Source organism: Microcebus murinus, chromosome 1 (assembly GCF_040939455.1).
Source record: "Microcebus murinus isolate Inina chromosome 1, M.murinus_Inina_mat1.0, whole genome shotgun sequence".
In the NCBI taxonomy this organism is placed as follows: domain Eukaryota; kingdom Metazoa; phylum Chordata; class Mammalia; order Primates; family Cheirogaleidae; genus Microcebus; species Microcebus murinus.
Genome location: NC_134104.1, coordinates 111,469,972 through 111,534,835, shown reverse-complemented (window position 1 = coordinate 111,534,835; position 64,864 = coordinate 111,469,972). Strand labels below are relative to the sequence as shown.

The window sequence follows — 64,864 nt, the reverse complement described above, 5'->3', positions numbered from 1 at the left end:
ATTGGATAGCTACATACAGAAGACTGAAACAGGATCTGCACCTCTCACCACTCACAAAAATTCACAATGTATAACATAAAATTATAAGAATTCTAGAAGAAAACATTGGAAAAACTCATATAGACATTGGCCTAGGCAAAGAATTTATGAAGTAAACCCCAAAGACAAACACAGCAACAACAAAAATTAACAATTGGAACTTGATTAAATTAAAAGGCTCCTGTACAGCCAAGGAAACAATTGATAGAGCGAACAGACGATCTACAGAATGGGAGAAAATGTTTTCATGCTATATATCTGATAAAAGGTTGACAACCAGAATTTTTAAAGAACTCAAACAAATAAGCAAGAAAAAAATTAAAGAACCCCATAAAAAGACATGAACAGAAGCTTTTCAAAAGAAGATAGATATTTAGCCAGGCATGGTGGTGCATGCCTGTAGTCCCAACTACCCAGGAGGCTGAGGCAGGAGGATCTCTTAAGCCCAGGAGTTTGAGGTTGCTGTGATCTAGGCTGACACCACAGCACTCTAGCCTAGGCAAGAGAGTGAGACTCTGTCTCAAAAAAAAAAAAAAGATAAAGAAGATTGACTGATGGCCAATAAACATATGAAAAAAAAATGCTCATAATCTCTAATCATCAGGGAAATGCAAATCAAAACTACAAAGAGATATCATCTAACTTCAATGAGAATGGCTTTTATCAAAAAGTCCCAAAACAACAAATGTTGGCATGGATGTATAGAGAAGGGAACACTTATACACTGCTAGTAGGACTGCAAACTAGTCCAACCTCTATGAAAATAGTATGGAGATACCTCAAGGAACTAAAAGTAGACCTACCATTTGGTCCAGCAATCCCACTACTGGGTATTTACCCAAAGGAAAAAGTCATTTTATCAAAAAGACACGTGCACTCAAATGTTTATTGCAGCACAATTCACAATCGCAAAGACGTGGAAACAACCCAAGTGCCCATCAATACATGAGTGGATTAATAAAATGTGGAATATGTATACTATGGAGGACTGCTCAGCCATAAAAAAAGGTAAACTAGAAATGTTTGTAACAATCTGAATGAAACTAGAGACCATTCTTCTAAGTGAAGTATTGCAAGAATGGAAAAACAAATGACACATGTATTCTCTATTAAATATCTCATGTTTTAAAAAGAGAGAGAGAAAAAGAAACTGGGCATGAGTAATTCAGTTCCTTCTTTTTGTGTCTCTCTGGGGAAGCAGTTTGTCTGCAGGGGGCATATATTCCTAGCTCCCCCATGGGGCAAGTTTTATAGTGGCAAACCTCCACCCGTGACCCCTTTGTTTTTTAACCTCTGCCTGAGACAGGGAAGGTAACTCTAACTCTACGTTATTCTGTAAACCTATTACTGTCAGAGAATATAGACAGCCTTATAAGAATGAAGATGATTTTTGTTTTCTTCCTGTGTCTATCTCTTAATGGAATTGATTATCAAAGTAATCTCTCAAAACACAAGCTATAAACATAGTCTCCTTTTGAAAGTTATAGAATTATCGGTGAATAAAACGGCAAAATCTCTCCCTGATTTGCATGCCCTGGCAGATCCTGTGACCATGTCTCAAACAAATAGCATGAACATTTCATAAGCAGAAACACATAACACATTTTAGGGAGCTAAATAGACCCTGAGAATGGCCAAGAATAATCTTCATAACTGTCATCTGAATTGCCAGACCTATAAATAAAATATTCTCACATTCCCAGCCATGTTGTCTATTCCATGTCATCTGTCAGGTCAACAGGAAGGCTAGGTTACATCTGGGCAAAGTTGTGTTTGTTGTTAATTAGCCATATTTCCCTTCCCCTGTTCAGGTTATGGCTCGATGCTGTCCGTGCTCATCTAACAAATTGAACTAACAATTACGTTTGTTCAAAGCAGGAAAATCTATCAGTTAACAGCTTGTCACAGAAAAAAAATCTACATATTTTAATAAAATATACATATTTTAATACAGAAATTGAATTCAGTTGTGAGCGGGGACTGCAGAAGGTGCAGTTGTATCAATGTATGAATGGTTGCATATGAACGGAGATTACCTATGACATAAATGTTTTAAATGTTTTTGTTGTTACTGTTTTATAACATAATTTAGTTTCTTCTTTATATTTGAAAGACTTCTGTGAAATTAAACTGGTTTATTGAGTTAAAATCTAGGAGTATGTGCTTAAAAATGATTTTGAACATTAGAATAATTTGAAACTGGGTTTTATTTTTATTGCCTAAAATATCAATGTTATAAAAAATATTTCATTCAATTTTTAAATCTCTGCTGAATTTTTGGTGTGATGGCAAGGAAACTCAAATAAAAGCAGAGATCTGTACTTTTAGTTCTGAGTATATTACTAATTAATTACCAGTGAGTATTTGGACAAATGATCTGGGCTTCTTCCAGTTTCTACACTTTTATATTAGACTGTAGAGCAAATAATCCTTGATGCTCCCTTCCAATTTCAAAATCTATGGATTATATTCATTAAAATGAATAGATTAGTACTGATAAATTCTTAGAGGAAAAACACTGAGCAGCCTTAAATAGAGAAATCCTTGAGCTGATGCTGCCCCCTGTTGTAGATTGTTTTATTCAGTTTTCTGATGTGGTTCTGGGTGCAGAGGGCAGCAAAACTAGACAAATATTTTGTCACTCTAAATACTCTAATTGCTTCTCCTAATGGTACCCTCAATTTGCCTATTTCTGCAAAATCAAGAGTTTTAAAAATGATCTAATTTCTAACTGTGTTTACTTTTACATGTTGTAATGATAAAAACTCAAATTATGTTTAATGACTGTTAACTAGGACAATTTGAGCAAACATGTTTTTAAAATGGTTTATGAAAATGATCTTACAATTTTTCTAAACAAATATGCCCAAGACTGGATTGCAGTAAAGCTAGTGCCATTTCAAATGCATGTCTTTTACCTAAAAACAGAAATATTAAACATATTTTAAGAGAATTTAGAAACACAATAATGTGATGATAGAAAGGTAATATATGTCATCTCAAATAGAAAATAAAGATTTAGCTGTAAATTAGCTGAATTAGATTTAGCTGTAAATTAAATTATCTAATGAATAGTAACACTTTGTGAGTTCCAAAATATTTATATTAAAGCATTTTCTCCTGAAAATTTCATTCTAAAGACTGTGTTCAGTTTTTAGAAACAGGTCCCTCCCATTGCTGGCAATGTTGCACCTAGATAATCTTAAAACCTTCCTGCTAAAGGACACCTGGAGTCTAGCTGCAGTAAAACCAAAAGCTATTTGAATATAAAATGTAACTTCTACGAGAGTAATAGATTTTTAAAATTTTTATTTCAGCATATTATGTAGGTACAAATGTTTAGGTTACATATATTGCTTTTGCCCCACCCAAGTCAGAGCTTCAAGCGTGTCCATCCCCCAGAAGGTGTGCGCCGCACTCTTTAGGTGTGTATTTACTCATCCCCTCCTCCTCTCTTTCACCTGCCCTACACCCGATGAATGTTACTACTATGTGCACATACATGTTCATTAGTTAATACCAATTTGATGATGAGTACATGTAGTGCTTGTTTATCCATTCTTGTCATATTTCACTTAGTAGAATGGGCTCCAGCTCTATCCAGGATAATGCAAGAAGTACTAGATCACCATTGTTTTGGTGGCTGAGTAGAACTCCATGGTATACATATACCACATTTTATTAATCCACTCATGTATTGATGAGCATTTGGGTTGTTTCCACATCTTTGCAATTGTGAATTGTGCTGCTATAAATATTTGAGTGCAGATGTCTTTTTTATAGAATGTCTTTTTTTCCTTTGGATAGATGGTCAGTAAGGGGATTGCTGGATCAAATGGTAGTTCTACTTGTAGCTCTTTGAGTATCTCCATATTACTTTCCACAGAGGTTGTACTAGTATCTGAGTGTCCCTATCTCTCTGCATTGATGCCAACATTTATTGTTTTGGGACTTTTTGATAAAAGCCATTCTCGAGGGAGTTAAGTGATATCTCATTATAGTTTTGATTTGTATTCACTGATGATTAGAGATGTTGAGCATTTTTTCATATGTTTCTTGGCCATTACTCTGCCTTCTTTTGAAAAGTTTCTCTTCATGTCCTTTGCCCTCTTTTTAATGGGGTTTGATTTTTCCTTGCTGATTTTCCTGAGTTCTATATAGATTCTAGTTATCCACCCTTTATCAGATGTGTAGCGTGCGAATATTGTCTCCCATTCTGAAGGTTGTCTGCTCTTGTGATAGTTTCCTTGACTACACAGAAGCTTTAAAATTAAATCAAATCTTGAACGTTCAGGAAAAAAAAGAAAACTGAAAACTAGCCAGATGCCCCAATAGGGGCAAGATACTGTACCCTGGAATCTCTCTGGTTATTGTATACTTGAACTAAATTTAACATCTAGTTGGTTGGAAAACTCGGTGAGTGAATCCGAGAACCTGCTTTAGTGTATAATTTCTGGAAATATGGTTACTTAGAAAAATTGTTTTAAAATGCATCCTTCACTGAGAGTTACAAATCCTAGCAGCTTTCCTCTATGATATACAGACACTAAAATTATACTTGAAATTTAAATCCATCTTTTAAAAGTGGATTAGAAATAAGCATTTATAAATAACTTGGTTATATAAGAAAACTAATTACTACTAAGCAACATGACTGCAATGACTTTAATAGTATTAAATTTATATAAGAAAGCAAGGGCCCTGTAAAACCTAATAATTAATAAAAAAATTACTTTAAAATTCCTTTGGGAAAAAAGTATTCAAAGACTCAATTATAAGTCAAAAATTAAACAGTACTTTACTATTAACCATGTCATATTTATTTAAAAGCCACAAGCAATATAAGAAAGCATGAAAACACAAAATTCAGAGAATAACACGTGTTTGTTTTTTTCATCAATTTTGCACAATAAAATGCCACTAAGAAATAGAGAAATTATAATGTAAATTGTATTATTAAAATATGGCACATGATATTATTTTTTTAAGAAAGAGAAATTGTAACTGTAGGAGACAGGAGACACATTAATACCACAAAACTTTAAACAGAATTTTTAAATGTCACATGCTGACATTTTATGCTGAATATATACATGCGTATATTGACCATTATGCATCAAATCTTGGAATATAGAGATTTAGGCAAGTAAAAATAAAAAGTTTATATAGATAAACTTTCTGAATACTGTCTGTCTGTTTTTTCTATATTAAATATCACATATCATTATAGGAAATGCATATGTCTATTAAAGATTGCAATTGCATTTTCAAATGTAAGGCAATTAATATTTTAGAAAGCAGCTTTTACACTTTTTTGATAAAAGCTAGTAGCAGCATATAAAAATGAACATTACAAGAAACTGAGTAAAACAACTTTACCATGAAAAAATGAGTATAATTTAAAATTGGAGCACCTTCATTTCATTTTAAAAAGAACTGTGGACTAAAGCTCTTAGAATAACCCTACCTAAGAACACTGAGTCTTTCTTTATGTAATAAAGAGCAGATGAAGAATACATCCCATTCTACATACGAGGTGTTGTTTCTTAATAAACCTGATCAATTTTACACAATGAAATGCCACTAGGAAATATAGAAATAATAATGCAAATTGTATTATAAAAATATGGTACAGGTATTATTTTTTAAAGAAAGAGAATTTTTAAGTGTAAGAAACATCTTACACACACACAGGAAAAATAAAGTTATGAAAAAAGATCTATTTTAAACATTAGCTATCAGTAGCCAAACAACTGAATTTGATATTAGTTCATGGACACAGTCCGTGTCCAGGTAGGAAGCTAAGGTGAATAAAGGCAAGTTAATCACAGTGTATTCACTTGTACACTATGCTTTTAATTAATTAGTACAAACAAGTACAATGATACTTCATTCTTGGTCTTATATAATGTTTACTGATAAGCTTTGGATCTCAGAGAAGTATCATATTTGCTGTGTTTTGTTACTTTGTATAAATACACATTTATTTATCATGTAGATAAAAAGCAGCAAAGCAGTATTAATCACATCAGAATTTGTGGCTTTTGCTTTTATAAACTGCTACACAAAATGTCACATTTCAAAATTTAAAAACATAACTCCAATTCTTGTCATTAGAACAGTACGGTGACTACCAGAGATCTTCTTGAAAGAAAAAAACAATTATGTCTTCTTTATCATACAAAATGAGACACACATGTACAATATACAATCTAAGAGATTCAGTCATACATATTTTATATATAAGGCATCCGTGACCAAGGGAGGTTATGTGTTAAATGTATAAATGTATTAAATGTAAGCTTCTTATAAAGACACTAATATCTCTAATCTGCTCAGAGATCTTCATTGGCTGTGGCTCTGGTCAGCTCCTTTCCTGATAGTCTGATCCTGCCTTCATGTATAGGCAGCTCCTGACTGTGCATGCCAGTAAATTAGGGAACAGGCATGGGAAATATAAACCTTAAGATTAAAACAAATACATGTCTTATTTTGTAATAAAATCAAATTTCCCAGTGAACCTTTTATAAATTTTGTAGAGTAAGGTTTTGATACATGTGCACAAGTAAACTTTCCTTATACAATGAAACATATTTCTGTCTGCTTTCCTTTTTGTTTTTAAAGATGAAGAGTATCATTCTTTTCACATGGAATCAAGTTTGTCTTCAGTAAAAGGACATGATGGAGAGGTGAGATAGGAGAGGATTAAAGATAGACGACATGTTATTTTATCCCAACAAAGATGGCTCTAAAGAGCCCACTATCTTACTACCTATTAATGTGAGAGCTTAGGGATTCATTTTCCCATATTTCATGTTTACAGTGTTTTAAGTGTTTATATTATTTTAAGTAGGAGTCATAGGCTTTTAGGATGAACTGCTAGTCTACCAAGTGAACAAAAACACATGTTTAGATTGTATTCTTTCTTGGATTCAAACTCTTAGCCTACCTGTCAAAGTTAATACTCAATAACAAAAATCTGCAAAGCAGAAATACACTTGCAAATAATTGAGGATTGACTGTAAATCTATACTAACTTTCTAATTATTATTTATTAACCATCATTGACTATTTGCTGCCTCCCACTCTGGTGATGAAGGCTGTGGTGGAGATCTTTCATTATTTGCATCATCCTTCTCTGGTTGTTGTGGAGATCTTTCAAAATACATGAAGTCCTGAAATTGGAAAAAGAATGTTATCTATCTCTCTATCTACATAAATTGGGTGCAATCCATACAATAATATCCTTTATAATGTATGAGGGGGACCTCACAATCCAGTTAAAAACAATGATATCTAATGGATCTTTTTGAAGATAATTTAATGTGAAGAGCAGCAATTACAAACTTGAAACCGTTGGCTATTTTCAGTACCAATTAACTACATTTCATCATTAACAGGAGGAAAAACTTGACAATCTAAGGATGGTACAACACCAAGGTATACAATGAGAGAAAGGCAGTAAGAAAGATGGAAAAGGATATCGGGTTTAGAGTTATGTCATTAGGAAATCACAGGACAGGCATTTTTAAGCAATGAGAATGAGAGATGCAGTGACAGCAATTACACCCATTGGATGCCTATTATCTTCTAAGCACTCTCCTGGCCATTATAGTCATATTATAATCAATATTCATAACCCTGAAAAATATATTTTCATCTTCATTTTACAGATGAGGAAACTGAGGCTTACAAGTGTTAAACATTTTGCAAAACATGTAACTAGTAAGTAGCACAGACAGAAGTTGACCTAGTTTCAAAGATTATTCCCTTTCTACTGTACTTTCTACTGTACTTACTGCTTCTCATCAGAAAGAATAACTCCCTTAGGATAACTAAAAAAATAAAAAAGACTTACAATGAGGAAGCAAGCTCCAAAAATCATGGCTTTCATCTTCACATCCAGATCCAATGGGAAGTGAATGTCAAAGTGGTCAGCATCTTCCATTGCTGATATCAAACCATTCCACTTCCTAATAATACTGCCGATGTTGGATACATCATCGAGGGATTTGACCTAGAATGACAATAATGTGACTTTATGTGATGGAAAGGTATTAGAGTACATGTTTTAGTCTTCTACTTAGAAGCAGTCGACACTGAGACAGTAGGAAAAGAATATGGTAATTATTTTTTCAATGAGAAAATAATATAGTAATTATTGAGAAAATTATAGGCAAGAAGGGTTAAGTTCCTCTGCAACTGGGAAATATCTTATGATTCTCAGGCTATTGCTCTTTCTTCATCTTCGAATGAGTAATAAGGGGACTTTATCAGAGGAGGTATGGTTTGAATTGATTACTACATTCTTCTCCATATAGCAAAGGTAGGAATTAGGGATTGGGTGGGGTTTACTTTCAATCTAGCGAAACCTATGAGTAATGCAGGGAGGTATGGAACAGTGCACTTCACATCACTCAACATCTAGTGGGCCAAATCTACCCTGTCTCCTTAACATACCAAAGGGCATCATTTTCTGTAATAAAAGGGGGACCCTGACACTTGCTACAGGGAAAACATTCAAATAACTTTTACCTGTGGTCACTTGACAATGGAAATGATCACACACAGTTTACCCTGGCAATTTGGCTTATTTATATTGGTCTTTGAATAAATAGTTGATGATTAATGACATAGTGATATAAAATAAGAACTAAGAAAAGTTTATTGGGTATCATAGGAAACATTCAAATAAGCAATTTTAGTAGATGATGACTCTTACTGAAATTGCAAGGCATTCAGAAAGTACTGTTTAAGAAGCCCAGGAACTACTTCTAGGCATTTCCTTTGTCAGATTCACAGGATGATAAGCAATCACTTTGTAGCCACTGAGATAAAGGCAAAACAAAAGGATTTTTCTCTTTCTTGAGAAAATGTTACAATATAACCTATTATAAGTTACCCATGTTATCAGTGTTATCCTATTTCTTGAGGATGCTAATAGATTTCTATCAGACACATACACAATTTACATAACTTTAGGAGTGCTCTATATGTTCTGTGTTATGTTAGGCACTTGTATTACACAGAACCTATATTCCCATCCTAGAAATCTCTGGAAAAAAACTGTTAGTTAAATAAAGCCAAGAATTTAATAACTCAATTAAGTCAGACTATTTACTCTCAGACAGTTTAATGTTTTAAATGGCTTCTTTTTATTTTTATCAAGCACTCAAAAAATAAGGAATTCACATTTTGGAAAACATTAAGCAATCCACAAACAATAATTATAAAATCTTTTGATGACACTGGTTAAGTAATTCTTTGCTCAGCCTTATTCATTTACATGAAAAAATGTCTAAGACCATATTGTTCCAAGGTCTGTTAGTATGTGGAAGAAAAAAATAACAGAAACATTGTTTTTACATATGTTCACCTCAAAAACAGAATCTGAACCACATCCATAGGTTGAGCATGGCCCACGCACTCTCAACACACTTTCTTTCTTCTCATTTTGGATGCTGTAAACTGCCCTGCACAAATTCCAGTGTTCCGCAACAAAGCCAAGGGTGACACCAGGAGGACACTGCACCTCCAGCTGCAAGTAAGTAGTGACAGAAGTTAGGATGCTACATGCACATGTATACACACACATGCAGATACACCATGTAGCTGTGTTTGTATCAAGGACTAAGGAAAATATTGCTAAGAGAGAACATCTTTCATTTTACCCAAACCATTCGTCTTAGGACTATATTTCAGTGAGCAGTCTCAAGGTATAAGGTCATATTTCTTTTAAGATAAAGGGCAGGCTAAATTACAGCTGGTTATAAAATAGCCAGTTGTCCAAGCTCAGTGTCCCTAGGTGCACATTATATTTTTTAGTAAAATCCCAAAATGAAGCTTCTATTGACTATTTCTCTGGAGTCACATGTACTTTCCTAGGAATTTCGGGAAAGGATTACATAGGACATGGGGCAGGACTACACAGCTTCATGAACTGTCAACTCAATATGTTATTGCTCATGTATATAAATTCCCACCTATATACAAACATAAGATTTGATATCTTCCTAGAACTGATAGCTCATATAATTTTAAACCTCAGAGATAAAAATCAAAATTGTATAGAAATAAATTACTTAAAAAAATTCATACCATGATATGTTTACTCTTCACACATAAAAAGGGATAAACTACTGATATATCTGGAACAACTTGTATGAATCTCAAGGTAATTAAACAGGGTGAAAAAACCTAATCCTGAAAAGTTACATATATGATTCTGTTTATATAACATTCTTGAAATGACAAAATTATAGAGATGGAGAACAGACTAGCGATTGCCAGGGGTTCGAGGAGGGGGATAAGTGGGTGTGGTATTAAAAGGGAATGATGATGGAACTGTTTGGTATTTGTATTATGGTGGTAGATATAGGGATCTGTACAGCTGGTAAAACTGCATAAACTAAATGTACATACACACACAAGTAAAACTGAAGAAGTTAAAAACAACCTACATAAAGTTATGGGACAAAAGTTTCATAAATTGGGCTAAGTTTGCAATATTGATCTTTTTTACTCTATCCTGGCTTCCTATAATCTCACAAGGCTATATTTATAGGCTTTGATTAAAAATCCCAATCACAAATATGAAGAAAAATGCCTATGATATCCAAAAGGATTAAGGCTAAGAGGTGGAGATTGACTTCAAATATGAGGCTATTATTACAAAAGCAATAATGACAAAACAGTAACATATCTGAAAACAATAGATACTCAAATATTTATTGAGTACTATACTATTTGCCAGGCACTGTGCTATGGAATTGACTTCATCCTTGAAACGATCATCCTGTCAGATAGGTACTAACAATCTCTCTATTTTACAGGTAAATAAATTAAGGCACAGAGAGGATTGTAAATAAATTGATATTTAGTAAACACTGTTGTTTAACATAATGTAGCATTCAAATATCCCAGTAATCCTATAAGATATCATTGTGCCCAATTTATGAATAAGAACAGTAAGGCTCAAAAAGGTTAAATGTATTGTCCAAATTTAGTAGGTGGCATATCTAGAATTCAAACTCTGGTTGACCTCTCTCTAAAGCTCTTACTCGAGAGGGGAGGGGGGCATGGGCAATATAAGTAACCTTAACACTTGTACCCCCATAATACGCTAAAATAAAAAAATAAATAAAACTGCTTTTCTTTTCCTGTAGGAAACAACTTTCCTAGAACTGCACAGATAATAAAACAGTAACCAAACTGTAACTCAGCACATCTGCAGTCTAGTTCCAGCACTGTCCTCTGCCAAGTGTGACACCCTCTCAGGCACTTAATCTTTTTGAGCCACTCTTTCTTTATCTGTAGAAAGATGTGGGTTGGAATGGGTAACGTTAAGGTATCTAAAGTCCCTTCCAAATCTAAACGTATATGTTTATGTTTAGCATTTTCTGATATTATATGCAGATATATTTAGATAATTGTATATGACTACCATCCAACTCATAAATTTCGAATTCAGTAGACAAAACTGATAAAAGAGAGATCATTGCCTAAACAAGCCTATTTCAGGCTTGACCCACCACCCAGCGTGTGAAGAATATGAACTCACAAGAAAAGCCCTCTGTGATTTTCCTTAGGTGAGACAATTTGGCTCCCTCCCTCCCCACTAACTTCTTCCATTCTGACTGGCAAGGCCAGGGAAAAATCCCTCCTGTGTAGTTTTGAAAGGAGCACATGTGCTGTGAAGAGTTGGATCAGAAACAAACAATGATTAAACTTCCATTCTCTGACCTCTTGCCTGGCCCAGTGGCAACAGAAGCAACAGCAGGTGCATCTGAAAGGTCTCTGCATTGTCATGATTTCTCGGCCCATACAGTCAGTGACACGGAGGACAAAGGGCCTTAGTGTCCGATAAGAATTCCTGGTAAAGTCATCTGTGTCTTCGGTTACGATGTAAACCATTTGGTCTGAGTTGTTTTTAATGTCATATCTATTATTAGTTTCAAAATTTGTTATCACTATAAAATAAAATAAGAATGTCGTCTGAACTTAGAACCAATTAAAATGGCCCTCAAGAAGTCCTTGTTTAGTATTTCTTAGGGGTTTAAAGCAAAATAACTTTTAAAATTTTCAAGGGAAATATATACAATTGATTAGAACATCCAAAAATCCATGTGCTTTATAAGTATTTAAATAATTTGGGAAATGCAAAACATTTCTTTTATTAAGAAGTTCATTGTAAATTCATTTTTAAAACTTTTCCACACAAAAGCAAAGATTTAAACAATATAATTGGAGTATCTGAATTTAGAAAACTTCAATTATAAAATCATTTAAATGAAATTACACATTGGACCTTTAATTAATCTGCTCACGAAATATGCTGAGATGATGAGGATCATTACTATTTGCAAATAAAAAAACAAACTAAGAAAAGTCAAAGGCCTTACTGTTGTGGCCAAATGAACATGTACAGCTAGTACAGTAAGGGTCAATAATCTTGAAAGGCTGAACTGAGAACAGGCATGATTTTTGACCGTGATATTTTCTTCTTACTTCCAAAGCAAGGGCACTGAACTAGAATTCAGCAGATTTAGATTCTATATCCAGCTCTGGCACTGATGACTTGAATGTGGTTTAACTTCTATTTCCAGCTCTAGCACTGATTAGCTGACAGTGGTGCTCCTAGGTAACTAATTTAGTACCTTAGCTCATTCTTTTACTCATATATGAAAGATGGATAAAGAGCAGAAATAATGGGTAAAGGATGGGGGTTTACCAAATTAAATGAATGCCCTTTTCAAGTCCAAGAGCTTTTGATTACATGATTTATAGATAAATAAAATTATACATAATAATTTGCTTCATTATTTTCTTGAAGACAAAACTTATGGGCCATAGTTGTTTTTTTTTCCTCTTTGAACCACTGGAAATGATCAATATAAAGAAAGAAGTAGATATTAGATAATGCAAATTTCTACCTGTTTAAAATACTGTTGAACATTATACGTACTTTCTATTGGCTCAAAATGCTGAAGAACATGTATGTTGTCCAACTGTTGGGATAGAACAAAGTAATTAGAAGAGAGAAATAACAGAAGTAAAACAAACTAGCATTAGAAAAGAAGCTGATGAGATAGATACCAAACGTATCAATTGATATCAAAATATCTTTATGAAGGTGAATAGAGTCAAAAAAGTTTATCAAGGAAAGTTAGCTTATCTGCATCTGATCATATGGGTATTAGTAGAGCTGCCCCATAAGGAAAACACTTTCCTCCAGTTCCACTTTAACAGTTGTCCAATATATCAGAGAAACATCTACTTGCTATAGTAATAGCATCTAGAAGAAGCTATGCTTACGTAGATTGTTCCTAAATCAGTCCCTACTCACCCATTTCTCTGACATACTATCCTTAGATTGGAAGTGCTTAGGAAGCTCAGAACAATTTAATGTGGGTCAACTGAAGAGAAGGAAATTCTCTCCATGACTTAGGGAGAACAAAGAGGCCAGGGTGAATATCACATGTACTGTCCAATTTTATATTATTTCAGAAGTACCTCTGGAGGAGGTTAACACACCGACTGTGCTATTAATACCAGGGTCTTCCCCAAGTGCACACTTTAATAAGGGGAGGGTCCATGAGGGCAAGAGTATGTGAATAGAATTAAGGGAAGGAAGAGGAGACATTACTTAGGTAGTAACACATAAAAAGAGAGGTTGGCAATACCATTAGAGAAACTTCTATCTTTACTTAGGAATGACTCTAAAGATGGACAGTTTGATGAGCCCATCGTCTATTATATGTGAGAACATGCTGGCAGAAGTGAAAAAGCCTCTTTGAAGACACACTGATATTATTCATATAATTTTAGATTATTAATATTTAGGCCATTAGACCTTCCTAATCCCTGGGCCCAGAATAATGCCTGAAATGCCATATTTCACCAAATATTGGTTGAATATATCAATTAATAAAAATATATGAATGTGGTGATAAATAAAATTAAAAAAAACTAAACATAAATGTTTTGTGGTATGATTAATAACTGGAGGGGACAGAAAGGACATAATCATGCTTAATTAAAAACCTTTTCCTATATGGAACATGATTGGGTAAGGGTGTTGAAACATGTCTTATAAAATATCAAACATTGCTCCTAAAATGGTTTATAGTCCTTTTTAATAGTCTAGGATATTAACATATAGAACTAAAAAGTAAAAATATTCACTGCACACTCCTGAGATATTGCAGGTTCAGTTCCAGACTGCTGCAATAAAGCAAATATTGCAATAAAGTGAGTAACACAAACTTTTTGCTTCCTGATTGAATATAAAAGTTATGTTTACCCTATACTGTAGTGTGTTAAGTGTGCAATCTTATGTCTAAAAAAATACCTTAATTAAAAATACTTTATTGATAAAAAATGCTAACAATCACCTGAGCTTTCAGCTAGTCATAATCCTTTTGCTGGTGGAGGGTCTTGCATGGCTATTAATGGCTGCTGGCTGGTCAGGGTGATGGTTGCTGAAAGCTGGGGTGATTGTGTCAATTTCTTAAATAAGAAAACAGCTTATGACTTTGATTGATTCTTCCTTCTACCAAAGAAGTCCCTGAAGCACGTGATTCTATTTGATAGCATTTTGCCTACTATAGAATTAATAGAACTTCTTTCAAAATTGGAAGCAATCCTCTTAAATCCTGCTGCTATTTTATCAACTACATTCATGTATTAATAATATTCTAAATTCTTTGTTGTCATTTAAACAGTGTTCACAGTATCTCCACCAGTAGATTCCATCTCAATAAACCACTTTCTGCTCATCGATAAGAAGCAACTGCTCATCCATTAAAGTTTTATCTTGAGATTGAATCAATTTACTCACATCTTCAGGCCCTACTTCTAATTCTAGTTCTCTTGATATCTCCAACAGATCTTTATCCACTGAAATCTTGAATCTCTCAAAGTCATTTATGAGGGCTGGAATCAACTTCTTCCAAACTCCTGTTCATGTTAATATTTTGACCTCCTTCCATGAATCATGAATGTTCTTATTGGCATCCAGAGGGTGGATCCCTTCCAGGAGGTTGTTAAGTTACTTTGGTCAGATTCATCAGAGAAATAACCATCTATGGCAGCTATAACCTTAAAAAATGTATTCTTTAAACAGTAAGACTTGAAAATTGAAATTACTCCTTGATCTATGGGCTGAAGAATTGATATTGTGTTACTAGGCATGAAGACAACATTAATCTCCTTGTATAGCTCCCTCAGAGCTCTTGAGTAACCAAGTGCATTATCAGCAAGTAATTAATGACATTTTGCAAGGTTTTTTTTTTTTACCAATAGGTCTCAACAGTGGACTTAACGTATTCAAAAAACCATGTTTTCAAACAAAAGTGCTGTCATCTCAGCTTTGTTGTTCCATTTATAGATCACAGATTAAATTAAGCATAATTCTGTATGTCCTAGAATTTTTGGAATGCCAAATGAGCATTGGTTTCAATTTAAACTTACTGGCTACATTAGCCAATAACAAGGGAGTCAGCCTGTTCTTTGAAGCTTTGAAGCCATGCCTTGATTTCTCCTCTTTAGCTGTGAAAGTCCCTGGTGGCATCTTTTTCCAATAGAAGGCTGTTTTGTCTACATCAAAACTCTGTGGTTTAGTGTAGCCACCTTTATCAAGTTATCCAGAAGATCTAGCTAAGATAACTTGCTGCAACTTCTACAACAGCACTTGCTGCATTTTTATGTTAAGGAGGTGACTTCTTTCATTACAACTCATGAACCAATCTCTGCTAGCTTTAAACTTATCTTCTGCAGCTTCCTCACTTCTACCAGCCTTCATAGAACTTACGAAAGTTGCTCCATATTAAGTTTGGCTTTAAGGAAATGTTGTGGCTGTTTTGCTCTTCTATCCAGACCACTAAAACTTTCTGCATGTCAGCAATAAGATGTTTCTACTTTATCATTTGTGTGTTAACTGGAGTAATAGAACTTTTAAGTTTTCAAAAAATCTGGATGTCCTGGTGGCTCCAGAATACCCACATAGATGGAAATTAGAGAGTCATTGTGCTATTGAAGGGGGTTTCTGGAACCTGGCCTGAAGTCATATCCTTGCTAGGTCCCTTATTTTTATTTGTATTGTATATTTTTGAGGGTGGCAAGAATGACTAAGGAAAATAATGGGTGGGGAAGAAAAGCAATAAGATAAGGTATTCAGTAATTCTCCTGCTGTCTTGTGTTTTTTTTTAAAGTTGGTTTACTTGATGTTAAATCTTTACTTCTAAGCAAATGATGCAATCAGCATCCATGAGAGCATTTTTTCTATTCCTGTTCCTATTTCTCTAGTTTCCTTCAAGAAAACATCTTGAATGCCTTAAAACTCAACACAAATCCTTATGAAAACCAAATTCATCCCACTAAAAACATCCCTATACTCTTTGCTCCCCCTTCAAACTTCTGACATTAGTATTAGCATGCTTACAGTTTCACAAACTAGGCATTTCTCATCACTGATTCATCTCTTTTATTAACTTTGGCCTGTTTTCTCTTCTGAGATCCCCATGGTCATACTTCATAAGAACATAATGGGTATGTGCATGGAGTACCTGAGCTAAGTATTCCAGACCAGGAGGGCAGTTTGGTACTGGAGGTGGCCCTGGCATCCATGTTATTAGAGCCTGCTGATTTGGCACAGGATATTTGCCAGGCTGATACTGCGTAATATGGGTACCACCAGTTGGCGGGCCGAAGGGGAAGATACTGGGCTGCTGTGGACTGTAGTATCCCATAGGCAAGCCTCCTGGGTAACCTGCAGGTGGAGGGACAGCTGGTCCAGGCGGCCCTGGGTTCAAAACAAATAAAAGTGTTATATAGTCTTAACACTATGATATATTGTAAATTAACATGACTTTTTATATTAAGATGAAATGGATCATATAATACGCACTTGAAAATGACAAGTTTTTCCATTTTTTGAGTGTTTGCCATATACCAACAATGTATTAAGAAGATTTATTTACATTTTAATTCACTTAATCCTCTTAAATATTTTGAAATAATCATTCCCAGTTCAGAGGTACAAAATAAGGTCTAAAACATTAAGTAACATGTTAGCCTCTCAATGCATTAAGTTCTTTCTTTGGAGATAATATACTTACTTCATTATGTTGTAGTGAGATTAGTACAAGGCCTAGCATATAATTACTATTGTAAATTTTTGTTATCATATTTATTGTTATTATTTACTATCACAAAAGCAGTAATGTCTATTTTACATCAAAAAAGTGTTTTTAATGACTATTTTGAGCTGCCTTTGATTCAATCACTTTTATATGTCATCATCATCAAGTTCTTAGACGGGTCCTCAATCCTGACATCTCTTAGATTCAATTTCTTAAGCATGTTGTCTTAGTAGTTTGGACTGCTATAAAAAAAATACCACAGACCAAGTGGCTTAAAAAAAAGAAAAAAACCAAAAAGACCCACAATCACTTTCTTACAGTTCTGAGCAGTCCAAGATCAAATGCTAGTATGTTCGAACGGTGAGAATTCTCTTCCTGGTTTGAAGACAGCCATCTTTTGGCTGTATCCTCACACAATGGAGAGACAGATTATCTCTCTCATGTCTCTTCTTATAATGGTACTAATTCCATCATAAGGGGTCCATCTAATTACCCCTGAAAGGACCCACCTCCAAATACCAACACATTGAGGATTAGGGCTTCAATATATGAATTTCAGAGGATATAAACATTCATGGCACTTAACCGTGGTACTCAACCCTCCACTATTTCTCCCCACTCCACCTCCAGAGATCTTAAGAGTTTTGCTTTTGTCATCAGAAACCAATCAGGGTATCTGGATTTTTAAAAATAGACACAATATTTTATAATGTTTTAAGAATCAAACTCATAATAATGCATTTGCATACAACAATTAATTGTTGACTTTAGGATTTCTTTTTTTATCAAGGTCTCTTAAGATAAGCAGTGGTAACTTTGAATTTCACAATGATATTTTTGAAATTCAAGGAATTTCCAGCAGTAGATATGAGAATGCCTATGTTGCTGAGATATAGAGATGGACACTAGCTATCAAGAGTTTTATGAATAATTTAATATTTTCATTTTTATTTTCCTTTCCAGGTTTTTAAAATTCATTAATTAAAATGTGCAAACAACAGGGCCCTTGTCGTCTACCAAGAGATATGCAAATGACTCTAAATTATTCCTAAGGTTTTATAGCCCTAACTGAAATCCTGTCAGTGGAAGAGCCACAAGAAGCCCACAAGCACTTTTCCCTGAACTGCCAGCAAGGTTAGACTCTTATAAAGAAAAGTTGTCCTCCTCTAACAGAGATTTTAAGAAAGAATGTCCTGTGGAAAGTCTTGATGTTGAAAACAAAAGTAAGTTATGTAAGTCAAGACATTTCACATTAATTTATCAATATACAGTCGTTTTTTAGCATTCATGGGCGATTAGTCCCAGGACCTCCATGGATACCAAACTATGCCAGTGTTCACACCGCTTATATAAAAATGGTGTAGTATTTGCATATAAGCTATACACAGATTTCCAAGTACTTAAATCATCTCTAGTTTAATTATAATACCTAATACAATGAAAATTCTGTGTAAATAGTTGTCATATTGCTTTTTATATCCATTATTTTTATTATTGTTTTTAATTATTTTTACCTGAATATTTTCAATCCATGGTTAATTGAATCTATGGATGTGGAGCCCACAGATACAGAGGGACAACTATAGATCTACTTTAGTTAAAAGCAAATAAAACTTTACATTAGCAAAGAATCCTAGGTAAGACCGCACCTGCAGAATCTGCTGAAGCTTTGGTGGCTAGACATGAGAGGAGTTTGAAAAAAAATGGAACTAGATTTTCTAGACTTCAAAGGCAGATGTTTAAATTTTCTACTTTCAAATGTAGGCAAAAATAATTTGAAAACGTTTTTTTCTTAAATTGTGATTCAACATATCAAGTGCTTAAAAATAATCTAGAGTTCTTAATAAAATTGCAAATTCCTGAGCCCCATTCTAATCTATGGAATAAGAATCTATAAGGCAAAATATAGGAAGAAAAACATCTTATTTCACTGCTTCTTTTTAAAAATATACTATTCAGTAGTTTTTTAGTATATTCTCAAAGTTGCACAGCCATCACCACAATCTAAATCCAGAAGTTTCATTATACCACAAAAACACACATATCCATTAGCAGACATTCCTTCCTCCCCACAGTCCCTGGAAATCAGTGCCTAATCTAGATATTTAATATAAATGAAATAGCTATAAATGAAAGGTTAAATGAATAGTATTTAACCTTTATATATGGTTTCTTTCTCTTAACATGTTTTCAAGGATCCTGTATGTTATAGCACATATGTACTTCATTCCTTTTTATGGCTGAATAATATTCTATTGCATAGCTATATCACATTTTATCTATCTTTTAATCAGCTGGTAGATATTTGGGGTGTTTTCACCCTTGGCTATTATAAATAATATTGCTGTGGTCATCCATTTATGAGTTTTGGTGTGGGCATATATTTTCAATTCTTTATGTAGGAGTGAAATTAGCTGAGGTATTCAGTACCTCCATGTTTAACTTTTGGGGGAACTGCCAAATTGTTTTCCAGTGTGGCTTCACCATTTTATAATCCTACCTGCTGTGTGTATAAGAGTTCTACTTTCCTATCTCCTCCACCAATATTTGTTATTGTCTGTCTTTTATTTTAGTCATCTTAATGGGTCTGCGGTGGTACCTTACTGTGATTTTGACTTGCATTTTCCTGATGACTACTAATGTTGAGTATCTTTTCATATGCTTATTGGCCATTTGTATAGCCTCTTTGGAGAAATAGCTATATAAATCCTTTGCCCACTTTTAAACTGTATAATTTGTCTTTTTATTGTTACCTTGTAAATGTTTTTTTATGTATTCAAAATAAAGTCCCTTGCCAGATAAATTGTTTGCAAGTATTTTCTCTCATTTTGTAGGTTGTCTTTTCTTTTTCTTGATAGTGTCTTTTGACACACCAAAATTTTAAATCTTTATGTGTTCTAATTTATCTCATTTTTCCTTTGGTTGCTCATGCTTTATATATCATATCTAAGAAACTATTGCCTAATCCAAGGTCATGAATAATTATACCTATATATTCTAAAAGTCTTAGAGTTTTCACTTTTGCATGTAGGTCTTTGATCCATTTTGAGTTCATTTTTGAATCTAGTGTGTGACAGGTTACAAATTCATTCTTTTGTATGTTGACATTTATTCATATCAGCACATTTGTTGTAAAGACTATTCTTTCCACATTGAATTATTTTGTCACTCCTGTTGAAAATCAATTGGCTACAGGTGTTTTATTTCAGGACTCTGAATTTTATCACACTGGTCCACATGTCTAACCCATGCCAGTGCTCACTATATGGTATTGACTATTGTAGCTTTGCAGTAAATTTGGAAATTGGGATGTGAGTCCCAATTTGAACCTTGAATTTTTTTTTTTTTTTTTTTTTTTTTTTGAGACAGAGTCTCGCTTTGTTGCCCAGGCTAGAGTGAGTGCCGTGGCGTCAGCCTGGCTCACAGCAACCTCAAACTCCTGGGTTCGAGCGATCCTTCTGCCTCAGCCTCCCGGGTAGCTGGGACTACAGGCATGCGCCACCATGCCCGGCTAATTTTTTTATATATATATCAGTTGGCCAATTAATTTCTTTCTATTTATAGTAGAGACGGGGTCTCGCTCTTGCTCAGGCTGGTTTCGAACTCCTGACCTTGAGCAATCCGCCCGCCTCGGCCTCCCAAGAGCTAGGATTACAGGCGTGAGCCACAGCGCCCGGCCAACCTTGAAATTTTTTTTCAAGGTTGTTTGGGCTATTCTATGTTCTTTACATTTCCATATGTATTTGAGGGTCAGCTTATCAATTGCTTTATGTATATGTATATATAACCTACAAAAAATTGGTAAGCTGGAACTGATCAATGAATTTAGTAAAGTCTCAGGATACAAAATCAATGCACAGAAATCAGAGGCATTCATATACACCAACAATGATCTAATTGAGAACCAAATCAAAGACTCAATACCCTTCACAATAGCAACAAAGAAATTAAAGTACCTAGGAATATACTTAACCAAGGATGTAAAAGACCTCTACAGGGAGAACTATGAAACACTAAGGAAGGAAATAGCAGAGGATGTAAACAGATGGAAATCCATACCATGCTCGTGGATCGGCAGACTCAACATCATCAAAATGTCTATACTACCCAAACTGATCTACAGATTCAATGCAATACCTATTAAAATTCCATCAGCATTCTTCACAGATATAGAAAAAATAATTTTACGCTTCATATGGAACCAAAGAAGACCCCGAATATCAAAAGCAATTCTAGGCAACAAAAACAAAATGGGAGGCATTAATATTCCAGATATCAAACTATACTACAAAGCTGTAGCAATTAAATCAATATGGTATTGGCACAAAAATAGGAATATGGACCAGTGGAACAGATGTGAGACAAAACATACGCTGGGGAAAAGAATCCCTTTTCAATAAATGGTGCTGGGAAAACTGGATAGCCACCTGTAGAAGGCTAAAACAGGACCCACACCTTTCACCTCTCACAAAAATAAACTCACACTGGATAACAGACTTAAACCTAAGGTATGAAACTATTAGAATTCTAGAGGAAAAAGTTGGAAACACTCTCCTAGACATCGGCCTAGGCAAAGAGTTTATGAAGAAGTCCCCAAAGGCAATCACAGCAGCAACAAAAATAAATAAATGGGACATGATCAAACTACAAAGCTTCTGCACAGCCAAAGAAATAGTCATGAAAGTACACAGACAACCTACAGAATGGGAGAAAATGTTTGCATCCTATGCATCCGATAAGGGACTGATAACTAGAATATACTTAGAACTCACGAAAATCAGGAAGAAAAAATCAAATAACCCCATTAAAAAGTGGGCAAAGGACTTGAACAGAAACTTTTCTAAGGAAGACAGAAGAATGGCCAACAAACATATGAAAAAATGCTCAACATCTCTAATCATCAGGGAAATGCAAATCAAAACCACAATGAGATATCGCTTAACTCCAGTGAGAATGGCCTTTATCAAAAAGTCTCCAAACAATAAATGCTGGCGTGGATGCGGAGAGAGAGGAACACTCCTACACTGCTGGTGGGACTGCAAACTAGTTCAACCTCTGTGGAAAGCAATATGGAGATACCTTAAAGCGATACAAGTGAATCTACCATTTGATCCAGCAATCCCATTGCTGGGCATCTAGCCAAAAGATCCAATGACACTCTACAAAAAAGACACCTGCACTCGAATGTTTATAGCAGCACAATTCATAATTGCAAGGCTGTGGAAACAGCCCAAGTGCCCATCAATCCAAGAATGGATTAATAAACTGTGGTATATGTATACCATGGAGTACTATTCAGCTCTAAGAAACAATGGTGACATAGCACATCTTATATTTTCCTGGTTAGAGCTGGAAACCATACTATTAAGTGAAGTTTCCCAAGAATGGAAAAACAAGCACCACATATACTCACCAGCAAATTGGTATTAACTGAACAGCACCTAAGTGGTCACATAGGTACTACAGTAATAGGGTATTGGGCCGGTGGGAGGGGGAGGGGGGCGGGTATATACATATATAATGAGTGAGATGTGCACCATCTGGGGGATGGTCATGCTGGAGACTCAGACTTTTGGGGGGAGGGGGGGAATGGGCATTTATTGAAACCTTAAAATCTGTACCCCCATAATATGCTGAAATAAAAATAAAATAAAATAAAATAAAAATTGGTAAGAATTGACGTGACTCTGTAATCAATTTGAGGAGTATTGCCATTTAACAATATTTACTTTTCAAATCTGTGAAATACTTTTCCATTTATTTAAGTCTTAATTTCTTTCAACAATGTTTTTCAATATGCAAGTCTTATACTTCCATTATTAAATTTATTCCTGAGTATTTTATCATTTTTGTTGTCATGTATGTGGAATTGTGCCTTTGTTTTTTTTCAGATTGTTCATTGATAGTGTGTAGAAATACAATTGGATTTTTGTATATTGATCTTGTATACTACCACATCACTGAAGTCATTTATTGGTGCTTCATGTGTGTGTATATGTGTAAGTGTATTTCTTAGGATATATATATATATATATATATATATATATATATATATGATTCTGTCATCTGCATATAAAGATAGTTTTGCTTCTTCCTTTTAATCTGAATGTCTTTTATTAATAGTTCTTTTCCTTGAGTAATTACCCTGGCTAGAACTTCTAGTACAATACAGAACAGAAGTGACAAGAGAAGATATGCTGTCTTGTCCTTGATCTTAGAGGGAATGAATGCTTTCAATCTTTACTATTAAATATGTTATCTGTAGGTTTTTTATAGAACCATTTTATCAGATTGAGGAAGTTCTATTCCAACTCTAGTTTGTTAAGTGTTTTTATCATGAAAGATGTTGGGTTTTATCAAATGCTTTTTCTGTATCTATTGATGTGATCATGTGGTTTTTGTCCTATATTCTATTAATATGGTATACACACTGATTGATTTTGATATGATAAACCAATCTTTCATCCTTGGGGTAAATCCCACTTTGTCATGGTGTATAATCCTTTCTAATATTGCTGGATTTTGTTTGCTAATAGTCTGTTGAGCATAGATTCATTTATATTTATTAGAGATATTCATCTGTAGTTTTTTTGTGATTATCTTACTTTGAAATTTGGGTAATACTTGCCTCATAAAATAACCTGGGAAGAGTTTACTATTCTCAAGTTTTTGGAAGAGTTTGTAAAGAATTAGTATTTAAATATTCATGAAGCATTTGGTAGAATTCTTTAGTGAAGCCATCTGGGCCTGGGCTTTATTTGTAGGAATTTTTAAAATAATAATTCAATCTTTTTACTTATGATGTAAGTCTATTCAGGTTTTCTGTTTCTTCTTGAGTCAATTTTAATAGTTTGTGTCTTTCTAGGAATTTGTCCATTTCATCTAGGTTTCGTAATTTGTTGGCATAAAATTGATTACATTATTCCTTTAAGATACTTCTTCATTTCTATAAGGTTGATAGAAATGGACTTACATTCATTCCTGATTTTATTATTTGAGTCATTTTTCTTTTCTTGGTCAGTCTGACTTAAGTTTTCTTAATTTTGTTGATCTTTTCAAAGGACCAACTTTTGGTTTTGTTGATTTTGTCTATTGTTCTTTTTTTATCTATTTCATTTACTTCTGCTTTCATCTTTATTATTTCTAACTGTTTGCTTTAGTTTTCTTTCTTAAGGTTCAATGTTGGATAACTGATTGGAGATCTTTCTTATTTTTTAATGTAGGCATGTACAGCTATTAAGTTCCCTCTATGTACTGCTTTAGCTACATCTTATAAGTTTTGGTATATTGTGTTTTGTTTTCATTCATTTCAAAGCATTTTCTAATTTCCCTTATGATTTCTTTTTGCCTCTATACTCATTTAAAAATCTGTTGTTTAATTTCCTCATATTAGTAAATTTCCCAAATTTCTTTCTGTTATTATTGATTTCTAATTTTGTTCTATCATGGTAGGAGAATATACTCTTATGTGATTCCAATTTATTAAAATTTATTGAGGCTTGTTTTATGGACTAACAATAACTCTGGAGAATGTCCTAGGTGAGCTCAAGAAGATTGTATTGTGCCGTTATATGGCAGAGTGCTTTATTATGTCTAGTGTCTGAGGTAGAATGTCTATTATGTCTAGTTTGGTTTATAATGTTGTTCAAGCCTTCTATTTCCTTCCTGATCTTCTACTTGGTTGTGCTATCCATTATTTTAAGTGGAATATTGCAGTCTCCAACTATTATATGTTATATTATCTATTTCATCTTTAAGTTGTATCAGTTTGCTTCATATATTTTGGAGCTCTGTGTTTATGTGTATATATGTATATAATTGTTCCTTCTTCTTGATGCATTGACATTTTTGTTATTATAAAATTTCCTTTATCTCTGGTAACAATTTTTGTCTCACTATATTTTATCTGATGTTTGTATAGTTATTTCATTAATCCTTATTAACCACTAAGTTTGAGAAATACTGATCTCATACACAGTGTTTTACAAACTGATGATATAGTTGTGAGCTTTAAAATGAATTTAATAGTTCAAACTTTAATTTTTACAAATAAAATGACCTAGGCTGGGTGTAGTAACTCAAGCCTATAATCTTAGCATTTTGGGAGGCCGAGGCAGGAGGATCACTTGAGGCCAGGAGTTTGATACCAGCCTGAGTAACATAGTAAGACCCCATTTCTACAAAAAATACAAAAATTAGCCAAGTATAGTAGTATTATGTGCCTATAGTCTCAGCTACTCTAGAGGCTAGGATAGGAGGATCACTTGAGCCCAGGATTTTGAAGTTGCAATGAGCTATGATGATGCCACTACATTCTAGCCTGGACAACAAAGTGAAACCCTGTTTCAAAATAAACAAAAAAACAAACAAATAAAAATAAATACATGAAAATAAAATGAACTAGAGTAGAATAAAATAGAATGGAAATAACAAACTATATTGCTAGTATACTATATACTCACCATATTCAGTGTTGCTTGGTGAAACTTGTGTAAGTTATACATAAATATATACAAATGTATCTATATATGTATTGTTTGCACTGGGTTACAGTAGATTGCCATCAAAATGTTTAAAAGCCACTAATTTAAAGAACTTTTTATTTAACCAATGAAAATACAACAGATTCTTTTCTGGAATGGAAAAGACAGAAACAATGTTACAACATTATATTATATAATCACATAAGAACTTGTTTTCACAATGGTTGGAGATTTTTCCCTGCATATTTTCTCCTTTGGGGGGAAATAGTTTTATGTAAATATAGATTAAACTATAATTTCTTTATGAAAATTACTATTATATTTTTTCTTATAATGTGTATATATACATATATGTGTGTTCTATTGTATCTCTGCTCTTTTATTTATTTATTGGGTTGTCAGTCCAGATGATAGAGGACGGTGTCAAAGCTGAGATCCACCTTGTGTCCAGGTTTGAGTATGCTAAACGGAAAACTGTGATAGTAAAAGCCAAATTTGGGCTGTGTTGTTAAAGCTCTGCAATGGTGTTTCCCCTAAGTCACTGAGGTTTGGGGCACTGTGAGTTTATAGGACTAAGGAATCTAGCATCTTTTGTAATCGAAGAGCAATGCCAACAATTGTGTTGGGCAGGAAATGTTATCTCCTGAGAAATGTGAACAGTCTCATTGGAAGCTGTTCTTTGAAAAGGCCACTCTTGCAGAAGGAAAAAGATTTCAGGCAGTGGGGTAAGGTGGAGCCTATGCTCTCTCTCAGAGCCCCCAAACAACTGGGCCTTGGACATCATACAGATCTAGAATAAACTCCTATTGGATAAAGCTATATCAACTGCAAAGAAGAAAAAAAAGATAATAGCTTTTCCTGAAGTCTTATTTTATTTCGGGCATTGTTCTAAAAACTGTACAAGTATTAAATCTTGTAATCTTTATATCAACCCTATGTGGTAGGTATTATTATCCCTAATTAATTGAGGAGGAAACTGAGGCATAAGGAGGTTAAGTAACTTGCCAAGGGTCACTAGCTAATAGGTGTCAGAACCAGAATTAGAATTCAAGCATTCTGACTGCAAAAGCACCCTTAACAAAATTATGCCAATATCTCCCTAGATCAGAGGCAAGGAAGAGCAACACCCAAGAAGTGATTCTGTGGAGGGCCTTGGGCTTGTTGACTGGAAGAGCAACCCTAGCTAGCAGCTATTTTTAAGTCTTAAGTTATGCATCCTTCTACGGGACATCACAGGGGCAAAGCAGAGGCTTGGGGTTAACTAATGCTAAGAAAGCCAGTCACCACAAGGACGAGATGTTCCCTAGGACTCCCAGAAGTTCTATGAGATGAGAACAGTGCAAAGATAGCCCTTTCTGTATGGCAAATTGGACAGAGGCTCAGATTCTTGTGATATTGATATTAAAGGGAAGAGTGGTTTTTGAAGATGATGAAGTCTGGGACATTTTGCTCACTCATAAAAATCTCAGTCATAAAAGTCATGAATTATGAAACTAATTCTCCCAATACTATCTGAAAACAAGGTCATAAGGTACATCCAACATTCTTTTATCTAGAAAATATTCTCAACACTATTTCAAGGACCAGCTGGTGTGCTTGCTGCTAGAGACAGAAAGATACATAAACACATGTCTGTCTTTTAGGGCATCCAGATCTGTGGAGGACACACAGATTTATAAGAAAAAGTGGTTAACATGAAGTGAGTAATTGGTGTAATCATAGGTAGATGCAGAGTGTGTTGATGGCTTAGAGAGGAGGATCCTCTTACCTATGAAGAGAAGATTGATTATATGTGATAACACATTAGATCTAGCCATGACCTTTATGACAGGGAAAGTTTTATAAAGAGACACATATCAGAACAAGCAGGTGCATACATGAGGCTCAGTACTACAGGAATGAAGACTATGTGTAGAGATGTAGCAGACAAGAAGATGTAGCTGGAAAGAAAGGTAAGAAGGAGAGAAGATTATGAAAGATCTTGTATTCTATGCAAAGATATTTAAGTTTCTGCCAATAAAATGGAAAGTAGAGAGATTAGTTTTACATTAGAACGCTTTGTAAATGAGAAGGTTAGATTAATCAGAAGTGCTTGCAAGAGTCCAGATGAAAGGCTAAGAAGTTTCATTATAGTGAAAAAAAAAAAAGAAAGTGGAAAAATGACAATTGGCATTTAAGAGGCAGTATTGACTTTGTATTGGACTGGGTATGAGGAAAGATTCTCATGTTTCTGGTTTGGGCTCCTGTAGGCCTCTAGAGTAGGTAAAAAATAGAGGATGTGAGTTTATCAGCAACATGGCAGAGTTGTATTGATGATCACTGAGTTTGAGATCTAATGGTTACCTAGCAGAAGCAGTGTATAGGCAGTTGGAAACACAAGTTTTAGAGCGCAGTAGACTAATATGGACTAGGGATACGGGGTTCATAAGTGATTAAAGGCAAACAAAACCATTGGTGTTACCAAGATCACTTAGGAGAGCATGTAAAAGGAAGGGTGAAAGGAAGAGGTGAGAGAAGAGACAGGACAGGGAAGGACAGGGGAGTAAACCAAAGAACTCTGGGGAATAGCAGTGTTTAAGGATAGGGGACGCAGAGTTCTTGACAGAGATTGAGAGTAAGCAGAGACCAAAGGAAAAATAATGCTAACTAGAAACAATGTCAAATTAGAGCTAAGTGAGAAGGAAGTATAATGTCTTTAGAAAAAAATGAGAGAAAATATGTGTTTGAGTTTTGACATGAAGAATATAGTCTAATTCCTTTAAGAATTGTTTTAAGACTACCCAAATTGGAGTAGAAATCAGATATCTTTCCCCTCTTTTTGGCCATTATTAAAAACAACAATGCAACTAAAAGTCACATAAATTCTCTTAAGCATATTAATCAATACATCACTATAATGAGTTAATAATTTATAATGTAATTTGAATATAAAATTTGAAGATCAATAAGTTGTAAACAAAACTATGATTTAGATATGAGGGCTATTCAGCATAGAGTTAGTATTTCTAACAAAAATTATATAAAATTTTTGTGATTGAGTTTTGTTATAAGTATTTATTACCAAAATAAAGGAAAAATAATGATGAAATTGTGCATGGGAAACTGGCATATTATACTCCGTTCTGAGCTTTGCAATTGCCAGTAAAGGTTGTGATTGCTTCTTTGGAAAAACAAAACAAAACAAAAAACAACACACATTTAACTTTATGTGACTATAAGTATCTTGTACTCATTTAAATAAAGAACCGCTGTCATGGAGCATTATCTTACCAATACTGGTGTGAGAAACACTGCCTTATAGCATTTGAGTTTTCTTAGTTATTTTGAATATTATCATTCTTTTTTATTTCCAAAAAATCATGTCATTTTCTGTTTAAATGGACTATATATAACAAAGGTTACTATATTAACTATCCTTTTAAACAAGAATAGTGAAAAAAATATTTTTGGTAGGAACACATATACAGTACCAAAATACACATAAAAATTATGTAATTGAATTTAAATAAATTCATTAAGACAAATATTTCAACTACAGAGGTTCAAGTTTCTTAATGTGAATTACAGACACAATTTCTATCGGTCATCATAAGTATGTACACAGTCTAGCCACTAGGTGGCGATCACGGCGAATTTTTACTGTATTTTATAGTTGAAAATGCATTAGTTGTGTGTTCTGCATGATCATGTTTTCAGTTTATCTAGTCATTTAATTTGAAGGATGTCTCCTACTTCTTGTTAATTTTCTTTGTAAATATAGAGAAGAATAGATATAGATTTCCTACATAAGCAGAACATGATTTATAAACAATATTTGGTTCTTAGAAATGGTAGAGTTTCTGTTCTAGTGGAATCCAGGTTCTTGGATATGGAGTGACTGGTGAATATAAGATAGATGATGTACATCGTGGTGAAAGTCATTGAAGTGTAATGTGTAGACAAATTGTAAAGTGTAGAGAAATTGTCATATAAAGCATGATTATAATTTAGGATTGCCAATATACTGGATTTAGGAGAGGTTGAGGCATCTTAGCTGTATAACACACATACACATTAGGAAAAGGAGGACGGATGGTAAGGTCTGCTGTTTTAGCAACCTGAGATCCATGGATCATATGTCTAAAGTCAAAACATCTTTACTATCATCCTATAAATACAGGGGCTTCTTTGCCCTTTCAGAGCTTACCCAGTGGTTTCCACCTGTAGGTATACACTTAAATATATATTTAAAGAAATATTGTTCAACTATATCCGTTATTTCCTAAGTCATTAAAATATATTTGAATATATTACTGAATGAATATATTTCCTTGGTCAAAAGTAAATATATTTTTAATTTTTAAAATTCTACACAATGACACATTGTTTTCCCAAAAGGCCACTTTAAAAAACTCAAATTTACACTAGCCATGTATAAGTATTCATTTTCCTGAGTTATCATCAGTAGCGTATTCACTTATAAAAATATTTGCCAGAACAACAAGCTCCTAAATATCACTCAAGGCCATTCACTTCCACTTCTCTGTACTTCTCCTGCTATTCATTACACGTATACTTCACACCAGACCTTCATGATCATGTGCTTTTGGACATATAATTCTTCCTTCTATGCACAGTCACTTCCCTCTTTTCTTTGTGAAATTCTCATCATTACAGCAAAACTTGATTTCCTAAGTCAGGGCTTTCCTCAATTTCCTGACAAAGTCAATTCCCACTTTTCTTTGTGAAATTCTCATCAGGACAGCAAAACTTGATTTCCTAAGTCAGGGCTTTCCTCAATTTCCTGACAAAGTCAGCTACTGTTTTCTGTTTCCTTATAACATTCTCTTCATATGTCCATAATAGAATGGAGAGAGTATCATCAGTGTTTGTACAACTTCCTTCTGATAACCTGTAAATCCCATGAAGACAGGAATGTCTTCTAAGACATATAGTAACCTACCTGGCATCCTAATAGCATTAAAAATGTATGTATTGACTCAATTAATTAATCTAAAAAGCAATTTTAACTATTAGTATGGTTTGCTGGAGGAGGGAAGATTGTTTGTGAATATTTAACCTACCTGGTACAAAATGAGAATTGTATTCAGGAGGGGCATAAGGCCTTGGATCTGGCGATTTTATTTGAATTTCCATTTCACCTGCAGGCTGCTCAGGGGCTGTGGAGACTACACCTTGGGGGAAAAAGAGTGGACATGACTTACAAAGGAAATGATGATATGATAACAAAATTTGTTGGTATGCATCAAGCAATATAATAAATATGAAAACCTTCATATTTTTATAAAAACAATTAGTCCCGTATTAGTAGTCATCAACCTGTCAATGCATTTTGTAAATTTTCAAACTGCACATAGATTAAAACTAAAACTAAGCAATTATGTTGTGCTTGTGACCAAAGCAAAGAGTTTTCATACTAGTGGTTCAGCGGACCTGAAGCTGACTCCTACCTACATAGTAAATTCCTTGCACAATCTCAAAAATTTTTTTCCTATTTATAATATGAGAAAACAGGCATATATAAATAGAGTGAATTTGATTTTTCCCCTAATACTTTTTGGAAAGTGATATCTAAATAAATCAAAACATAACACCTTAAACACTTAACGGGGTAGAAAGCAGTGGTGCTATACTCAATTCAATTAGAGGTAGTTTAGACTATATCTCCAGTGAACTACATTTTAACTGAATTCTTTCTACAGCCAACCTGGGTCACAGTAATTGCTGCAAAGCAGATACTGGAGTCATTTTCATGATGTTACACCTTGTCCTCTTGTTGAGATTAGAGAAATTTCTCTCTGGACTCACTATAGAAAAAAATTCTCAATTTCCTAAATAACCAGTTGACTTTTATCTCATAGAAAACACAAATCCCCTAAAATGTGAGGGTGTTTTTCTGTTTATATCAATCTCTAGAAAATTCGGGGCCTACTTTCAGCCCTCCTCTACCAAGGAAGGATGTCACCACAGGCTGTCACCATTACTTGCTACCACCTCTCTTTGCAGACTTGCTTTGCTACCCTTGCTTTTCCTTTACCTAATTTCCTCCATGAACTTTAAAGATCATTTGGTACATCTATGCTAATATAAGTCCTTTTTTAATCCTTTTCAGACAAAGATAGATAGTTTATATGTATAGATATATGTATACATATTTATATATTTATATTCTCCAAATGCTAAATAATTAAAAACTCCAAAATGAAATAAAGACCCCCTTTAAGTAAAAGAGTCAAATAATTCACATTTAAAAATAAAGCACATTCAAATTTATTCATAAAAACTTACCTGACATTTTGAAGAATTCTAATTAATCCTGAAAAATAAAACATTTTAATGCCTTAAAAATATATACATACCATACAGTTAGTATTATTATTCAGTGATAACAAGTTCTGTTATTCTTTTAGTCTCCAGCTACCTTTCATTCATTCATTCATCAATGCAACAAATACTTATTGAGTATCTATTATATACCAGACACTATTATAGATATTGAGTTATTATAGATATTGAGTAGCAATAAATCAGAAACTCCATTACCCACTCTACTGCAGCTCATATTCTTGTGGGGTAACATTAAAAAAAAACTCAACAAACATTTTAGTTTAAGTTTAGAAAGTACAGTACTGAAGGAAACAAAGGTTTAAGAAAAACATGAATGGGAAGTTCTAGGAGAGTCAGACCTTAGAACTATTTGCACTATGAAAAGGAAACTTCACACTACAATTGTGGGCAGAGTTCCAGAAACACAGGAAAGTAAGTGCAAAGGCTCAGAGATGGCAATGAGCTTGGGATATTCAAGGGAGAAAAGAGAAAGAGGTCAGATGAGGCTGGGCCCCAGGGAATGAAGAGAACCAGAGGAAGAGATGAAGACCAATACCTGATTACATCTGAAGGCCATGGCAAGATGTCTGGCATGTTTTATAATTCCAGGGGGAAGTCTGGAGGATTGTAGTCAGAGGAGTGATCAGATCTGATTTATACCATATAGTGGGAGTGGGAGGGTCGAAAGAGGGAGCAGAGGGTTAGAAGTGCTCAGAGGCATGACAGGGTTTCTAAGCAGAATCTACAGGAGTTGCTGATGGATTAAAGAAAAGAGGGGATTTAAGGATGGGTCTCAGTTTTAGTCCAGGGTAACTGAGTTAATGGTGATGACGTTAACTGAACTAGAGAGGAGGATGGTAGGGAAATGTTGGGGACTGAGGAAGATAAGAATAAAAACTTTAAACTGGGGCATGTTATGTTTGAGGCCAAAAGAAGACAAATTAAACATGTAAATAAAAGTATGTATATTTTAATGTTGTGGAAATAATTCAGAGAAGAAAACTAGAAGTTGAGATTAGATTTGAAACAAGAAGTGGGGATGGAGTTAAAATAGTCTAGATTCAATCAGCCAAAAAACAACAAAAAAAGCCTATTATCAGAGAAAGGAATTTCAGTATATCTGAATTTCCAACTTCTGGATAATGACAAATAGCAAAGAGAAGAATATCAACAAAGATTATAATTTACTGACTGCTTATCAAGTGTTAGGCAAAAGGCCCAACACTTTTCACAAATTATTGCTGATTATAACAACACCCTCTAATATATAAAGGACCAACCCTGCTGAAGTCACTGGACAGAAAAACCAAGTCATTGGAGGACACATATAGTATTCTTCCACTTCAGAATGTTCAATAGCAGGAAATCTAAACAAAACACTTTATCTGATAAATATATGGAGAAAAACATTAAGGAAATGCTAGGGAATTAATAATGAAAAATTCAGGAAAATGGTTCCATGTGAGGGAGGAGAGGCAAGTGTTCAGCAGTAGTCTACAAGGAGCTTTAAGGTCCTGCCAGTCTTCTGGTTCCATCAGGGTGAAGAGAACAGAGGTCATTAGTTTTAAAGGGTACATATATATTTAAATATTAATATTCATGTGTATGACATTTCACAATAAACAAGAACCATCTGACAGTTCTATCTTAAGGTTAACCTTCTTCTAACTAAAGGCTTATTCCTTTCTATGGTATCTGGGGATTGCACACTTGCCAAGAACCACAATGGAAACTAATTAGAACAGATTATTAAGTGCCTTATGTTAAAGGGAACAAATTATCTATCCTTCTATCCGTCCATCATCTATCCAGCTATCTATAGTGGCAAACTGTTTAGTATAGTGCAAAAGTGGCAAATTTTAACAATTGCTGCATGTAGGTGAAGAAACAGACTTGAATATTATTTTCAAAAATTTTATTTTCAAAATAAAACTTGAAAAGAAAGTATAGAATGATAAACCCCAAACCTGAAGTAGTACCTCTGGGGTCCAGGCCTGGAAACCTTTACTTTTAACACAGTCCTAGGTGATCCTTATGATCAAGCATGTTTGAGACTAATATAATGAGTGCAAATATAATGAATGTAAAGAAAAATAATGGTTCTCAACCCTGCCAGGCAGAAATTAAGAATTCAAATCTGATTCTAGTGACTGATAACAACTTGAAAAAATAAACAGTTCAGCAAAATTTTAGAAAGTGTATCAGTGACTTTAAATAAAGGAAAATATACCTGCATATTGCCTCACAAGTTTCAGGTGCTCAAAGAGTCCGTATCTTCCCTGTCCTTTAAGCCACCAGGCTTTTTTTCTCACCACCCTCTATTCTCTTCCTTTTCTTATAAAATTTTACACTATAGTTTTAGCCAAAATGTTATGTAAAACAGGAGAATTTCCAGTTGGTACAAGCAAGAATGTTGTTAACTCAATTCTCCCTTAACCTTTAGTCAATCATTTCAGATTTCCCTATCAGCACCAGCAAAAGTGCCATACGCGGAAGAGACTGACTTGGCTTTATATCAGACGGAAACCAGATTAGAAAACTGAGCTGTGTCTCCGTAACAGGTTAGTATTACAAAGTGCAGAGAACTCTGAATTGTGTGGGCCTTGGCATTTTCAGGGCTTAGGATGCATGCAGGGGAATGAATCTAAGCTGACTGCAAGATGATAAAGAGGGAAGGGAGACATAGGCTGGACAGGATGAGGTTGGTGAGGCCGGGGTTTGCTTCCTTATAAGGCAGCTTAGATATCTTAAATGACATCCTACAGCAAGAGAGCATTTACATGGATATCACTTGGTGCACCCAACACTGCAGCTGTGTTATATGTTTGCTCTTCAATTTCACCTCTGTAAACAGTGACACACTCACAGAGCTCAATAAAAGCACAGGTTCTTAAACCCACACCAAGGATATTTGAAACTTCAATCACTGAAACACAGTAAGATGGTCAGCTCTGTACAGTCGGGTATTTACTAGAATCTTCCCTGACTTCTGCACAAGGAAGCCTTTGGGCAGTTGAGAATCTCTAGGCACAAGGCTTGGGAACCTACACATGCATTCCAAAACCCTGGGTATTACCTGTTTCTACTGCCTCCAGCCCTGAAAAGAGGCAAAAGAAAGCAGATCACTGAACAATTCCTTCTGCTTCTTGGCAGAGATAGGAAAAATGGCCTGATCCTGCAAAGTCCTATTCTAGATACCACAATCCCCCATTTGGGTTTAATATGTTACTGTTAGGACATTATATCCTTTGTACATCTTAATCCTACCTTAAGGATACCTGGAGGAGGGCAAAAGATTTGATGGCTATTAAATGGTGTACACCAGCACGCATCAGACAGTATGGACAGTGATCCAGAGTGTGAGTTCAAATCCCAAGTCTATCCCTACTAGCTATGTGACCTTGGGTGACTAGTCTGTTCTTAGTTTATCCTTTGTATCATGGGCATGGTGACAGTTGGATCAATCTCACAGAACTATTGTGAAGACTAAAACAATTACATTTGTATAGCACTTAAAGCAGCACCTGGCATAGCTGCTGGATAGCAATTCCTCAATAAATTAGAGTCCTTACTATTTTTTCACTAGTAAAACATACCAAATCAGAGAGAGACCAAGAATAAATGTCTGTATTCAAACGTACTATTAAGAAAAAGCCGTTTGCCTTTCAGCCATGCAACATCTATTACTCATGTGTAGATTCTACACTGGGTTCTAGCTGACACCACTAACTCCCACCTTCTACCTCCAGCGAGTAAGATTTTAAATACAATTTCATGAGAACTATTTGTAATGAGTTTCAAAGTGGAAGGAAGTGTAGAAAGAAAATGGAGACATTGCTGAAGGGCTTTTTACTATTTCTAGCTAAATGAAAGCCAAATGAGTTAGAGTATAGCTTAAGTGGCTGCAGGATTTGCTTTCAGTTCAGGATAATGATATTAATTATATTATTCAGATGAATGGATTAATGTAGTAATGAGATTTAAAAAGAACAGACAATTAAAATTATATTAAAGACATATTCCAAAAGTTAAAAGAATATAATGGGCATTATATCTTCAACATATAAATGTTGAGGTCTTTTTTATAATCCTGTGCCACGAAAAATTAAATATTTAAGTCTGTATTAGTATAATACTTCCAAGTATAAGATGCAAGTAAGAGAATATGGATGATTAGAAGTAATACTACATTGCATTTATTTGAAAGCCTTTATAAAACTCTTAATAAATAGAAATGTTAGTATTTTTCAAATGTTAAACTTTTATAAACCTCATATTTCACAATAAGCATCCAGGCTGGGTGAATGTTAATTAATGTGCTAGTAGTTCTAAGTATGTACACATGTCATGAAAAAGAGATTATCTACTAGCCTTTGCTAAGTATCTAATGTATTATTTTGTTCTTTCTTCAGAAAATGTGATGGCTATTCAATTTTAGTTGTTATATGTAACTTAGAGTTGTAAACAAAGAATTTGTCTGGTCTTTGTCCTGCATTCTGGAGAGATAACTTCTAAACCCTTAGAATTTGCAAGTGACAGAAATGTTTTTGTTATACTTGTTGGGCCCTTGGACCACATCTGAGTTCTTGCTAAGGAGATGACTTAGGGTAGGGGCTGGTCATGTCAGAAAAACCAACCATGTGATTAAAGGGTGGAAGCTTTGAGTCATTTGATATTTGCCTGACCTCCAGGGTGGTGGGGACTGGAGAGTGACTTCAACCATATAGCCATGTAATGAAACCTAAATAAAAACCAGCTCCAGTGAGCTTCCTGGTTGGTAAATGCATCAGTGTGCTGGGAGTGTGATGCATCTAGTTGGCTCGTCCTGATTTTTATCCTTTATAATAAAACTTAAATCAAAAATAGAGCACTTTCCTGAGTTCTGTGAATCATGCCAGCAAATTATCAAACCTGAGGGGGTGATGGGAACACCTGAATATGTAGTTAGTTGGTCAGAAGTTTGGGAGGCCTAGAGACGCCCGAACTTATGGTTGATGTCTAAAGTGAGGGAAGTTTTGTTAGAAATTGTGCCCTTAAGCCTGTGCAAACTCTGGGGTGTTAATGTCAGAATTAGATTGCTTAAAAAATTGCTAAATTGTTACACAATATTACCCACACATACATATAATGTTGTTCAAGTCTTCTATTTCCTTTTTCATCTTCTGCTTAGTTGTTCTACCCATTATTTTAAGTAGGGTATGACTATAGTCTCCAACTATTATTTGTGGTATTATCTGTTTCACCCTTAAGTTGTATCAGTTTTGCTTCATATATTTTGGAGCTCTGTTTTTATATGTATACATGTATATAATTATTCTGTCTTCCTGATAGATTGACATTTTTATTATTATAAATGTCTTTCTTTATCTCTAGTAACAATTTTAGTCTGAAACTATTTTTTGTCTATATTGTTTAATTATTTCATTAATCCTTATCAATCACTAAATTTGAGACATACTGTTCTGATGCACAGTGTTTTACGAACTGATGATACATTTGTAGGCTTTAAAATCAACGATTCAAACTTTAATTTTTAAAAATAAAATGAAGTAGGCTGGTTGTAGTGACTCAAGCCTATAATCTTAGCACTTCGGGAGCCCAAGGTAGGAGGAACACTTGAGACCAGGAGTTTGAGGACCAGCCTGAGAAACATAGCAAGCCTGTCTCTATGGGAAATAAAATAAATTAGCCAGGCACAGTATCGCATGCCTATAGTCTCAGCTATTGTGGAGGCTGAGGTAGGAGGAGCACTTGATTCAAGAAGTTTAAGGTTCCAATGAGCTATAATGTTGCCACTACACTCTAGCCTGGGAGACAGGATGAAACCTGTCTATGAATAAATAAATTGAACTAGAATAAAATAGAATGGAGATAACAAACTGTATTGCTAGTATACTATATACTCACTGTATTCAGTATTACTTGGTGAAAATTGTATACATTACATTTAAATATATACAAATGTATCTATATATGTATTGTTTACCATGGATTAAAGTAGATTGCCATCAATAATGTTAAAAGTCAGTAATTTTAAGGAACTTTTTATTTAATCAATAAAAAGACAACAAAGATTCTTTTCTGGAATGGAAAAGATGGAAATAATGTTATATAGCATTGCAAATGTAATTACATACGAGCTTGTTTTCACCGAGGTTGGAGATTTTTCTCCGCAGATTTCTTCTGCGGGGGAGAAATAATATTATGTAAGGTTAGGTTAAACTATTCAATATAATTTCATTCTGAAAATTACTGTTTTTTCTTATAATGTGTGTATGTGAATATACGTGTTTTCTTGTATATCTGCTCAAAACGACGCATACTACTTTTACACTGAAAACCATAAAATAATCTCATAAAAGAATTAAAGAATAAAACCATAAAAGAATTAAAGAAGATTTAAGTAAAAAGGAAGCCAAGCTCATCTTAAAATGGTTACAACAGCAATACTCCCCAAATTTATCTACAGATTGAGCATAATCTCTATCAAATTACAAGTTCCCTTTTTCTAGAAACTGAAAAACCAAACATAAAATTTATATAAAGATGATAGTGACCCATAATATCCATAACAATCTTGGAAGCAAAAACAAAAGATTGAAAACTCACACTTCCTAATTCCAAAACTTACTACAAAACTACATTAATCAAAACAGTGATATACTGTTTTGAAAAGACATACAGATCAAAGGAATTTATAGAATTTAGTATTCAGAAATAAATACTATCATTTATAGATAATTTATTTTTGAGAAGTGTACCAAGATCATTCAATGATGAAGGAACAGTCTTTTCAACAAATAGTGCTGAGACTACTGTATATTCATATACAAAAGAACAGATTTGGACTCCTGCAACACCCCTTACAAATAATTGACTCAAGATGGATCATCAACTTAAATGTAAAAGATAAAACTAAGAAATTTTAGAAGATAACATAGAAGTAAATCTTCATGACCTTGGGTTAGGCAATGGTCTCATCGATGTGGCAGCAACAGAAGAAGTGACCAAAAAATTAGATAAATTTGACTTTATCAAAATTAAAAAGATCTGTGTTTCAAAGGTCACTCACCATCAGGGAAATGAGAAGACAGCCCACAGAAAGGGATAAATTATTTTCAAACCATATATCTGAAGGACTTTCATCCATAATATATAAAGAATACTTTTAAGTCAATATTAAAGACAACCCAATTGAAAAATGGCCAAAGGATTTGCACATTTCTACAAAGGATATTATATGAATATATGAATGGCCAAGAAGCACATAAACCTATTCTCAATAAAGAAATGCAGATCAAAACTACAATTAGATACTTTTCACACCTACTAGGATGGCTATAATAAAAAAAAAAAGACAGACAATAACAAATTTTAGCAAAGATATGGAGATATTGAAACCCTCACATACTGCTGGTGGGAATACAAAATGTTATGGCTGCTTTGGAAGACAGTCTGGTAGGTCCTCAAAAGGTTAAATATAGAGTTTAATTATGGTTAATATGGTTAACCATATGATCTAGCAATTCTATTTCTAGGTATAAACCCCAGAAAAATAGAAAACAATGCTTCCATAAAAACATGTTCAAAACAGCATACTAATAAGAGCCAAAAAGTGGAAACAACCCAAATGTCCATTAATTGAGGAGCAGATAAATTTTAAAACGTGACACATCCCTACAATGAAATATGATTCAGTTATACAAAGTAATTTATTAATAGTATTGATACATGCTGTATCCTGCATGAACCTTGAAACCTTACACTAATTGAAAGAAGTCAGTCACAAAAAAGAATCCATGGGGTGTATGATTCCATTTAAATGAACTATCCATAATAGGTGTATTTATAAGGCAATGTAGATTTGTGGTTACAAGGAGATGAGGAATGACTATTATTGGGCACGGGTTGCTTCTTGGAATTATTTAAATGTTCTAATAATAGATTTTGGTGACAGCTGTACAACTCTATACATACACTAAAGATCAATGAACTCTATACTTTAGGTGGGTGAATTTTATGGTATGTGAATTGTATCTCAGTAAGGTTTAAAAGAGAAAACAACGCTAAAGTGGTTATATTAATAGAGCAAAGAAAATCACTAGAGATAAGAAAGGATATCCCATAAAAGTACAAGAAACAATTTACCAACAAGACATAGCAATCCTAAATGTGATTGCTCCTCACAATGGAGCTTCAAAATAAACAAAACAAAAACTGACAGAATTGAAATAAGAAATAGACAAGTCTACAATTATCACTGGTAACTCTGACACTTGCTCTCTTGGCATCTACAGAACCAGTAGAGGGAAAACTAGCAATGATAACAGAAGAACTAGGAAGCATCATCAGCCAACATTGACATTTGTAGAACATGCAACCCAACAACATCAAAGTAACCATTCTTTCAACATACAGAACCTTCACCCAAACAGACCACATTCTGGGTCATAAAACAAACCTTAGAATATTACAAAGGACAAAGTCATACAAAGTTTGTTCTCTGTAATGTAATAAGCTAGGAATTATTAACTGAAAGATAACAGGAAATTCTTCAACTACTTAAAAATGAAACAACATATTTATACATAATATAAATAATAATCTCTTAAATTAAATTAAATTTGGCCTAAAGGTGCCTCTGTAAGTAGGAAACTATAACCTAACTTAGTATGTAAACAAGCTGCAATCTAACTTAAGGATATGTTCTTTTTTTTTTTTTTATTTCAGCATATTAAGGGGGTGCAAAAGTTTAGGTTACATATATTGCCCTTGCCGCCCCCCCCCCCCCCGCTGAGTTAGAGCTTCAAGCGTGACCATCCCTCAGATGGCGTGCATCGCACTCATTATCTTATTATGTATGTATATACCCATCCCCTCCTCCCATGAGATATTACCTATCTCCAGTGAGAATGGCCTTTATCAAAAAGTCCCAAAACAATAAATGTTGGTGTGGTTGCGAAGAGATAGGAACACTCATACACTGCTGGTGGGACTGCAAACTAGTGCAACCTCTGTGGAAAGCAATATGGAGATACCTTAAAGCAATACAAGCAGATCTACCATTTGATCTAGCAATCCCATTACTGGGCATCTACCCCAAAGAACAAAAGACACTCTATAAAAAAGACATCTGCACTTGAATGTTTATAGCAGCACAATTCACAATTGCAAAGTTGTGGAAACAACCCAAGTGCCCATCAATATATGAGTGGATTAATAAAATGTGGTATATGTATAACATAGAGTACTATTCAGCTATAGGAAACAATGGTGATATAGTACCTCTTGTATTTTTCTGGATAGAGCTGGAGCCCATTCTATTAAGTGAAGTATCCCAAGAATGGAAAAACAAGCACCACATGCACTCACCAGCAAAAGAATATGTTCTTGCAACAAATGCTGAGTCTCAGCCATCACACCTGGGGAGCTTCACCCAATCACAGGCTGCCAACTGATCAGACCATGTTCATGTAAGGCAAATGCCTCTTCATATCATGCCCAAATAAGGAAATGCCAAGCTGTGACCAATCAAACTATTTCTGTATGTCACTTTTCTTTTTTTGTCTGTAAATACTGCCTGCACACGTTGCCAGGTGGAGCTCTCTGAAACTCCTGGTTATGAGTGCGATTCATGAATTGCTCTTTGCTCAAATAAAGTGCTAAATTTAATTTTTCTAAAGTTTTTTTTTTAACAATTTGGCATGAGAAGTGAGATACAAAGTAGACTTCCAGTGATCCTGCAGAGTACCAAGAGACAAGTGGAAATTACCTACTGTGCCCACTGCTCCCATGGCTCTTTCACAGCACCTGGGGTAAAGGGTGAGTCCTTTTGTGGATTTGAGATCCATGAACTTGTGGTTTGAACTCTCAGCTCCAGCATTTTGGGTTCACATTGGATTCTGAAGTCATGAGAGAAACAGGACTGGGTACTCGAGGGAGGCCTCAGGTATCTGACTGGATCAGACAAAAATTAGGCTGGGTTCAGTAAGTAGGTATCGTTAATAAAAGACAGGGAATTCAGTGTTCATCTGGAGCCAGAGAGGCTAGATGTCCTCCAGCTGGAACTCCAGCTAATTTTATGCATAAGAACTAAGGATCAAAAACCTGTGGTTTTCTAGACAAATAGATAAGCCTTACCAATGGTAACTTAGAGCTGCCACAGTGGGGAAATTACTTACAAAGTGCAAACAGGTGCATGTCTTTACAGTTACAACATCTACAGGTACCAAGAGGAACTCCTTATACATATTATAAGCCAAAACCAAGGGGTCCCACACTAAAGAACACTATACTCTAAAATGTCTGCCTCTATTGTAATCAAGCAACTGGAAAATGTCCACTTTTACATCACCCAACTAATGGACCCACTCCCCTTGGTCTGAACTGTCTCCCCACTAGAGCAAGCTCCCAAAGGCTTTACTCCCAGAATAATCAACCAACCTCTCAGAGAGGAAAAAAAATATTTCTGTGATGGGTAGTTCAAATGAAATCCAAAAAGTTCCTAATTGACAATTGAACCATTTTCAGGAAAAACATTTTTAAGAATCAGTCCTTTCTGTTTTCTCTATTCAATCCTGCTTCTCCTGTGGGAACTTCTCAGTCTACTGAAGCCCCTCTTCACAAACCCCTCCTCTGCCACTGTCTGCCCACTTTTTTCTTATTGTCATGATCTTGGCTATGCCCCAAAACTTTCTTAGAAAAAAAAAACCCGATTGGTCTGTCATTTAATCTTCAAAACAAGTAAACAAAACTGAGAAGGTCGTCTATAAGGCAAGATTAAAATAGCCATGCTGAGCCCTGGCATATAAAATGCTTATACAGATTGAGCATCTAAAATGGGAAATGTGATATGCTCCAAAATCCAGAACTTTTTCAGCACCAGCGTGCTGCCACAAATGAATGATGAAGATAACATTGTTAACATCGTAGAAAAAGTGCCTATAGATGACGTGATAAAAATGTGTGATTAGTTTATTGAAGGACTAGAACAGCAAGCATTGATAATAGAACCAGAAATCATGTTATCTTATAAAATCAGAGACTTTTAAAAGACAAAATCCATTGTTAATGATGAAGATGACTCTGAAGGAAACTTTGTGAAAAGCTATCTGGCACAAATTCGCCTCATCCCTAGAGGACCCATTTCCTGATCCTTCAACTGCTTCTGATGGTTCTCCTCACTTACAGAAAATACAGTGAACAGCAACATTTTAATCAAAACACAGTATTGTAGGTGGAGAATGAAAGCTGCAGTAAACTGTCCAGAAAATCTAAGATCATTGATGAAAGCAGCTGTGCTACACAGATTTTTAGTGTAGACAAAATAGCCTTATATTGAAAGAAGATAATGTCTAGGACTTTCACAACTAGAGAGGAAAAGTTGATACCTGGCTTCGAAGGACAGGCTCTCTTGTTGGTGGCTGATGTAGCTGGTAATTTAAGTTGAAGCCAATGCGTATTTGCCAATACGAAAATCCTAGGACCCTTCAGAATTATGCTACATCTACTCTGCTTGTGCTCTCTCTATAAATGGAACAAGAAAGGATGGATGAGAGCACATATTTTTAAAGCATGGTTTACTGAATATCTTAAACCCACTGTTAAGATCTACTGCTCAGGAAAAGATCCCTTGCAAAATATTAATGCTCACTGACAATGTGCCTGGCCACCCAAGGGCTCTGATGGAAATGTACAAGAAGATTAATGTTGTTTTCATGCCTGCTAACCCAAGATTTGTTCTGCAGCCCATGGGTCAAGGCAGTAGTTTTGACTTTCAAGTCTTCTTTCTTAAATGAAATACATTTTGAAAGGCTATAGTTGCCAAAGAATGTGAGTGATTCTTCTGATAAATCTGGAAAACCTTCTAGAAAGGATTGAAAACCTTCTAGAAAGGATTGACCATTGTAGATGCCATTAAGAACATTCATGATTTATAGCAGGAAGTCAAAATATCAACATTAATTGGAGTTTGAGAGAAGTTCATTTGAAAGGGTTCAACACTACAGTGGTTGAAGTAATTGCAGATGTGATAGAAACAGCAAGAGAACTAGAACTACAAGAGGTGCCTGAAGATTGGTCTGAATTGCTGCAATCTCATGATAAAGTTGAAACAGATAGGAGTTGCTTCTTATGGATGAGCAAAGTAGAAGTCATTTCTCAGGTGATTTTAACATGTCCTTTGCCCTCCCCAAAACACACACAAATTCAATTGCAGATCTATGACATTTTCCCTTATTCAAATAAAAATCCACTTCCTATAAGAAACTTAACCAACTCAATTAAATCTTCAATTTACCAATATAATACTTATCTAAATTTCTTCTCAATTCTCATTTATACAATCAAGTAAATTTCCTCAACACCAAATTCAAAAAAAATCCAAGATATGTGGTATAAGATTTTGTTTTAAACAATATATTCTCATTCCCATAGCAAGAATATAGAATTGAAACTGCAGTAAGTGTACACTACATTGATATCTAGCACAATGATTCACATTACGATAAACTCATATTCCTTTAAAAATATGGCCACAAATAGTTTTCTAAAAATCATAAAATGTGTATATTGAAGTGTTAAACATATAGTCTGGATAATTATAATAATAGTTATATTTTTTTAAAGTATGAAAAACTTGAAGAAAATATGCTCAAATATAAACAATATTTCCTCTTTAAATTTTCTGCAATATATGTATAATAGATTTTATAATTTGAATCTTTTAACAAATAAAAAAACAAAATTGACACTTTACTCTCTTGCAGTGAATCCATAATTAAAAGGACTTACATGTTCATCAAAGATGAACGGTTTATGCACACCCTTCCAAGTACAATTCTCTTTACAGATTTTAATTCAACTTTCTTGGCTCTTGTGGTATATCCTATTGATTAGTTTTATGGGTTTCTTGATTACCCAAGAAGTGGATAATTGAGTGGGCTCAATATAAGTGGACTAAAGTTCAATGACTGTGAAGGATGCGGTCATTTGTGTCCACACCTTGGCAACTTAATAGGTTGCTGTTCCATGGGTTGAAATTAGAGGAACTAATTCTAGACTTGCACTAAGAAGATAAACCTAGGCCCAATGTGATAAAATATGCGATAAAATATGTAGTAGAAATGTTCCATAGATACACAGAATCTTCATTAGAACTATGTGTAACATATATTTAATTATATCTTTCCATAAAGTAATTTCTACAAAAAAATTAAGTGATTAATTTTCAACAAATGAAAATGTTGAAAAAATCTATAAATATTATAGTGTTGTTTTTATAACCTATATAAATATATTTATTTTATTCACACCATGACTCCTTCAAAAGAAAAGGTGTATCGTAGAATATTTCCTTCTTTTTAGCAAATGTTTAAGACCCTGGAGGTTGGTCATTTGGCTTTAATTTAAAATAAAAGATGAGATTAAATGGAAGCAAATCAATAGCCACGGTTCATAGATAACTTTTATTAAACATATTATAGGTCAATATGTTTAAATATCAGGTCTCTCCTTTTTAGCTTTCAAGAGGGAAATGTTTTAGTTATTTGGAGAACAAAAAATATAGGAAGAATAATATTCTCATGATGTTTATATAATACATTTAGGAAAATATTACTATGCCAACTATAATATTTGGAGGATTACCAGTAATGCCTTATTGTGCTGTTTCCTGGCTAGTCTTTTAGTATTAAAAATTGTAGCAAAACTGGATGTCATGTGGATTATAAGTCATTTTGATAAGAGACTTTACATTTATAAATACATTTACATTTTAAATGTTATCTACAAGCACACAATAATTCAAGGAATCAAGAAGTACAAAAATGCATATAATAAAAAGGATTCCATCTACTCCAATCTCCATTTCCTATCTCAAAAGGCAACCACAGGTATTCTATTTTTTTGTCTTCCAAGAGATTTCCTATGCATGTACAAACTAACATATATACCTTTTAATATAAGTGGCAGTCTTCTATATACTTTCCTGTGTCTTGTTTTTTCGTTTCTTAAAATGTTGTGCTGTTGATTATGTTTCAGTTCGTACAACCTTATTCTTTTTAATGGCTGCACCATTATGTATTTAACTATTTAACTATAAAAATTTAAATTGTTTTTAAAGTTATGCTATTACAAACCATGCTGAAATAAACTTACATTTTGTTGTTTGTGCACCTGTGTATTAAATTCCTGAAAGCAAAACTGGTGGACCAAAGTTTTGTACATTTTTTAAAGATACTGTCAAATTGTACTAAAAGAATTTGAATCAATTCCTACATTACAGAAAAACATTAGATTTATAATACGGTGTTTCATCAAAATTTTTGTCTTTGCCAATCTGATAGGTAAAATTTTTTTAGGTTTTTTTTTTATATATCTTAAGATAACACAGAGGTTGATGAACTTTTATCATATACTTGAAAGTCATTTGTATCTCTAGTTCTGTGAATTACCCTTTGGTCATTTGTTCATTTTTGTTGTAGTAGTTGTTGTTGTTAGCTTTTCTTTTCATGTTCTTTATATGAGATTAAAGTCTTAAAATTATATTGATTTTAATATATTTAAGTTTTATTTTATGCTAAAATTATTTTTTCCAAATTTATCATTTGTTTTACTGTATTTTTGCCATGCAGTTTTTAAAATTTTTTTATAGACCAATTTTAGATATTTTCCTTCCTAAAGAATAGCAAATCTCTGTCATACAGAAGGATGAGTGCTGAAGGTGAATTTTAGTACAATGCTGGTGAAATATGTAAGGAGTATGAACATTCTTGTATTTTCTGTTTATAAAAAAGTTAACTGGCGTGAAATCCCTCAGGAAAAATTTTTAACTTCTATGCCCACAATAAACATCATAATCATCAATAGTGAGGAAGGAGAAAAAGGAAGAGGTTTATTAAGGAAGCAGCTGAAAGACAACATTCAAAGAGAAAGACAATGAAGAGAACAATATGGAATGCTTTGTGAAATATATTTCTTCTATATCAAATGACAAGTGATATATTCAAGAAGGAAGTAATCTGTATAAATTACTAATCACAAACACTCTCAGGAGCTTTATTATTTTCCCATTATAACAATATTATGTTTCTTTAAAAACATGCATACATTATAAAAATGTCATAGAACACGAATACTCAAAACGATATAATTTAGTCTATAGTCCAACTTATTTACAAAAATATTATGTTACTGTATACACACACAGTTTCAACTTGTTCTTTGTTTCTATGTTTTAACTTCTAATATTCTTTGGACATATTTCCGTGTTAGAACATTTAGAGCTACCAAATGTTTTAAACTATTTCCCCTTTGGATGTACCATAGTCATAAAGTTGTTTCCAAATCCCAACCAATAGTTACAAAGTTGTTTGTATATTTTTTATATTGTAAATAAACCTGTGAACATCTTTGACACAGATTTTTATTTGCACAGTTGGGAGCATATTTTGCAGGATAAATTCCAATAAGTGAATGGGTATTTGAAAATTTGAATAGCTATCACCTTTTCCACTGAAAGCCTGTAAAAGTATATTTCCCTTATTGTATTATCAGCAACACTGAAAATTATCAGACTCTCAAAATTAGTAAACCAGGCAAAAATTAATGTCTTACTTTAATTGTACTGTTTCAGATAATCAGTGTGACTAAGAGTCTTCACTCTGCTTATTATTTGCATTTCTGTTGCTATGTTTCTTTTTATCCTCAACTGGACTGTTGATTTCTAAAGGTCATTAGTGAGATTTCTAGGTATACCGGCAAAATCATCTCTTTTTCTGTTAACAATGTACCCAGTTTGTATCTGTCTTTTGGATGCAAATGTTAATAAAAATTATGTCCCTAAATGGGTCTAGGTTTTTGCACTATGTGTAGAAATGCTTTTCCCATGTGCCATGCGCACAAATACCCATTCAAGTTTTCTTTATTATATTTTCAAGCTTCATATATTCAAAGTAGTATGCCATGTAGACAACAATTGTATATTGAACAAGGAAAAGTTTCAGTTTTAGTACTAGCTTTCTCAAATAAATACTTCTTTGTCCAAGTACGATCAATTAGATGGTATTTCTTCCTCACCCCCAATTTAAAATGTGTCCTTATCACAAAAGCTCACTTTCTTTTTGTTTTTAAATCTGCTCTGCAATTTCATTGACATGCCTGATAGGGCTATCCCACAGTCTTTTAATCACTATAGATTTATAATACCTTTTATTATATGCTAAATTCTCCATATATACATATATAAATATATATATTTATTTGAAATGTCCTAGCTATTTCCAAGTGTTTTTTAGTTCACATGAGCTAAACAGTCCCCTTTAAAAATATTTGGTTAAAATACTATTTAATTAACATATTATGTTAGTGAAATGATGTATTTCCCTACAAAAATGTTATGTATTTTACTGGATTCCTAAATATACATTTTATATCTTTTATTAAAATAGGTCTTTTCAAACTTCTGTTATTTCATGCCAAACTGAAGATTATTTTGTACTATTGTATTTTGCAGTTTACATATAGAACATCAAATGATTTCTATAAATTAAGTAAAATACAGTTGGACACTCTGCTAAATGCATTTATTATTCCCATTAGTTTTTCAGTTGTTTGGAATGAATATTCAAAGTATACAATCACATCATGCATAAAGTGATGTGTTCTGCCTACATACAATTCGCAACCGTGTGTGATGATGAGCATTGTCTTTTTTAAATTTAATAGAAATCATGGTAGTGTTTCACCACCTCAATAGCAGATGACAAACAGAGGTTATCCACCTATTCCTATTATAGTAGAATGCAATTTAAATTATTGATCTATACCCCTTGTAGGTAGCAGCTGGGAAATCAACGTTAGTGTATAATATCTTGACGTGTATTTATTCTGGCGGCTTCGTTTTAAGTGCAATATAAAGGTGAAAACGAAATTGTAAAGCCCGAGAAGACAAACAAGGCCACAACATAAATGAAAGAAAATCTAAGTCTTGAAATAAGAACGTTTTATTTTCAGGAAAAAAAATAAATAAAGTAAAATAAAGCCAACACCCCCCCCCCAAAATCACCCGAATTTATCCAAATTGACAATGCAAGAGATGGCTTCTCTGCTACAACCCCTCTCTGGCCAACAAGCATGTAGAGACGTCCTCACAAACCCTCATTACCTGCCAGTGTCCTGAGTCCGTGCGAGCTGCGCCGAGGTCACGCCAGGTAGAGAACCAAGAGGAGCCCAGGGAGGCAGGGCCAGTCACGGGGCGCGCGGGGCTCGGGAGAAGTAAGCGCAGCCGCCTCTCGGAGCGCTCGCGTCGCCTGGGTTAGAAGTTAGTCTCCCCAGCGGAGAGCCTTCATTCCGGGCCACTGCCGCCAGGTTAAGACTCAGGGAACCCTAACGTCCTGGACCGCTCAACGACCACTACCCCAGGGCTGCAGACAGCTCGCTACAAAACCTGCCGCGTCTCCACCGCGGGCGCGCGCTCGCACCCCGAAACTTCTGCAACCACCTGAGGATGCGGCGCCCGGGAGCCGCTAGCCCGGGACCCCGCGGCCCTCCACCCCGCGTCAGAGGTGCCGCAGGCTGGGGCCTCTCCACACCACGCCCCCGCCCCGCAGCCTGGCCCGCCCGCCCCGCAGGCCCCACTCACCGCCCGCCCCGCGGACCGCTGGGCACCGGCGGCGCAGACGCAGGCTCTAATTTTACCGCAGGGGAAAAAGGGAAAGAAGAGGAGGCGGAGGAGGGAGACGGAAGAGGAGGATTTTTCAAATTAAAAACAGAGTAAGCGTGCGGAAGCAAAGGGAGGCGCAGGATCCAGGGGCGGGTTCCCGGCTAGTGTAGACACTCCCTCTGCACGAAGGGCCTCCCGAGCCTCGGAGCCCGCCCACCCGGGCTGGGTAGCAGCCCGCCCGCGACGGGGGCTGCGGGGCTCCCTGCAGGGGTGGAGCACCCTGAAATGGGCTGAGACCTAAAAACTGAGGGGGGAGGGGGAAATAAAGAAGAATACAAGTTGTCACCGCTCCAATAGGAGCTGAAAGACAAGAGCCAGCCCACCGTCGCCTCTCATCAGAGAGGGCAGGTTCTAGAGCCTGGGAAAAGGAGCTTTGCTAATAGAGGAGTGCTGTGCTTAAAGAGAAAAAGGAAAGAAAGAAAGAAAAAAAAACTCTTTCTCAAGAGTCTTTTTAATTTGTATTTGCTCCCACTCCGAGACCATTGGCTTGGAGAACTGCCCTTGGCAATGCAGTGCTGCCTGGAAACGCTCAGGCTTGGGGCCAAGGAATTCTGTTTTCTTTTCCACGGGACTGAAAGAGGCCAATCTGATCTTGGAGGGAGGGTAGGAGAGACACCAGGAAAGAGGGAAGGGGGAGCAGGGGTGCCTATGATTTCTGACATTGGGAGAAAAATGACATTTGTTAATTACGGTTGTTATTAACAGTAATTAAAGTATTAAAGAGTTACAAATACTTCTTTCAAACAAAAGGGATTCAGTAACGTGGCCCATCGGGAGAAGCACAATACACTGACTGGAAGTGGGAGAACCTCAATGTCTTCTGACTTTACAAAGAATCAGAAGTGGACAGAAGTAAATTTGATTGAGCTCTGAGGAGTACTTGGCAGTCCTCCACTGGGGGAGACTGTTGGATGGGGGAAGGCATGTGGGAGTGGAGTTCTAGAATTTTCCATTTTCCTTTATGTACATATTATTTGTTAGTATTCCTGTTATTTGTTAGTATTCCTAAAGGAATACTAACAAAAATCATATTGTTTTTCTCAGCAATAATTGCACGGAACATTTCTCAAATTTAGAAATAGTATTTTATTGAAAACATAAAACAAAGAAATGGTTGCCAAACTCCAGCAAAATATAATAGTACTTATTACCATTGTTTTAAATTCATGAAAGGGGCCAAGAAATTGAGCTTATGAATGTAAACATCCACAATGGCCACATGAAAGATGCCAAAAATCTCAAGAGCAAAGCATGTCTTGTGAAACACATTGCTTTGGGGGATTAAACAAAACAAAACAAAACATTTAAAGTATGTCACGTACCCCAAATCACAAGTTTTGAGGGGAAGGAGAAGGATTTAAACCTATGTCCCTCTGAAATTCTCGATCTGCTGACCTACAACCTGAACACTTCCAGGAACGACAAATTCATTACTTTTTGTACTAATTCCATTTTACTTTCTTTGTTGCTCCGCACAGGTTTTTTTCTGGTCATTCTTGTGTTACTACAGTCTACTTAGAGTTAATATTATATGAAGTTAAGAAATTTGCAACACTATGTCTACATTCTTCAATCCTATGCATACACAAAAATTATAAGCTACACACCCAAACGTTATAAGTTTTGCTTAAGTAGTCAGTTGTCTTTTATAGAGACTAAAAGAAGAAAAACGACACCTTTTATATTTACCTACATACAGGCAATCTCCTGTGGTTCTCATTTTTTTTTCCCTGTAGATCTAAATTTTATCTGTTGTCATTTCCCTTTAGGCTAGACTTTCCTTTACTATTTATTTCTTGTAGTGCAGAACAGCTAGAGACAAATTCACTCATCTTTGTTTTAGTGCAAAAATATTTTTGTTTTTTATGATTTTTAAAGGTTATCTTTACTGGGTACAGAGGACAGATATTTCTTTTATCTCCCAACAATTTTGACTTCCATTTTCATCTGATAGGATTTATATTATTGGTTTTAAGAATAACTTTTTTTTTTTTCTTTTTTTTTTTGAGACAGAGTCTCACTTTGTTGCCCAGGCTAGAGTGAGTGCTGTGGTGTCAGCCTAGCTCACAGCAGCCTCAATCTCCTGGGCTCAAGCGATCCTCCTGCCTCAGCCTCCCAAGTAACTGGGACCACAGGCATGCGCCACCATGCCCGGCTAATTTTTTGTATATAAATTTTTAGTTGGTCAATTAATTTCTTTCTATTTTTAGTAGAGACAGGGTCTCGCTCAGGCTGGTTTCGAACTCCTGACCTCCAGCAACCCGCCTGCCTCGGCCTCCCAGAGTGCTAGGATTACAGGCGTGAGCCACCACGCCCGGCCAAGAATAACTTTTTAATCTTTGGTTTTCTGCAGTTAGCCTCTGATGTTTGGTTTTGTTTGTATCTGTTCTACTTGGGGTTCTCTGAACTTCACAAATACTTAAGTTCATATTTTTCACCAGATTTTGAAATCTTTCAACCATTATTTCTTATTGTTACTACCCTGTTTCCTTTCTCCTCTTTTCCTTCTGAGAATTCAATTCAATTAAGTGTATGCTAGACTACATTATATTGTCTCACAGCTCACCAAGACTGTGTACATTTTTCTGATTTTTTTATCTTTAAATTGAATACTTTCTACAGATCTCTCTTCAAAATATATTGACACTTATTTCAATCTGCTGTTAAGTCCATTACAGATATTATACTTTTTAGTTTATATATGGCAGCCCCAAACACCACAATTGGCATAATTGTGACAACAAGGGTTTTAATTCGATGCTCTGAATGTTTATGTTGTGACTAAAGAGTTGGCCATTGTCTTTAAATGGGAATAAACTATTAGTAAATAGAGCTTCCTTTTGTATAGTGTCTGCATGCAAAGAGAATTTTCTGCTTTTAAAAAAATTGGCTGGATCAGAGCTATTGACTTTTTATGTGTATATTCAGGAATGTGAATTATTGGGGTAGGTTACCGAATTTTAAAATGATGGACTTTTAAAATTAACTAAAATCTTACAATTAAGACATGTAAGGAAAATAATCTATTTCTACACAACTGCTCAGGAATTTCTCCTAAAATACATAGCCAATGGTATCATTTCCAGGATAAAATCTTCCATTTTTCAAGAAAATATTTTTCATTTTAAAGTCTACAATTTTCAAGAAAACTGTTAATGTTTATCCTAGAACATATTGCCCTAATTTTCTTCCATCTGCTTAATTTTTGTTGCCTCACTGCCTACTATTAATAGTTCTTTGTTTTCATATTCTAGTAATATGTAGACACAACATATATCAATTTACCATTGCATTGCTGTTGGTTCATGACATTGTGAGGTTTATCATCTCACAAATATTTTTTGCCACTGCCTTATACTCAATTCTCTACCTACTACATTCTAGTAATTCTCCCAGAGTCACTTCAAATACTACCCCCTTTGGGGGAATCCTTCTATGACTTCCCCATTCTGATTTACTGAGTACTTTGAGTCCTGTTCTGTGTTAAGTGCTAGAAAATCAGAGGACAATATGACGCACAGGTTTTCTGCTCTCATAGAATTTACACTCTTGTCAACTCTAACCAATAAAGTAAATGGATTACAAAGTAATTTTAGAGCATTAAAAGTAGTTTGTAGCAATAAGACAAGGTGATATAGAGGATGGAGCAGAAGGACTATATTATAAATGGTATTCAGGAAAGACATCTTGGTCCCTGGAGAAAGAGACATTCATGCCAAATGATTAGAAAGAATCAGCTGTGCAAACATGTGGTCTTTACTAGTATTCCAGAAAGAAAGAACAACAAGCAGAATGGTCCTGAGGGAGGAAGAAAGAAAGAACAAAACAATACAAAACAAAACAAAAATGTTGATGTCGGGGCAAGAGGAAGCGTGGCACAAGAATAATGTGCATTTCATGAATTCATTCCATTTGTATTTTCACCCTTCTTGGAAGTTTCTCCATGCAACTCCCTAGCTAGCTTGTTCCTAGTTCTGTTCTGTTTACCTATAGAGTTGATTGTTGGCATAGAAATTCCCCAAATGATATTATGCTCTGCAGATTACTTTTGTAATTATGTCCTATATATTTAAATTTTAAATTGTGTCTGGATTTACTGGATACACTGGGTACACAATGGTTTATATTGAATGTATATTTCAACTAGATATATTCTGAAACATTATTATTACATATACAAGGGCCATGATAGAGTTATAAAAGATGCCAATGATTTCAACTGAGCAGGGTGTTTTGCAAAAAGGAAGAATCTAGAACTAGAAACCTAAGAAAATTGAAGAACTTTTGAAGCTGAATTCGACAGAGAAACATATCAGCCAGTTTTCATAATTTGGAAGGCTAATAAATTCTGCCTTTAGAGCTCCAATGGAAAAAGGGAGTTGAGGCACACATAAAAATACTATTCTGTTATTTCATGCAACAGATATGCTAAAAGTATTGACTCTGAGTCATCTGTTGAGGTTCCTCAGGAATCAAAATAAGGAACAGACAGTGTAATAGTGCCTCCACTTGAAAGCACAAAAAAAACTCAAAAAAAAAAAAATGTGTTCTTTTTCTCAAATGTGTAAAAAGAAAAAGGAATAATAAATACTGACTCAGAAGCTCATGGCCTCTGCCTTACATCTGGGTTGGGGACAGGTGATAAACATTCCCCTTGTGACCTTAACTAATGTAATATTAATAATTACTACCCACCTCTCAGCTAACCACTGCCTGCTCTCCCTGCACCTCAGTATTCCAGGATGCTATTCCTTCTCATTATCAGTTAGATCCCAGTTCCACATCTCTTTCATACTAATACTTTTCCATCTATCTACAAATACTTTTTCCACCTGTGCGCAGAAATTCAATAAATACACCGTATCTGGAAACAAAGACAAAAAAATGAAATTCTTGACCTGTGGAAGGAAAAACAATTGTAGTTAGTGTTTCCTTTCATTTCTCAGCAACACCTCAATCTTGCTGCACTTTGGGTAGAGAAGGGCAGTGGAAGGGCAGGGAATGGAGAGATAGAGTGAGACAGTAGCCTGAAGACTATTTAGGTTCATCCAGCAATATATAGTTGTTAAATGTCTACAGGGCCCCTATTTTCATAGAAATGTAAATAACACAATTTCAAGAAAGTAAGTTCTATTAAGTTAGTACATTGATGTGTTCATTGGATTGTGTGAGATAGACTTAGAAGGGAATAAAGTATGAATTTGCAGTGGAGATGAGATAATATATTTATATTGATCCAAAGAATTGAGATTTCCTAATGCATCTGAAACATGTTGAACCATGTAGGAACAAAAGCAAGAACATGACAGCTTCATAAAAGTAGATCCAAAAGAGTTCATGCCATTCAGTTTAGTTAGGATGGAATGTACCTGTCAGATATATCCATGAGTTCCATGAAGACAGCGACTTCACTTCTGAATCTCTAAGGATTATCATAATCTTGGCAAGGTGGGCAAGTAATAAGTACTTGCTGAACATTTCATGATTGGATAGTTATTCCAAATGAAAATTTTAAAGTAAAATTGTAAATAATGCTTTCTTTTTAACCTTTATATCTTGCCAATTTGATTGATTCTTTGTTTTACTTGTTCAGATGACCTTGACATCATTTTTGACCTGACAGAAGCAATAATTTCTGCAAAATTTTACAACACATTTCCCCCAAAATGGGAACATACATTAAAACATTTCTTATTTTAAACTGTAGGTGTGTTCCTCTTGTAGGTTATTTTTAAACAGTTATTCTGTCTGGAGACTTTTTAATAAAGGCCATTCTCACTGGAGATAAGTGATACTTTATTGATGTTTTCATTTGCATTTCCCTGATGATTAGAGATGTTGAGCATTTTTTCATGTTTGCTAGCCATTACTCTATCTTCTTTTGAAACGTTTCTGTTCGTGTCCTTTGCCCACTTTTTGACAGGGCTGTTTGATTTTTTTCTTGCTGATTTTCTTGATTTCTATATAAATTCTAGTTATCAGCCCTAAATATTTTCTCCCATTCTATGGTTGTCTGTTTGCTCTTGTGATAGTTTTTTTTTGGCTGAGCAGAAGGTGATTGTTACATTTTATGGCAGATTCTAAAGAATTGAGATATGTTGTACAAAAACAACCTACCAATCAAACTAATGAGAAGTGCAATAGTATTCTAGAAGCAATACTTCTAGAAGAGAATCACTAAACTGTGATAGATTCTGACTTCAAGGTACCACAAGTGTGTAAGGATTGTTGCTATGCTACACAGGTGGTCAGTTATATAGTCACAGTGGTCTTCCAAGAAAAAATAGTACCTGGACCCTGTTTGAATATAAGAAAAATGGATAAAAGAATCCCAGAATGGAAGCACGGTGATATTTTTGATTGGATGAAGGAAATATTTAGGTTTACAATACTTGTATTTACTCTATGACCAAGGAAATTTCTAGATATAAAAGGCACAATCTAAACTTTCTGAAGATGTTTTTTACAAATATAATTCTATTTATGCATCAGCAATAGATTAAGAAAGACAATAAGGTAACAAAAGTGAGTGATGTACCTGCTTCTTATTAATTTGGATATGGAGAATAAGGTAAAAAGTTAAAGATAAGGGGTTTATAGGAATAAAATTAGAAAGAAGTTATGTAAAGCCAGGTTGACTATTTTAGCACATGGAGTGTATACCTCAAGTCTAGAGCAAAGGCTAGAAGAAAAATTCAAAAAGCTTATCAAATAATGACAAAACTGATAAAATTTTAGCCCCAGGATTGAAAGGGAGCCAAAGAATTTTTCAAGAAACTGACTAAATCAGCACTTTGAAGACAGTACTTTTGATGGAAAAAAGATAAAAATTTTATAAATCCCTTGTGCCTACTTTTCAGCATAGATGACTCACCTTTTTTTCTACTTATGATACAGATGGAGATGTTGTAGATATCACTTTCATGAACATCTGGGAAAGCTTATCATATTTAGGAAGCAACTGTTGGCATTATCTCTGGTAGAAGGAGACAGGGAAACATTACAATTTCTTATACTTAATGTTTCAAATTTGGATCAGCATTGACAATCTAAGAGAATCATCTAGTCCTCCCTCTTCCAAATTGTACTTCAGAAGTATCAGTTTGATTTGAAGCATTTTTATTTAAAAAGTCAGTGTTATTGGCTGAATATATATGTCTCCCCTCCCAAATTCACATGTTGAAATTCTATGTGATGGTATTAGGAAGTAGAACCTTTGGGATGTAATTAGGTCATAAGGGTGGAAACCTCACCAATGGGATTAGCACCCTTGTAAGAGGAGAAAAAAAAGCTTTCTCTGTCTGTCTCTCTGTTCTCTGCCATGTGAGGATTCAAGAAGAAGGTGGCCATCTGTAAACTGGGAAAAGGGCCTTCACCAAGAACCTGAGTATGTTGGCACCCTGATCTCAGACTTCACCTTCAGGACTGTGAGAAACAAATGTTTATTGTTTAAGCCACCCCGTCTATGGTATTCTGTTATAGCATCTCTAACTAAGAAAAATCAGGTATCTATCCCATCTTTTCCCTCAGAAAATAATAATTACTCTTTTGTCCAACTAAGATTGAAATAATATCAATACAGTTTGAATAAAAGCAACTTTACTTCTTGATGAACAAGACATCAGTCCTTTCTCCATATAGTCCAATCATTTTTGGTTTATATATCGTGAATTAAATTGCTAGCCCTAGTTCTCTTAACACTCTTAAAAGTCTCTTAACACAGAAATAGTTGGGCAAATCATACACAATGTTAAATGGAATTAATGAAAATGTTCTCATTTAGGTTTTTAAAAAACAATATATAATCATACAGGTTTTTACAAACTCCTTTTGACATATTTATCTTTAATCTTTAATAAGATGAGTAAACTTTATCAAGTAAAGATGAATAAACTTAAACTGTGAGAGGTTAAGTAATAAATTCCTGAGTTTGTTGAATGTTGTTAAAGGAATTCATGAATACTGTTGTAGGGATTCAACACATATACTCTGACTTTGGGACCAGTGCCCTTTTCACTACATCACATGATCTCCATTAAGACAAGAAAACCTTAATTAAATAGGAAACTGCCCGTGTTCATGCAAAATAGATAAACACACAAATAAACAAAAATCAAAATGAGTTGATCAATTCCATGCTCATTATAATTCAGCCATCTTATGTGGCTGCCAAATAAATTGATGAAAACTTAATCTGTATCAGTTGATGCCTAGTGCCCAAGCAGGAAATGTCACATAGTTTTACTGTATTCTGCAATGCTAAGAACGTGTCTGGAATATCTTTTAGTTTATGGAGCTTCATCTCAAATGGAATTTTGAAAAGTTAGTGTCTTAAAAATGGGCTATTGAAGTGAAACAGGATTGAATGATTTCATTTCAAAAACACCTTAATATAGGGATATTTTGCCCCCCCAAAAAATATGTAGGAAGGAAGGTGAATGAGTCAGTTTTCTTGAAGTACTTGAAGAACTATTTGGAAATAACTTTGCACAAAGTGTCAGAGCTGATCAAAGGGGCTATAATTTTCAGGGGAGGACAATAAATTTCCATTTAATATATTAGAACTCTTCAGAAACTTTGAAGGGCTATCTCATGCACAGTCACAAAGGGCTCCCGTAAAGTACCTTGCACAGAAGACTATAGAGACCTGCATGGTTTCTACCCAGCTCCCAGCAATTTAACCTGAGAAGGGATTATTAGAAAGGCTCACTTTTCAGTACAAGAGATCATATCCAATACTGCAATCATGGAAAGAGCTTATCCACAGATGATAATAACAATGATGACTGTAAAATATACCAGTCATGGTTTTTCAATTTTAAGAGGTGGAATACCAACAACATATTTCACAGATGTAGAAAAAATAATTCTATATTGCATCAGGAACCAGAAAAGAGACTGAATAGCCAAAGCAATCTTAACCATAAAGAACAAATCTGGAGGCACCACATCACCAGACTTCAAACTATACTATTAAAGCAAGGCTATCGGAACCAAAAAAAGAATGAAATTGGTACAAAAATAGAGACATAGACCAATGGAACAGAATAGAGAACAAAGGTATAAAACCATCTACGTATAGCCAACTGATCTTTGACAAAACAGACAACAATGCCCACTGGGGAAAACAAGCCCTAAATGGTGCTGGGAAAATTGGATAGCCACATTTAAAAGAATGATGCAATACCCCTATCTCTCATCACTCACAAAAATTAATTCAAGATGGATAAAGGACTTAAATGTAAGGCATGAAATCATAAAAATTCTAGAATAAAATATATGGAAAACTCTTCTAGATACCGATCCAGGCGAAAAATTTATGGCTAAGTCCTCAATGACAATAACAGCAGCAACAAAAATAAATGGGACTTAATTAAATTAAGAAGCTTCCACACAGATAAGGAAATAATCATCAGAGCAAGTAGACAACCTACAGAATGGGAGAAAATATTCACAAACTACACATCCAATAAAGAGCTAATATCCGGAATCTTCAAAGAACTCAAACAAATCAACAGGAAACAGACAAACAAAGTGGGCAAAAGACATGGACAGAAGATTTTCAAAAGAAGATAAACTAATGGCCAACAAACATATGAAAAAATGCTCAACATCACTGATCATTAGGGAAATGCAAATTAAAACCACAATGAGATATCACCTTGTTCCTCTTAATAAGAATGGCTTTTATTAAAAAGTCCAAAAACAATAGATGCTGGCACAGATGCACAGAGAAAGGAACACGTATACACTCTTGGTGGCACTGCAAATTAGTACAAATCCTGTTAGAAACAGTAAGGGGATTTCTCAAAGGACTAAAAGGAGACCTACAGTTTGATTCAGGAATCCCACTACTGGGTATCTTCTCAAAGGAAAAGAAGTCATTTTATCAAAAAGACACATGCACTCAATTGTTTATTGCAGCACAATTCACAATGGCAAAGATCTGGAATCAACTCTAGTACCCATCAATTCATGAGTGGATAAACAAAATATGGTCTATGTATACCATACAGTACTACTCGGCCATAAAAAAATGAATTAATTTATTTTGTGGCAATTGGGAAGGAATTGGACACCATTATCTTAAGCAAAGTACCTTGAGAATGGAAAAACAAACACCGCATGTACGCTCTCATAAACTAGAACTAACCGATGAACAGACAAGTGCAAAGAGGGAAGTAAAAATCATTGGAAATCAAGTTGGGCAAGGTGGAAAGGCAAATCCCCACCTAATAAGTACAATGAACACTATTCAGGTGATGGGCACATTTCTAGCCCTGACTAAAACCACGTAATAAAACATTTGTACCCCTTTACTATTTTGATATAAAAAACAAAATAATATAAAGTTCATCAGCCACCAAAAAAATAAATAAACACATTTGGAAAAAGAGGACTACTAGAAATAGATTTTTCTCTAATCCCTGAAAATAAATAATGCAAAATAATAGAATATTTAAAAAATAAGTCTGATTAGTTCCAGTGATTGTTTAGACTTTATTTGCTTTTAATGTTTGTATATGTTTTTTCTGATTAAGTGTACATTACCTTCTGAGTGTAGTGCTTTCTGAGTTAATGTTACAAAGAAAAACTGTTCATTTCCCACTCCCTAAATTAAATCAAATGTTTTATTTCAATGTCCCTAGCCCATTGATCTTTTTATGGTCATAATGAAAATACTCGATATTTTTTCAGATTGTGGAAGTGATCCATAAAAATTCATATCACGAGAAGTCAAACAGCACAGAGGAAAAGGACCTGGTCTGCCAGGTGAAAACACATACATTCAAACATACCTATGAATGTAGAACACAAGGGAAAGTTTGGTTCCTCTGGATTTCAATATCATACTTATTAAATACAAAGCATACAAGTCAAGTCTGGGGATATGTGAAAGTTAGGTGTGGCAAGCTGGTCAAGTTGACTCTGTCTCATGGATCTAACCTGTATCAACACTCTTGGCCAACCTCTGGGCACTGGGCAGATAGACATTGCCTTTGTGGATTGAGAATGTGCACCAGACAGCAGCTGCCTCCTTTTATCTCCCTTTTCTCTGTTCTGAAGTCTCTGTGTCCTTTCCATATCTATCATTTTGTAATGTCCACCTATTGTATTTTCAACTTCTTTCTTTCTTTTTCTGTTTTCTACCACTTAGCCAAAATTTAGACTTTTTTTCTCTCACCCAAAATAATCCATCTATTGTCTCCAATTCTCCCCATATCCACCATTTAGTCTTTTTTTCCTCTTCTCAACCAAAAAGCATGTATTTTATTTTTTCTCCCATTCATTTCTCAACTACTTACAATATGGCTTTCTTTCTTATTTCACCATGGAAATGATTCTGACATACTTCACCAATGACTTCTGTATTTTCCAAATTCAGTAGAAACAATTCAGTCTTTATTTTTTTTTTCACTGTCCCTGGCTCTCTGCTCCCTGATATTGTACCCTTCTGGTTCTCATACTTTTGAAATAATTTTCCTTTTTCATGACTTATCTTTTCCATGAAAGCCATAAATGTCCATGTTCCCCATCACACATTACTTGGCAAACCCCTACTGTATAATCTCATCTTTGTAAATGTTTTCAGTGCTTATACACATATTCAAAATTTCCAAACGTCTTGTTCCCACATATATCTCTGCCATCACCTACAGACTCACAAATCCAGCTGCCTACTGAATGTTTCCATCTGGGTATCACATGACATCCCAAATTCAACAGATTTAAAAAAAAAAAAAAAAACTGAGTTTACCCCAGACATATTCAGGTAGGTTCTTGTTCTTGACTGGCAGCACTGTAATCTACTTAGCTAGAAACCTGGATTCTTCCTTAGAACTACTCCATATGTCACTTAGCCACTTCTAATCAGTTGTCATGTGTGTATAGATTTTGCCTCCCAAATGTTTTTCAAATAATTTTCCTGTTTTTCTCCCTAAAAACTACTAAGATATTCAAACTGTCTTCCTTTTATACAGTCATAATGATGTAACCAAACGCAATTCTAACCACATCAGTTCCCTGTTCGGTGTCTCACTGACACATATAGGATAAAGCCTGACATCTAAGAATGCATATGTGGCCTCTCTACACCCCCTACACATGACTATTTGTCATATCTCTTCCTTTGTTCATGTAATCTCCTCCTTCTGGAATTCCCTTCTACTTCCAGTCCCTACTTTTGCCCCTTACTGGGTAAATCCAATATAAGACTTGGCTGAGAACTTACTCTGAAAGCCTGTCTAACTCCTTCTCCTTGCTATCCTGCCTTCATCCTACCGGGTTAAATATTCTTTCTGTGGATTCAACAGTGCCTCCCCCATTATCATCCTCACACAGGTTGCTACATGTGTTCATCTTCCCTACAAGCTCTAATAAGCTCTATGAGAGCAAAGACTGTGTCTGTGTTGGCACATGTATAACCCCAGTTCCTACCACAGTAGCTGACACATGTTGGATTCAATACATATCGACAGGACAAATTCATTGTATCTTTTACTAGAATTCTTGCATAGTCACTTAGTGAGTGCTAATTCAGTCAAAGCAGCACAGGCACTGTGGCCAAGGACATATTGTTTGTTCCATTGTTCTGATTATCACCTTGTTTTAATTACAGTAAAATACAAGAACACTTTAAAATGCATCCTAAAAACTAACAATCACTGAACACATATTTGTTAAAGTAAAAGTTTCAATGTCAATTGGTGAGGTAATTTTTTTCTCCCTTACTATTGTTTACATCCAAAGAGGAGATTAAAACTATTGTTTTATTTAACCAAGTTTACACGTTCCTATCTCTTTACAGAGGTTCTCAACAAAATTAGAATGTACTTGGATATAGAAACAAATATGATAACTGTCACTATATCTATCATAAAATTAGCTACGAACTGGACATGGTCTAATAATATTGATTAGATGTTTATTTTGCGTTACATTTTATGATTCATTTGTACTCTGCTGGGCATGAGCAAAGTGATTAGCTTAAGTAGTTGGCTCAAATAAATCAAGACATGACTGAGTTTCATATTGTTAAGAAAAAAAGATATATTGTCAACCACAACTCATATGTGTTTAAAAATAATTATAATACAAGAACATCTTAGATAAAGATTTAAAGAAAATACTTTGTATTAATTCTACCATTAAATTAACAAAATATGATTTTTTGGTGTATGTCTTTAATATCCCTGATAACTCTAAGTATCTCAGAATAAAAAATAAACTTACTTTCACATATTAGAGGGTGCAAACATTATGCTTTTCAGATCAAGAAAACTAGATTCATCCCTTTGCTGCTTTCTTAGATCTATGATGTCTTAATTTCAAAGTTTTTGACTATGCTAATAGTGATGGCTAGAAGATGCTATTTCACTTTCAGTTCTATATATCCACAAAAATTTTGAGTTAACATCTAAGGATTTTGGAATTATTAGGTAGACAGGTTGCTGCTAAATTCTGTCTTCTTGATTTATTATCTATCCTAACCATATACTTTTTTAAAAAAAGACAGCTTTATTAATATAATCACATGCTATGAAATTCACTCTTTTAAATTGTACAGTTCAGTAGTTTTTGATATATTCAGAGTATTATGCAGTGTCACAACTGAGCAATAATAACTGGCCCGAAACATTAGTCTGGCTGTCATCCCAGACCATTCCAACTCTTATATTCCTGGCCTGCTGATAATTAAATTTCATGTCCATCTGTTTCTTGACTTTTGATCCTTTTTTTTCCTCACTTACCATTTGCTTCTGCCCTTAAGACTTGGCATTTGTCTCTTGTCTCTAATTAATGACAGCCATTTAAGGACTTTGACTTAGAATTGCTCACCTGTGCTCTAATTTTGGTTACCTCTGCAGTTTCTCCTTCCTTACTTGTGCTTTAATAATGTATCCATGGACATAGCCACTCCAGCCAGATGACTGTTTCCGTATGTGGGAATAATATACACAATTTGCTTCCATTCTTTTTTGTTTGTTTATGGAGACAGTATCACACTTTGTTGCCCAGGCTAGAGTACAGTGGTATCATCATAGCTCATTACAACCTTCAACTCCTGGGCTTGAGAGATCTTCCTGCCTTGGCCTCCCAAGTAGCTGGGACTACAGGCACACACCACCATACTTGGATAATTTTCTATTTTTTATAGACAGGATCTCACACAGGCTGGTCTTGAAATCATGGCTTTAAGAGATCCTCCTGCCTCAGCCTCCCAAAGTGCTAGAATTATAGGCATGAGCCACTATGCCTTTCCCCAGTTTTTGTTTCTTCAAGAAGTTATGGCAACATGGATGAGCTTAGAATCTCTCTTGAAGGTAAAGGAAAAGTAAAGATCTTGTTTAGGGGAAATTTAGGCCATGCCCTCAAGAACTGGGAGTTTCTACAAAGTCAGGCAGATTACTATACAGGGTATCCCCCAGTGAGATACCTGATTACTGACTACTGATACCAGATTACTATACAAGGTAACCCCCAGATGGATTCCTTGTGGCTCCTCATTCTAGATCATCCCTTAAGACTTTACATGGTGATTCTCAGCACAAAACAAACCAAGTCATTTAGTTCATATAGGAAATGGGAGGAGGTGCATGAGGGAGCATTTGTCACTTTGATAGAGACATCACTAGCATTGATAGAGCTGAGTACAGAGATGCTAGACCTCCTGCAATGCGTAGGGCAGTCCTGCACACAAAGGGTATTGTTGATCTCCTGAGTAACTTTAAATGCTTAATGGGGAACATGAAAAAATATGTGTTCTCAAGTGTTTAATGAGACTGATATATTGAGGCCTATTGATTCATTACATTGGGTCTCTGCATTTCTGCTGCCTTTGGCCTTATATGCTGCCTTAACCAGTGACTTGGGCCACAACCCCTACTCTGCCATCCTGAGTATGCTCTGCTGATGAGGAGATCTTTCTCTTCTTCTCTTGCTGCAGGATAAACTGTAGTGTAACATGAGAGCAGCTATGTTTGGGCAGATCTCCTAGCTCTGGGAAAAGGTTCCTGAGCCAACATGTGAATTTCTGTATAGCTAGAAAGTAAGAACATGAAATCTGGACTCAGACTACCAGGTTTGAAAACAAGCTTTGCAACTCACTAACAGCCAGGTGACTTTGAGGAACACATCAAACTTCCTTTTGT

At 34.8% G+C, this 64,864-nt stretch overlaps 1 protein-coding gene across 3 annotated transcripts; it reads right to left on the bottom strand.

The window, feature by feature from the left end:
* Positions 1–4,820: 4,820 nt before the first annotated feature.
* Positions 4,821–49,876, bottom strand: PLSCR4 (phospholipid scramblase 4). Of its 3 annotated transcripts, none has more exons than XM_012762403.3 (9): positions 49,632–49,876; positions 31,952–31,979; positions 30,727–30,837; positions 16,605–16,840; positions 13,004–13,046; positions 11,782–12,008; positions 9,416–9,577; positions 7,898–8,056; positions 4,821–7,214 (listed from the first exon to the last, which is right to left on the bottom strand). In XM_012762403.3, the coding sequence occupies exons 2-9, from the start codon at positions 31,956–31,958 to the stop codon at positions 7,101–7,103; spliced, it is 1,059 nt and encodes a 352-aa protein (XP_012617857.1). In that variant the 5' UTR covers positions 31,959–31,979; positions 49,632–49,876; the 3' UTR covers positions 4,821–7,100. The 3 variants fall into 3 exon arrangements, with proteins under 3 accessions (XP_012617857.1, XP_012617858.1, XP_012617860.1); XM_012762404.3 differs by lacking the exon at positions 49,632–49,876 and adding an exon at positions 49,155–49,609; XM_012762406.3 differs by lacking the exons at positions 31,952–31,979; positions 49,632–49,876 and adding an exon at positions 49,155–49,609.
* Between the last annotated feature and the right edge of the window lie 14,988 nt (positions 49,877–64,864).

Bases quoted from the DNA above. Each gene is read 5' to 3' on its own strand.
- PLSCR4 (XM_012762403.3), bottom strand. The intron at 13,047-16,604 runs GTACTCCATGCA...CTATCCCAACAG, and splicing joins GTCTGGAATACTTAGCTCAG to TTGGACAACATACATGTTCT. The intron at 12,009-13,003 runs GTACGTATAATG...TTTATTTTATAG, and splicing joins GCATTTTGAGCCAATAGAAA to TGATAACAAATTTTGAAACT.